This window comes from Stenella coeruleoalba, assembly GCF_951394435.1.
Source record: "Stenella coeruleoalba genome assembly, chromosome: 6".
NCBI lineage: Eukaryota > Metazoa > Chordata > Mammalia > Artiodactyla > Delphinidae > Stenella > Stenella coeruleoalba.
Window position 1 is genome coordinate 54,394,534 of NC_137151.1, and position 70,979 is coordinate 54,465,512.

Below are 70,979 nucleotides of genomic sequence, written 5' to 3' on the forward strand. Positions count from 1 at the left end.
TCCACCTGATATGGCTCTAAAGGCTATGTGGTAAAAAGAAAAAAATGTGAGAATAAAAGCCCTAAGTCATTTTTAAATTAATGAAATAGGATGTTGATTTAATGTTAACAAGTAGAGATATTTCAAGTAATAACTTGGTATTTTGTAAACAGATATTGAGGAGGGCTCCTAGAAAATATTATGGTAATACTCCCAAGTTGGTAGACTATGGCAACTAAAAGGCAAGGACCCAGCCGAAGTGGCTAATCTCACTCATCCGCTGACAGACTGTGAAAAGTGTTGGATTTACGCCAGGGTCAATCACAATTCTAAATGTGAATCTTTCTCTACTTTCTAAAGATAGAGCTTGAATATAGCAAACCTAATGAATGAATGAAAAGACGATCCAAATCCGATAATTTCAAACAAAAATTAAAGGCAATACTTCTGAAGCTGTATTCAGTTCCAAATCTGAAAACAGGAAGATAGAAATCAAAGTGTGTATTGTTTAGGAGAGAGGGGAAGATTTTGAATTTAAACAAGTGATTCAATCCTGTGGTGAAAACTTTCATTATGAACTACGTGATCTCCGATACTTTTAAAATCTACTGTTCCTTTCTAGACACAATTCTGCCAAGTTTAGATCCTCCTCAAATGTCACAATTTTGATTTCTAAAGTGATTTTGTTTTGTTATACCAAGTCACATTTTCTTGTTTTCAAAGTCTTTTAAGTTTATTTAAACTACTAGAAATGACCTTTTGAAAACAATACCTGGAATATCCGACAGAAAAAAATCTCTAATCTTGAAATTCACCTTAGGTTTAACAATTTGGAAAAATTAAGAGGGAATAATATAGATTACATACTTGGATTTTTTGTTTTTGTTTAACTCAGGATTTAACTGAACCCAGCATCTTTCCAAACCCCAAATGTATGGAGTTTCTTGCTCTTCTTCCTGGTAAGAGAAGAGATATTTTTTTAAAGAAATCTTTTATTATAATCATATTCTCATTTTTTTCTCATATTTCTCATATGTATATTAAACCTATAGAGGATTGCTAGGTAATTAAGACATCCTTATATTTTCTGAGTCCTAGAAGTCAGTTTCAAAATATTTCAATGTTACAGGCAAATAATGCCAACCACATTGTAAATGAATATAAAAGGGGAAGCAAATGCTGTGTTAATAGGTCCAGATTTCAGTCGGGCATTTCTTGCCTTTCTGCCCTTTGTGCTAGTTAGTATGTGTGGTAGGTAAGTGTGGCCCAGCGGTAGCAACATAACAGGGCGTGTGTGGACAAACATGAGCTGGGCTCCTATGGTTTCTTTCCACTCCCGAGACAAGGCAGGACACACCAGGCAGGACAGGGCTGGGGGATAGCTTCAACAGTGAACTCTCTCCCGGAATCCCTTGTAACTAAGGAATGATTGCTTTTCTAACATCTTGTCCAAATGACAAAGGCAAAATTCAACAAAATAAAAAGTTTGCATCTGTTAGGTACCACCTACATCTGCCTACATATCTTCATGACGCAGACTGAGAATGTGCGTATGTCACTAGCAGAGGGGGTTGGAGTTCATAGCATGAATCCCATTGGCAAGGATGTATTTTAGTGGGTTGAATTACACCCATCTGAAAAACAACATTTGGGTTCACCACAGGAAGGGCTTGGAAAGAGAGAGGCTGCTCACGAGGAGATGCTGACACTGGGGAAGAAAGCAGGGAGGAAATGCAGCATAACAAAATCCCATTGAACTATTGATGATGGTGACTCTAGCATGAGAGTTTGCTGGTCACTGCTATCTTGGAAGAAGTTACACAGATATTGATATACCCAAATTAAAAAAAGAAAAAAAAGTTTCATTCTTCAAATAATTTCTTTTATATGAAGTTATTTTTCAAATAATTATACCTGTAGGATTTTTCTGGGAAAAAAAAGTCTATAAAACCCAAATATGAGAAAGTTTTAAAGACATTTGGATAAAATCCTCCCACAGATTCAATTGGATTAAAACTAATTCCACTTCTCTTGTAATAACCTATAATGGAAAAGAATCTAAAAACGAACATATATATATATATATATATATATATATACACACACATATATGTATGTACATAATTGAATCACTTTGTTGCGCCCCTGAAACTAACACAACTTTGTAAATCAACTATATTTCAATTAAAAAAAATTCCACTTCTGGGTCTGTCTAAAATTTTGCATTTGGCTAGGAGAGTTAGCAAACATTTTTAAAGTTTATTTTAGCTGCTAAAGTATATACAGTGTGTAGTATATATGAATGCAATCACTATTTTTTCAATTGACCTCTTACACAGCAATCTTGCTAAATTAACTTAGAAATTCTAATAATTTCATTATAGATGCCTCAGAATTTTGTATGTATGAAATCATATGACCTGAAATACAACGAGAATTGTATTTCTTTCTTCCCAGTTCTCATAGCTCCATTTTCTTGACTTACTGCACTGGCAGGACCTTTCAAGAAAACATTGAAAAAAAGCGAATATTCAGCTACATTTTTCCATTCCTCAAATCAAAAGGAAATCATTCAGCATTCCTGGTTAAGGATGACATTTCTGGACTTTTTTCTTCTAGATACCCTTTATAAAATCAATAGTCTCCTTCTATTCATAGTTTGCTAAGATTTTGATCATAAATAAGAATTGAATTCTATCATAAGCTTTATCTCCATCTATTGAGATGGCTACATGATTGTTCTCCTTTGTTAACTTGTGAAATGTACTGATTTTTTTTAATGCAAAGCCAATTTTACATTCCTAGAATAAACATAACTTAATCACGATGTATCCTTTTTGGATATTGCTATATTGGGTTTACTGATACTTTGTTTAGGGTTTTTATATCTATGCTCATGAGTAAGATTGGCCTGTAACTTTTCTTATAATGTCCTTCTGAGGTTTCAGTGTCAAGGTTATACTTGCCACATAAAACAGGTTGAGGAATATTCCTTCTTTATTCTCTGGCAGAATTGATCTAAACTGGTGTATTTCTTTTTAAACTGTTTGATAAAATTCATCAAAAATGACAAGTGGCTTGGGAGTACTTTTTGTGGCATATTGGATTTTGTTTGTTAGTTTGAGTTTGTTTATCTTTTAAATTTAGGATTCAATGTCTTTAATAGTCAAATTATTGCTCTCTTTTTGCATTAATTTTGGTCAGTTTTATATTTATCAAAATTTAAATTTATTACTATATAGTTCATAATATCCTCTTTTAATAGTTTAAATCCTGAAAAATACATTATAATATCATCTTTTCCATTTTTTATATTGATTATCTGTGTCTTTTTACTTTTTTTTTCTTCATCATTCTTACCAAATATTTATCTATCTTGGTCTTTGCAAAAAACTAAATTTTGTCTTTGTTGATCCCTATATTATGATTGGGTTTTATTACACTATTTTATACGTTAATTATTTACTGCCTTCTACTTTCATTGGATTTAACTTTCTCTATTTAACTAAGTTTTTGAGATTAATGTTTGCCTTGTTGATTTTCAGCCATTCTTCTTTTCTGATATATACTTATTTGTATATGTACATATATAAATTGCACAAGTTTTGGGGTGTAGTATTTTTGCAAGCATTTATTTATTCATTTTCTATTTTTCATTTTGATTTTTTCTTTGACCCATAGGCTACTTGGAAGTATGCTCCTTAAATTCCAAATCTGTGAGGATTTTACGGTTATCATTCTGGCTAATTTCCTAATTAAGAATGTTAAGGGAAAAACACATTAAGATGGGTAGGAGGGGCAGAGATGCAGCCTAGTCAGCATTCACACCCCACACAGGAGACCCACAGGTGGAAGGGATATCACAAACTCAGAGCACTTCTTAAGCAGCAAGGGGTTCTAGTCCCATACTGGACACCCCAGCCCTGGGGTCTGGCACCAGGAAGACGAGGCCCCATAACTGGCTTTGAGAACCAACAGAGCTTACAACCCAGAGAGCCAGAGGGTTATAGGAAACCAAAACTCCCAACCTAAAGGGCTCACGCAAAAAATCAGTGATTGAGTAGTGGCACAGAGGTAGCAGAATGAAAAAGCACCTGATGCTCTAGCTGACCTCCCGAGACCACCCCAGCACGACCCCAGCCTTTACCCAGCTCCAGCCTCAGCCCTCCCAGCAAGACTGCAGTCCTCAGAACACCCCCAAAAAAGGTCCCAGCCCATGATGGGCTCAGGCTCTAGCACTCCCACCAAGGCGGTGGCCCCTGGAACACCGCAGGAAAAGCCTTGGTCTGTGCCCACACCAGTTCCAGCCATACCACCAAACCCACCACGCACATACAGGCACATAGAGATGCTCCTGCACAAGGCCATGCCTCCAAGACCGGCAGAGGTAACTCTTTTGCCTTGTTCATAGACACTAACACGGAAAGTCAAGCAAAATGAGATGACAAAGGAATTGATTCCAAATGAAAGAACAAGATAAAACTCCAGAGAAAAACCCTAATGAAGTGAACATAAGGAATTTACCCAGAAAAGAGTTTAAAACAATAGTCATAAGGACGCTCACCAAACTCGGCAGAATACCAGAGAAACACAAGAACTTCAACTATAAAAAAGAATGAATCCGAGCTGAAGAATACAATAACTGAAATGAAAAATACACTAGAGGGAATCAACAGCAAATTAGATGATTCAGAAGAACACATAAGTAACCTGGAAGATAGACTAGTGGATATTACCCCTCTATTAGAGAACTTCTGGATAGCTGGGACAAAAACGTATTCAATTTTGATATCCCAAGCATTTAGTACCATACCAGGCAGATGGACATTGTGGATGAATAAATGGAAAAAGAGGAAAAGGAAGGAAGTTTCTCCAGATACCTGAGTATCATAAAACGTTCTCCTGCTGTAAAATTCTTCTCTTTTTGAATGGTGCAATACACAAGGACTAGAGGCTTAAAACTCTGTGCAGTACAGCATCTGGAATATTCTGATAGTAAATAAAGTAGCTAGTTCTATAGTAAAATGAAATAAGAAGCTCTTTTTAAAAAGAAAAGAGAGGGAAAATGCATATTTCTGCCAGTTATAAACAGATCTCTAAATTAAATTTCCAATAGCAACTAGTTATTATGTCACTGCTTTTTACTTTAAAAAGTTATCATTTTTGAAAGAGGTGGAAGAAGGTAGAGGGAGTTTTTTTGGAAAAAATGAAGTCTGTTATTTAACACAGCTCATTGGATAGCTGGTCACTCATAGTTTCTCACAAGGAGTCTCCAAGACAACACTCTATACTTTTAAACTTTGTGTTCTCAGCCTGAACCATGAAAATGATTTCTGTTAGCCTGACCAAACGTTCCCACTGTAAGCAGTGTAGGCTGAACTCCTCTACAAATACACACATATTCCTGACTATTTGAACAGCATGTCCTCCCTTGAGAAAATAGTCACCTCTATATGGATAAATTGATTAGTCAAGTCCATACTACTCCAACTTTAAAATAGCATGAATATTTTCAACACCCAAAGATAAGGAGTTTTTAATTTAAGTGTTGAGAGGCTCTTCAAAGTGTTGACAACAGCAGAATATGACAAATTATTCTGTATGACCAAGAAGCTCCTCCAGCTAATGATTGACAGGAAATCAAAATGGTGACCCAATATTTCAGGGAACCCAAAGAGGACAAGGAGAGACCAATTTTCTCAGTTTGGAGGGCTTATGGTCTTTGGCGGTTATGCTGATAAACTGTCTGTATAAATGTCTGTGTATAACTTGTCTGACTGCAAGGAGGGTCACTGTCTTCAAAAGACTAAAAGTAATCCAGGTAACTTTTAATCAACATGTAAAATTTACTTTTGCTAAAAGTGAAAGCATGTAATCAGACAAAATTATCAAAGCACAAATAGTCACAGCACTCTCCCCCCCCCCAACTCAACCCCCTGGAACTCAGTGCTGAGACTGGCCTTAAGTCAAGAACAAGAAGATCTCGTTTTATTCTAGTTAATATGGAGAAGGTTATTGTGGTTTGTCAGAGAGAACATTGAGCTGAATAGGGTGTATAAGGAGACAGTGAAAAGCACAGGTTAAGGAAGATAGAGTTAGAGTCAAGCCAAAGGCTTGATAAATATTGTACTTAGACACTGTGCAAAGCTGGAGTATCACACGCCTTCAAGGGCATCATTCTCAAAGAATGAATTAGCGGTGCCTGACAGTATCATGCTATGTGTTACCCCTAACTTTGCCTGGTGAGGATATATGCAATCATGGTCAAGAGAGTAAATGCTACAACCAACAGGAAAAAGAGTTTGAACAGTGACAAAGTCAAGAGTTCAGTAATTATAGTTGCTGCTGTAGACATATTGGAACATTGGCAGACTGCAGTAAGGATTGCTGATTTGTCCAGTGCAATTGTGACTCATAATTCTTTTAAGTAGAGCACTAAAATTTATAGCAAGCTCTGAAACTGAAGAGTCAGACCATTAAATTTTAGTAAGGAAATTCCTTGATGTAGCAAAATCTGTGACCTCCTTGGGCTGAGTGATTTAAGAAGAGGCCAAAGACCTTCTTCTCGAAATGTCACTGAGGTCAGCCTGCTATACGCCATTCCACTCATGGAGGCCTAAGTTAGGTTTTAACATTAAAGGATCCTTTGAAAGTAAAGGTATTGTTTTTTCCCCCATTCTTTATTTATTTCAATGGTCTTGTTTCAAAAAAATAAGCAAAAATTTGAAAATGATTTACATCCACAGGAAAACCTTCACACCGGTGATTAGAGCAGCTGTATTTATAATTGCCAAAACTTGGAAGCGACCAAGATGTACTTCAGTAGGTGAGTAGAAAAATCAACTGTTGTACATTCAGACAATGGAATATTATTCAGCACTAAAAAAAAAAATGAGCTATCAGTCCATGAAAAGAGATGGAAGAACTTTAACTGCTTATTACTAAGTGAAAGAAGCCAATCTGAAAGGCTACGTAGTGTACTATTCCAGTTATATGACAGTCTGGAAAAGGCAAAACTATGGAGACACTAAAAAGATCAGTGGTTGCCAGCGGTTGGATGGGAAAAATGATGAATAATCAGAGCACAGAAGATTTTTAGGGCGTGAATATACCCTATATGATATCACAGTGGTGGATACACATCATTATACATCTGTCCAAACTCATGAGATATACAACACTAACAGTGAACTGTAATGTAAACTATGGGCTTTGAGCGGTTATGATGTGTCAATGTAGGTTCATCATTTGTAGTAAACATACCACTTGGATGGGAGGTGTTGATAATGGGGGAGGTCATGCATGTGTGGGGGAAGAGCCTATATAGGAAATCTTTGTACCTTCCTCTCAATTTTGCTGTGAACCTAAAACTGCTAAAAATAAGTTTTATTAAAAATGATTTACAAATATATGTAAAATATTGCCAAAGTACATAAATTGGATGTAGGGAAGAGAGGTGAGGCAGTGGCAGTATAAAGGTGAAGACATTAAACACGATAACACTCTTCTTGGGGAAGGCCAAACTATTGAGCCACGATAAGCCATTAATTGGTCAGATGATCGAATTAGGCACTAAGGTATACAGGACAATTTTGGTTGGGAGTTGTCAGAGGTTGACAGATGGGAGAAATCCAGCATGTGGGACCCAACCCCTCAAGAACTGTTTTAAATGAGAAATCATAGGGGGAAACTCTTAAGACATAGGAAGACATCATTAAGGGCTCTTAATTCTGAAATGAATGAAGCAGATGGGGAAAGCAAGCTAGCTAGCAAAGCAGGAACACAGTTCAGCAGGTGGGGAGGCACTAGAATGATTTTGCAGAAGAGGCTGTGGTTCTTGTAACAGATTCTTTTTTTTTTTTTTTTTACCACGTTACACGATTTTATTACAATCTCCTCTTTCCTTCTACCAAAAACATCACTTCTAAGAAGTTTGTGCTCCACATGAGGCCCAAAAATGCTCTGTAGCATCAGTGTGACCACCGTGTGCGGGGTTCCCTGGGGAAGCAGAGCCAGGACAGGGAAAAAAGAACCTGCAAAAGAGAACTTGTGATAAAAGCCCAAGTGATGCAGGGCCCTCAAGAGTTCAGCTCACGAAGCTACAGGGGCAACTGAGAAATTTCTCCCTGCTACTGCTGATTGTTCGGTCTTTTCTTACACTTTTTGGTATTCATAAACAATGTCATGATCTGGTCCCTGCTTACCTCTCTAGGCTTATTTCCTGAATTTTTCCTAACCTACTACGTACGCCACATGCTCTCAAGTCTCTGTGCCTTTGTACACACTGTTCCTTCAGACTGGAATTACCTAATCCCCTTGACATTCTTGATAGCTGTTATTCAATCTTTATTACTTATCCTTAAAGTTATTTCTGCTGATATTTCCAAACTAACCAGATTCTTCTGTGGATATCTATTAGCTGCAGCATTTATCATTTACCTGTGTTAAAAATGCTGGGGTTTTGGCCTAAGAAACTTGATTTTAAGGACAGTGTCTTAGAAGTTTCCCAATCCTCACTCCTAGCACATAACACGCTACCTATAACATAACATTTGTAGAATGAATAGTTGATAAATTCATCATGTCCTGTTTTATCATTTATTTTTGTTACAGTTTCATCTGGCTTCTACTGATTATACATTAAGATGCATGTATATATACACATATGCACACACCTAAAGCTCATTGGTTGCCCATATCCAAATTATAGTCTAATATGGATTACCTCTTAGAAACTTTAAAGTACATGCTAATTTCATGCACACTAAGGAGTTTTGGGTACATTTCAGTCACGTGGGATAGTATTCTTGTATCTTGTCCTTAATGTCTGTGGCCAACATTGTCTGGGGACTATAGGCTACTGCCTACTTACTATATAGCAAATTACTGGGCCTACTCTCCAATCATTTTTGTTGCTGTTGTTGTTACTGCTGCAGGCACTACTTTATAGTGTCATGATTGAAAACAAATGACAATACTTTAGCAAGACTAATTTATTAAAAATTTCAACAAAAAACATTAACTGCCATTACTTGCTACCTTAGCATTTAATAAGTAACTACTATGTGCCAGACGCAGAGCTAGGTATTTTTTGCCCTCCTCGTATCCAGTTCTCACAACAGCACTAACAAATGAGCATTAAAACCCACAGCTTGCACATGAGGAAACTGAAGTTCACTGAGGATACTGGGGTGCCTCAGTCACATCACAAGGAATGGTGGAGCTGAGACTCTGTCTGCTCTTTACTATGCCAGCCCATCTCCCTATAAAGAACTTCTTTTTGTACTCATGGTTCTCTATTCAATGATTTTCTTTACTAAAAAATGAATGATGGGTGAGTATGCATATTTTAATGTAATTAAATCTTTGATACACAAAAGCACAAGCAAACAGAACAGTAAAGACAAAAGAAAGTAGTGCAGATGATACCCAGATTATGGCCGTATAAACCAGTGAACCAGAAGCACTTCAGACAAACCAGCAATACCCCGAGTATCCCAGTCATACAGCGTGTTGGCTTTTCTTTCCAGGCTGTGCTTCCTCAGAGGCAGAAAGATACAATTCAGTGAATGAAATTCTTCATAAAATCAAATTCTAGTAACTGCCCCTACCCCCAGTGGAGTTAGGGGTTGAGGTATACACGAGAGAAAAGAAATAATTTAAAATTTTTGTTTTATGGACCCTGAATTACTCAAACATTATTATTATTATTTTAGATCCCAATCTTAATCCCAATAGTATTTCTTAAGCACTTAATAGACTTTACTTTTTTTTTTTTTTTTTTGCGGTACGGTATGCGGGCCTTTCACTGTTGTGGCCTCTCCCGTTGTGGAGCAGAGGCTTCGGACGCGCAGGCTCAGCGGCCATGGCTCACGGGCCCAGCCGCTCCGCGGCACGTGGGATCTTCCCGGACCGGGGCACGAACCCGCGTCCCCTGCATCGGCAGGCGGACTCTCAACCACTGCGCCACCAGGGAAGCCCTAGACTTTACTTTTTAGGGCAGTTTCATTTCTACAAAAAAAAAAGAAAGAAAGAAAAATGAGGGGAAGTACAGAGAGTTCCCATATACTCTCTGCCGCACACGTGCACAGCCTCCTGCACTATCAAGATCTTGCACCAGAGTGGTATGTGGTGTTCTCCTATTTTAATAAACTATATCTCCGTCTCCATGGAATTTATTGAGTATGGATTCATCATGTACTAGTTCCCTAAAAACTGGTTAAATCATACCGAAATTCTCATATACTCAACATCTAAGGTGAATCCAAATAGCTCATTCCCAGCCTTTTCAGAAAAATCGAAATCGTAGCTGACACTAGCTGAAGGTGTTTTATTTGGGCTTTTCTGAGCACTTGACTTGTATGAAGTTATTTAATCCTTCTAACAAATAGTGAAAAATGGGTGAGTATACATGTTTTAGCAAACTATAAAATGTCTTCATCTTCTCCATGGAATTTGTGGCACCCAGCACATGCGGTTTCCATGTGTCAGAGGTTGATCAACAAATGCATCCATGAAAGGCAGGAAAAGGTTGAACACTTCTCAATATATATTCATTGAAAAATACACTAGTCATATCATGGGGGAATCATATTGTTCAGTCATTATACTGTCATACATACTTGTGTTTCCTTGCAAATGAGCCAAAGTGGGAAAGGGATGGGACAAAATCATTGTAAACAGACGGGACAAACTAAATTGAAAATATTGTTCATCGTACCAAAGGACACACTACTATAAAGACTCTGACTCTGTCTTCATAATATAAATTAAAAATGAAAAGTAATCAAATTAACCTCTGGGACTTGTTTCTAAAAACAATTTTTATGGCACTACAATGTTTTAACAGATTCCGCTTAATCAAATGGAACTTCTAAAACTGGCTTTTCACAGAATTATCATTAAAGTCCATGATTATAACCTTGGGATTAGTCAAATCTTGAAACACCTTCTGAGTCAGTCTTTCAAAATATAAAATAACTTTCAGGGGCTTCCCTGGTGGTGCAGTGGTTGAGAGTCCGCCTTCCAATGCAGGGGACACGGGTTCGTGCCCCAGTCCGGGAAGATCCCACATGCCGCGGAGTGTCTGGGCCCGTGAGCCATGGCCGCTGAGCCTGCGTGTCCGGAGCCTGTGCTTCACAACGGGAGAGGCCACGGCCATGAGAGGCCCGTGTACTCCAAAAAAAAAAAATAAACAAATTAAAAAAAAAAAAATAACCTTCAGTATTGGTGCAAGATTAAGAATGGTCTGTTGTATGAATCACAACCTTTTCAAGCATAGGAATTAAAGAAAAAAAATTTCCAAAATTCCATAGTCCCTGCATACTGTAAATGTATTTTTTGTATCCACTTATTGAGCAAATACATAGGGACAAGACCCCTAGAACTTTTCTTTGTGTGTGTTTTCCTTTGCTGTGCAGAAGCTTTTAGGTTTCATTAGGTCCCATTTGTTTATTTTTGTTTTTATTTCCACTTCTCTAGGAGGTGGGTCAAAAAGGATCTGTGATTTATGTCAGAAAGTGTTCTGCCTATGTTTTCCTCTAAGAGCTTTATAGTGTCTAGCCTTACATTTAGGTCTTTAATCCATTTTTAGTTTATTTTTGTATACGGTGTTAGGGATTGTTCTAATTTCATTCTTTTACATGTAGCTGTCCAGTGTTCCCAGCACTACTTATTGAAGAGGCTCTGTTCTCCACTGTATATTCTTGCCTGCTTTATCAAAGATAAGGTGATCATATGTGCGTGGGTTTATCTCTGGGCTTTCTATCCTGTATGATTGATCCATATTTCTATTTTTGTGCCAGTACCATACTGTCTTGATTACTGTAGCTTTGTAGTACAGTCTGAAGTCAGGGAGCCTGATTCCTCCAGCTCCGCTTTTCTTTCTCAAGATTGCTTTGGCTATTCGGAGTCTTTTGTGTTTCCATACAAATTGTGAAATTTTTTGTTCTAGTTCTCTGAAAAATGCCATTGGTAGCTCGATAGGGATTGCACTGAATCTGTAGATTGCTTTGGGTAGTATAGTCATTTTCACAATGCTGATTCTTCCATTCCAAGAACATGGTATATCTCTCCATCTGTTTGTGTCATCTTTAATTTCTTTCATCAGTGTCTTATAGTTTTCTGCATACAGGTCTTTTGTCTCCTTAGGTAGAGGAGACAAAAGACCTAGGTATTTGTTCCTCGGTATTTTATTCTTTTTGTTGCAGTAGTAAATGGGAGTGTTTCCTTAATTTCTCTTTCAGATTTTTCATCATTAGTGTATAGGAATGCAAGAGATTTCTGTACATTAATTTTGTACCCTGCTACTTTACCAAATTCTTTGATTAGCTCTAGTAGTTTTCTGGTAGCATCTTTAAGATTCTCTATGTATAGTATCATGTCATCTGCAAACAGTGACAGTTTTACTTCTTCTTTTCTCATTTGGATTCCTTTTATTTCTTTTTCTTCTCAGATTGCTGTGGCTAAAACTTCCAAAACTATATTGAATAATAGCGGTGAGAGTGGGCAACCTTGTCTTGTTCCTGATCTTAGAGGAAATGGTTTCAGTTTTTCACCATTGCGAATGATGTTGGCTGTGGGTTTGTCATACATGGCCTTTATTATGTTGAAGTAGGTTCCCTCTATGCCTACTTTCTGGAGAGTTTTTATCATAAATGGGTGTTGAATTTTGTCAAAGACTCCTAGAACTTTAAATGAATTTTTATATTTTATTGAATATAATGCTGTGTGTGTGTATTAGGGAAATGGTTGGGGACATATTTGCATATGTGCAAGGTGGAGGAAGAAAAGCAGACTGATGTTATCTTGTCAAGACTCACTTCACATATGTCCATGGTGATGTCACAGCAGCTTCACAACTTCAAAGGGTCCATAGGTCACACTTTTGTAAGTATTGGTTCATTATGTTTTAGTTCCCTAAAGCCTGGTGAAAGCATATAGAAACTCTCATACACTCAACATGTAAGATGAATCCAAATAGCCGATTCCTACCCATTTCAGAAAAATCAAAATCATAGCTGACACTTGTTGAGTGTGTTTTAGCGTCTGTTCTCCTCTAAGCACTTGACTCCTTAATTCTTTTGATTTCACAACAACACTGTGAGGTGGTACTCTTATTACCCTCCATACTGCAGATGAGGAAACAAAAATCCAGAGAGATTAAAGTACCTGTCCAGGATCACAGAGCTGAAGAGGGCAACCTAGATAGTCTGTCTCCAAAGTCTTCACTTCGTATACCTGAGTGGGGCTCTATTGTCATCTGGGATGGCATAATCCTTGATTGGATGGGAGTGTCCCACACAGTGTAGGATATTCTGCATTCTTTCCCTCCTCCTATTCAGTGTCAGTAACAGCCCCCAGGTATTGTGACAATCAAAAGTGGTTCCCAATCCCCAGCTCTCCCAAACATCCACTTGGGAGAGGAATCCTCTATGTTAAAAATACTATAAGCCTTTTCTCCAGGCAATACCACATTTCACTGAAGGTCTACACACACACAGACACACACAGACACTCTAGTATACATACACATATTCACATAATCACACAGCCAGGATTTTCCCTTCAGAGAAAAAAAAAATGTTAACCGAGTTAAACACTTTCTTCTTCATATTACTGTCTCAATGAACATTGCCTTCCCTCCATCTCTTACATCTAGAGGGCGCAGGCAGGATGAAGAAAAGACAAGGAAAAGAGAATAGAAAATGCAAAAATTAAAGGTGAGGAAAAGAAGTAGGGGAAAACAGAAATCAAACAGAAGACAGAAGAAATTGTTATGTCTAGTACTTATTGAGATAGGAGTGAGCTGCTCATAAGTCACTGAATAAAATAAAAGCAGTCAGAAAACCAAAACCGTATATGACTTGACTTCCCTTAAAATGTCTTTATGCATTTTAGAACCACTGAATTTCAGAATGGAGATGGCCCAGCACATAACGATAGTGCAAACCCTCACCATAATGGAAGAATGCCCCCTACAACTTCTGTGACAGATGGCCACGCAGCCTCTGCCACATGTCATTTCCAAGAGTAGGCAGATCATTATCTACTTTTAGAAGGAAGACATGTCTCTTTTGTGTAGTACTAATTGTTAGAAAGTCGTTCTCATTTAAAACAGAAATCTGCTACGCCTCGGCCTCATTTCTACCCTCTGGAACCATATGGAATGGTTAAATCCTTCTTCCACATGACATGTCTCCAAAATTATGAAGCAGTTATTATGTTGTCCTGAGTCTCCTCTAACCCAAAATAAACATATGCAAAACATAGAATATACCCTCCAAATATCAGTACACCTGGTAGGATGACCAATGTCCTCAAAAGCCCTGTTTCATTTTCTTCTCCGTAGTAATCTTTTCCCTGGAGAGCTCAGAATCAGCACATCTGGTGTGTATTTGTTTGGGAGTGCTCTGTGAACTCTGTACATACATATGTGTATAAATATGAATATGTACACACAAGCGTAAACCGCACATGGAGTTTGTGTGTTTGCATATAAATATGTAGACACATATGTGTACACACATGTAAAATATACACATTGCTCATCTTTCCTCTTCTCTCAAGTGTTTCTTTTCGCATGGCTCCCATCCAGTCCAAGTTCATGAGGGGAGTTCATCTTATTTCCCGGCTTATTTCATCCCTCTGGAAATAAGGTGGGGACTTTGGGGTTATATTTACTTTCCTTAGTTCAGTCATGAGTGGATGCCTGCATGCTCCTGTCTCCTACGTGCCCAGGCTTGAATAGTTAGTTAACCCTCAGCTTCTAAGGGTAAGGAAACCACTTAGAATTGTACATCAGAGGAGCTGAGTAGCTCTGAAGATATTTGATCATGTAAACAAAATTCATATCCTGTGATAACTGTAAGCATGACATTAATCTAAACCCATTTGTCTTTTCCTCTCTTAATTTCATTTCCAATTAAGTATTTCTTCCACTGTTTCTGGTTAGTTCATCACTGGTCCATTTTCTACCTTATCTTCAGAAAGCAGGAAAAAAAATCCTTCTTTGATATCCAGGAAAATGTCCAAAGGGCCCTGAGTTCAAATCGTTTTCATATCTCACATTGTGATTTGAGTTTCACGGTTCAGTACTTTAGCAGACCTCAAATGCAAGGGTTGTTTCCAGGTTATGATAACGTAATTGGATCCAAAGTCATTGTCATCCTTTCATCCCACAGAAGGTTATTTTGATCTTGCTCCTGGGGGCAGTAATTGAGTTGGAGGTGGTAGTGGAGGGGGGAGATATGAAGCAGCATTTAGCCCTTCTTCAAGGCTTTCATTTCATCCTACTTCTTCACAGCGCATGAAAATGCCCTCAAGGGCCCTCCATTGTGCCTACCGTCTGCCCCTCCCATGACTCTTCTTTCTCTACCCCTTCTCTCCTCGCCCTTCTCTCCTCTTTGTTAAAATGGAGGTCACAGAGAAAGCAGAATGGTTCCAGGGTGGGACAGATAAGAAGAAGACGAAGAGGCAGGACATGTTCCGAGGGCATCACTGGTGTGGCACCTGGAATGTGGCAGAGGTGGCCTCAGCGGAGTACATAGGGCTCCTGGGGGCTCAGGGCTCAAAGCTCTCTGACAGTCCTTGCTCCTGTTCTGAGTTGGCAGCTCTTCCTTCTCTTCATAGCAACTGATTCCACCCTTTAGCACGTGCCTCGACCGCCTACCCACCCACTCCCAACTCTTCACCGTCTGCCTCGTGCTTATGGAAAATAATCAGAAGCCCTCGAGCACAAACTCCCTGAACTTTCTTTCCTTCCATCTCCACTCATCCTTACCTGCCCTGGAACAGGTACAATTTCAAAATGAAACATGCCCCTAGTTGTTTCTAAAATGAATTAAATAATCCACCTGTGTTCTTAAGCTTATTTCCTGTCTCCTCTGGGACGTCACTTTAATCTGATAAGGCGTTATCCACTCTTTATCTTCAATCTTACCTCCCCTATGCCTGAGTCTTCTAAAGCCTTCAGGTCTAATCCATCTGCAAGTAACAGGCAGTCTCATCAAGCTACCGAATTATCCCTTTTATTTCCCTGTTTGTAAGAAACTTATACAATAAAAGCATTTATTTATAAGAGAGATGTAATTTATTTATAAAAATATTCATTTATTTATAAGAAAATTTTATTACAAAATTATGTTTTTATGAGAGCTATTATAGTGTGGTATATGCATTTTTCTCAATGAAGTGATGTCACCCTCAAGGGGGCAAAAATGGATTCTTAGGGGGCAAAAACATTCTAAAATATTACAATGGTTTTTGGCCCTCCAAAGCTTAACTCTACTTGACAAAGTATTATTTCTCAGTATTTAAATTCTCTCACTTTAGGGAGAGTTTTAATTTAATTTTTCTCTCAGGGAGTAAGATCTGATAATGAGAAAGAGATTGAGAAACACTGATGTATAGGATCCAGCCGGCCTGGGTTTATATCCTGAACCCACCACTGCTTGGCTGGCTGTGTGACCTTTGACAGGCTACTTAACTTCACTGTGCCTCAGTTTTCTTACCTGTAGAATGGAGATCTTAGCACCTAATTCACGAAGTTGATTTTAAGTAAAGATTACTTGAGTTAATATAGGTAATGCTATGAGTGTTAGCCCACTCTTTCAACTAATTGAATCATATATACAATAAATGAGCTACGAAATCTGGAGCCTGCCTACCTCTTCATCTCTTCCCACTCTCCTTCTCACTCATTCTACTCCAGCTACACTCACATTCTTACCCCTCTCCAAAATGCCAGGTTTGTTTCCAATGTCACATCTTGATTTTTCTGTTCTTACCATCTGGAATCTCTTCCCCCAGATTTTCTCATGGCTTACTCCCTTACTCTATTCAAGTTTCTTCTCAGATGTTACCTCTTTAAAGAGGTTTCCCTGATTTATATTCCCACTTTTCTTTCCCTATTTCCTTTCATTCTCTTTCTAGCACACATGACTACCTAAAGTTACACATTTTTGTCTCTTTATTTCGTTATGTATGAACTACAAGACGATGGAACTTCTCTGGTTTAGTCACTGTTGTATTCTTGGTGCCCAGAACATTGGGAAAAGTAGTATTGATTGAGTACTAGGCTCTAAGGATATAGTGGTGAATAAAAGAAACGCAGGGCTTCCCTGGTGGCGCAGTGGTTGAGAGTCCGCCTGCGGATGCAGGGGACATGGGTTCGTGCCCCGGTCCGGGAAGATCCCACATGCCGCGGAGCAGCTGGGCCCGTGAGCCATGGCTGTTGAGCCTGCGCGTCCGGAGCCTGTGCTCCGCAACGGGAGAGGCCACAACCCGCGTACTGCAAAAAAAAAAAAAAAAAAAAAAAAAAAGAAATGCAGTCTTTGCTTTCCTGGAACCTAAAATCTAGTGACAGTCAGACTTTAAACAAGAAAACATGCAATTAATGTATAAGTGGTAATCAAAATTACAAAAGTCTGCTCTCCCAGACAGCCTGAAGCAACACAACACAAATCATAAATTCCACATTGCCCTGCTGAGACCCACTGACAGGACTGCAGGTCCTTCTTAGGACCAGAGAGCCAGGGACCCGATTTCTTAGAAAATTGCAGGCTATACTAATGGCTACTCCCATCCTTCTCCAACCTGGAATGGTAAGAGACTGAAACACTAAACTTGTCTTCTTGTCAGGACTTATTTTTCTTCCTTCTTAGGTTAGTTGCTTGTTTCACTCACTTTTCCCATTTTTATATTAATATTTTGCCTCTGCCACTGAACCAATGAACCTCAAAGTGTGGGTCTTGGTCCACCTATATCAGAATCATCTGATATTCTAGTTAAAAAGCTAGATTCCCAGATCCTGTATCCAACCTCAGAATTACTGAGGGAAGAACATGAGAATCTATATTTTAACAGTCCCTCCCCTTAAGATTTTTGATGCACAAAAAGTTGAAAACAACTACATTAAACTGTGAGCTTCAGCTTCTTTGTTTTCCCAGAGGCTAGTACACGGTTGGTACTCAAATACTTGCTCAATATATACATGTTTATGTATTCCACATATATTTCAAACACAACATGTTTAAATCTGAACTTCTCTTTTCTTCCAAACTGTCATTGTTCTTCCTACCTTTTCTTTCTGAATTAGTAAAGGCTTAATCAGCGTCACCCTGAGCTATTTCACCTTTTTCTCCAAATTTATCATTAACCAATACCAATGGCTCTGTTAATTTAGTATTTGAGTTAAAAGTCTCGGGCTCATTGACAACCTGTCCCTTAACGCATTTTTTTCCTTCTGATAACTAGCTCTGTTCTTTTCCCAAGGTGGATGCTCAGTTAATGTTTTATTTTATTTTTAATTTTTAAATAATTTTAAAATATTTATTTATTTACTTATTTATTTGGCTGTGTCGGTTCTTAGTTGTGGCACGTGGGATCTTCGTTGCAGTGCGTTGGTTTCTCTCTAGTTGCAGTGCGTTGAGTATGAAGGCTCTCTAGTTGTGGTGCATGGGCTCTAGAGTGTGCAGGCTCAGTAGTTGTGGCACACGGGCTTAGTTGCCCTGCGGCATGTGGGATCTTAGTTCCCCAACCAGAGATCGAACCCACATCCCCTACATTGGAAGGCGGATGCTTAACCACTGAACCACCAGGGAAGTCCCTGTTTTATTTTAAATTTATTAAATTTTTCTTAATCAAAATAAAATATTAAAACAATTAAATTGTCCAGGGACCTAAAAAGCACAGATGCTGGCTTGGCTCCACTCTTCACAGAACAGAAATAGAGACACAAATGTAGAGAACAAATGTATGGACACCGAGGGGGGGAGAAGTGGGGGTGGGGTGAAATTGGGAGATTGGGATTCACATATACACACTACTGATATTATGTATGAGATAGATAACTAATGAGAACCTACTGCATAGCTCAGGGAAATCTACTCAGTGCTCTGTGGTGACCTAAATGGGAAGGAAATCCAAAAAAGAGGGGATCTATCTATACATATAGCTGATTCACTTTGCTGCACAGTAGAAATGAAGACAATGTTGTAAAGCAACTATACTCCAGTAAAAATTAATTTTTAAAAAATCAATGAAACCTGAGGTCTAAGCACAGTGTATTATCTTTCAACGGTAGAGGTCTTGCTTTCTTCAAACTCAGGCTTAATGGATTATGACTTACCACCACTAATATGGGAAAAATTTTCAAGGACAAATGTTGGAGGGAAGATCACAGCAGTCCTCATTCTCTGGGCGTTAGTGAGGCTGTTTCTTAACCAGCTTCTAAATCTTATAAAAAAGGATACATACACCAAAGCTTAAATGACTGCCAGAAATTGTATTCATCCATCTTCACTGGAAGAACCAGTTAAACTGGAGTAAAAGTATCATTTCTATATTTATGGTACCTATGGACTTTATAAAAACTCCAGCCTTTAAATTATGATTTTCAACTTTCTCTCTTTTTTGTGAATTGTGTTCACAGGACAGTGTTATCTTCTTGCATACGATTTCTCTTTTTCTCAAAAACAAACAAAAAAAGAATTTTGAAGGAAAAAATGATCATATCAAAATACAAAAGCAAAATGATATTTAATATTTACTTGATTTTCCCATTCAAATTTCCTAAGTGAATAATATCCTCATCCCATATTGTCTTTAATTGGAATCTCCAAATTTAAATCTACATTCAAATTCAGTGATGCATCTGTAGATCCTCATTATTCTCTAAAGAATATATGTTTAAATATATTTTCCTTTTATATCTTTTATAATTAAGGGTAAGCAACTGAGCACATATTATAAAAGAAAATAGGTATTAGTTACTCAGAATATACTTACATAGTCAAAAAAAAAAAAAAAACAGTCAAATATTCTGAGAGAGTTACTTTAGACACAAAGCCAGGGACCTGGAACCAGTACTTCTAATATTCTGCATTCTGGCTGGGGAAATTGGAGAATAGAAATTTTAAGAAATGTTTATTGAACTCCTACCAATTATCAATGAGCATGATTCAGAGATAGTCACCTTGGAAGCAGAACAAAGGAACACAGATTTCACTCTAACTATATACAAAGCTGTCCTGCTAAACAGTTCATGATTTAATCTAGGAGAATCCAGTGTCAGGCACTCAGTAAATTCTCAATAAATGGTAGCTGTTAACATGATAATCCTGACATCAACCATGTAGAGTTTAAGGACAGGTCCTTCTACTAATATACCTCTTTTACAGAAGAAGAAACTAAAAATATATTTTTAATTTTTTACTACACAAGTGTCAAAATGAAGTCAGAATGAATTAGAAAAACCCCTCCAAAAGCTTCCCAAGGACCACTTCATAGCCCTAGTTCTTTAGAATGATACCCACTCCAACTAAGTATGTGCAGATTCTTGAGGAATTTGACCAGCTAAGTCTACCATTTGGGATGACAGCCAGAAGTACCTTAAACAGCCAACCCACCTATATATTTAGTTTTCTGCTAGTAATATGGAAACTAAACCAAAAAGCAGCATCAGGTATCTATACGAAAGGTCATCTGTTGAATAATGTGTGTATTGACTGCTATTAAAGGTAAAATTTCTTAATCTCTTTGTTTTCTATTCTTTTTTATCCATACTTTTTCATTGCTCTGAACATCATGGAAACCCAGCTAAGAGGGAAAAAAAGAGGAGAAATACAGAGCTGGTGGGGACCACCAGTAGAGATCGTTACTGATTTTCTGAAGATCCATAGTATTGAGTCTGTAGAGCTGCTTATAACCAACTTTCGTCATCCTTACAGATTCTCATAGACTAACCAGGAAAAAGATGTGGAAAAGGCTGGGAAGAGGCCTTTGGAGGTGCTTCTTCACCATGCGTTTGTCACCATTGGATTGTTGTCAAGATCGAATGAGATACTCAATGGAAAGAGCTTAGCAAACAGTTTGGGGCATATGGGGTACACACACACACACACACACACACACACACACACACACACACACATGCCTGAGTTTCCAATCATGCTGGTTCTCAGAAATGTGTGCTTCCCATAGTACTATACTCTCTCTTCACTTCTATGTTCTTGCTAATTTATCTGCCTTTCACCATCCAACTAATACTTCCCTTCTCTGACCACAGTATGAGCAGAGATAATTATGCTCTTGTCCATCCCTCAAGTCTAAAGATAGCTTCTCCAAAAATCATTCCCAAAGAATCCAGGATATGGTTCTCTCATATTACTTACTGTGTATTGTATATGTGCCTACCTGTCTGTGTCCACCAATAGACTGTGAGATCTCAAAGACAAGAACTATGTCCTTTTTACTCAATATCTTTCAACACCCAACACAGGGCCTGAGCAATGGGACAGACTCAGCAAATATTGGAAGGATGGACAAATGGAGGGCAGGGGTGCATGGAGGAAACAGCTGAGCCACCAGTGCTGCCGTCCATGTGGATATTCCAAACTGGAGTGAGCAGGCATGGAATAAAAAGGAGAATCAGAGATTTAAGAAACATGTTACTATAGCTGCACTTATCCTGGTTCCCTCCCATGGGGTAAAGTACAAACTTAAAGTTAAAATGTTGTGGAAGGCAATGCATAAGTATAAACTATTCAGAATCTTCCCTTCTTCCCTTCCCAAGTCTTTGGGAGCCTACGTTTATCTCAAAGCGGGGATGCTATACCCTTCCTAACACTGGAGAAATAAGTGGCATCACTGTCTGCAGATCACTCAGAGCTCCTCGGAGAACAGAGCTCCTGGGCTGTGCTTCTCAAACTTTAGGGACGATGTTTATAGCAGGTGAGGTTAAAATGCAGATCCTTGAAAAAGAATGGATACATGTGTGTGTATAACTGAATCACTTTGCTGTAACACCTGAAACTAACACAACATTGTAAATCAACTGTACTCCAATAAAAAATAAGAATTAAATTTATAAAAATGCAGATTCTGATTCAGTTGTTCTGGGAATGTACAGTTTTTATTAGGTTTTACTCTGTCTGGGGGAAAATTTCACAAAAATTGTACGCAGTGGTCCAACACCCAAAAAATAATGGGGAGGCATTTTATTATAGACCGGTGTTTCTCAACTTTGGCTGTACATTAGAAAGACCTGGGAAGCTTCTAAAAACACAATGCAGACCAATGGTCATCTTTGCCCCTTTCCCCCTCCATCAATTAATCAGAATTTGGGAGGATTTCTTCAGTGTGATTCTACCATCACAAAGCTGTCAGAACCAGTGTCCTACCAGTCTACCAGTGCCACTCAGAGTCCGGTCCAAGTTCTGGTTCACCCTGCAAGTTGTTGTTACATCTGGGACAAGTATCCAAACCAAGAGTAAGGGTTTAGAAACTTTTACAGCAATATGACAAATTAAGTTTATGGCCACCGAATCTAATAATAAAAATAGAGGGACTCATTTAAAACAAAAAGTTGACTTACAAACAAAGATTTTGATACCCACCGCCCCCGCCCAAGAAGGCTTCTGAATAATCAAACACCCACCTTTGGTATTGAGGTTATGCTCAGCCCCTTCTATAAGCTATTACCTCTCCAAGTTGGAATATTAAGTTCACTGATGAATTGCTGGGGCACATCACTTGGAGACCTGGGTACAACAGGGTTAATAAGCAGGAATGGGGTAGGTGGGGTTACAAACCAGGAACACATGCCCTCCAAGTTAGACAGTTTTCTTTAATTGCCCTGAAAACACACACACTCTCACATAACACGGAAGGTGAGAGCTGAATGAAGTTTTCTGGGTAATGGCTTGAAATGTTTTCCTTCTGAGAAGTGGTGTTGAGTTACAGCGTGCAGACGGAGAACTGCGAGGAGAGAAGGCGCAGCCCAGACCCCACCTTTTCTTGGGTTTGTAGGAAGGTGGACATGGGCTCATGGAGACGAGGCAAGTGATCTGTTGACCTGTCTGGAGGCTGGAATCGACCGCTCCCAGGGTGACCAAAGGGCAATGTTTAGCAGGGCTTAGCCAGGGGCCGGCCAAGCAGGCACGGATGCTCTGCTGTGAAATGCCACGCAGGCAGAGACTGACAAGCGGTAGGAGCTGAGCTCTCCCTTTGGACTGCTGCTTCCTGCTCTGTTCAGGGGAGGGGGCCGCTTTCTGGCAACTTTGCTGCTGCTGCTGCTGCTGCTGCTGCTACTACGTCAGCTCCCTCTCCCCTCAAGGTAAGCAGGCTCAGAGGGAGGGCAGGCTGCGAGGGAAGCCTTTGTACCATGAACAAGATCCGAAAGTTTTTCCGAGGAAGTGGGCGAGTCCTGGCATTTATATTTGTAGCTTCTGTCATCTGGCTGCTCTTTGACATGGCAGCTCTCCGCCTCTCATTCAGTGAGATCAACACTCGAGTCCTGAAGGAAGACATCATCCGGAGGGAGAGGATAGGGTTCAGAGTTCAGCCATACCTGGGGAAGAGCCTTGACAGCAGCGTGAAAGAGATGAAGCTCCTCTCGAAGGGACACGGGAAGGGCGTATGGGGCAAAGAGAACTTTAGAAAGACGGAAAAGAGTAAGCTCAAGGTTGAGGATGATTTGGACCAAGCCCAGAAGGAAAGAAAAGTGCAGAATGCCCCCGGAAGGGGCAAGGTTGCACCTTTGTGGCGTCCTGCATATCTGCTGATCCCCCCAGTGACTTTTACCAAGCGGAAGACAGAGGGGCGAGACGTCAGACCTGAAGTTTCCTCGCACGTGACGCCAAAGCAAAAGACAGCCCAGGGGGCTGAGAAAACGCCGTTCACAGCAGCAAGGGGAACTCCACGGGACAAAATATCTGTACACACAGGACCTGTTGGTATAAACCAGGAGGGCCTGAAGAGTCTTAGTCTCAGCAGTGAAACATCAAAACAAGCAGCTGAGAGGAACCCAAATGTGACCATCCATCTTAATATTGACAGATCAAAGCAGCAATTCCAGGCAGTAGCAAATGAAAGGACCTACCCTGCCAGCCCACCAGTGCCAAAACCCAGGGAAGCCATAGCCTTAAATAAAACTGAGACTCAGAGCAAAGAACTAAATGCAAATAAACACAAAGCCAATAAGAACCTTCCCTTTTCCAGGTTCATTGCCAATTCAAGTCGCTTAAAGAAGCAATCTATTAATGAGACACAGTTGGGAGGCTTGCCAAAGGTTGATGGAGCCAAAGTGGCTGATGGGAAGAAACTCAATTTGTCTGAAAGCCATGTTGTGATTATAACCAAGGAGGAGGGGCTAAAGACAGACACCAAAGAGGTCCTCAATTCCAAAACCAAAACTATATTTCCTACGGTACTGCGCAAACGCCAAGAGGAACACGTTCCCAGGAAGAGCAGGGAGGCATCTTTCTCTTCTCTTGCTCTCCAGGGAGCAGCAGTGTCTCAAACCAATCAAGCCTTAGCTGGTGGGCTGGGGCCAGCAAGAATCAACTTAACTGCCAAAACCCAGCCTGAACAACTCAACCAAAGTCACAGAAAAGCTCGTTCGCCTGAAGATGGTGGAATGCACCGTGTGTTAAGAATTGATGTGACACTTTCTCCAAGGGACCCCAAAGCTCCCGGTCAGTTTGGACGTCCGGTAGTTGTTCCCCATGGAAAGGAGAAGGAGGTAGAAAGAAGATGGAAGGAAGGAAATTTCAATGTCTACCTCAGTGATTTGATCCCAGTGGACAGAGCCATTGAAGACACAAGACCTTCTGGGTAAGATCCATTTTTCTTCTCTTTCCTCAGCCCCAAGTATTTTGGGTCTTACATAGAGAAGACTTATTTCTAGATAATTCTTTGTGATTTTTGGTCACCTAGAGAATTAGAGCAACAATAATCATTAGGCACAGTTCAAATAGTCTACCATCCACACAGAGAAAAAGTCCGATATCAGCATACCCATTGCACTCTCTTTATACATTTATTTCTCTGGGACTTTGGCCCTCATCCCTATTAGCTCATGTTCTGTTCCCTTTTCTGTACTGAAAACCTATCAAAATGATTAGGGGAGCTCAGTTCCTAATAAGGTGTATATGAATGGTAGAGCTTAAAATGTAATTCCGTTAAAACAGTGACAATGAAGTGAATTCTCAATTTCAGAATTTTTTATTATTAGCAAGTTTGTCAGGAGTATATTTGGGAAAGGAGCACAGAGAAGGAGCCTTCTCGGCCTCTCTGGAATCATGTCTTAGCCAGCAGAATTCTGCCTAATCATGAGTCATGATCACCATAAGTGAAGAAGTGACTTACTCCTTAGAATTTAATATCCTTTACAGATGAGAATGGTAGATAGTTCAGGAGTTCAGTGATACAGGAATAATAATTTTGGAAAAAGTCAATCAGCCAATAAGTAGCAAACACCCACAGGACATACAAGAATATAATATTTTATATTTCTAGAGTTTCACCGTTTATGAAGCAACTGCACACAAATCACATGAATTTCACAAGAGCTCTGCAAAGGAGGCAGCAGACATTATGCGTTCAAATCAACAAGTAAGGGCACTCAGGAATTACTTCAGTCTTCCAAGACAGCACAGCTCTGAATGTGCCCAGTGAGCCTTCATAAACCAGTTTTTAAAAAATTATATTCCTTTAACTAGAAAGTAGATCACAAATATTTAATCTGATTCAAATATATTCGGTTTCTGGCTCTTTTTGGCCCACTCATAAGTGAGGGTACCTCATAGCCATATGTTCACTACCCATTCATTGATAATGCAACTCCATGTGTGCCTTGATATGCAATTCCTGAGCCAAACAATGTTTGCCGAGAAGGTGGAATTAGGGAATATCAAGATTCAGATTTAGCACATGTGGTCTGTAAAGAATGCCCTCGTTTGGCTTCTGTAAAAAAAAAATGGGAAACAACCCTTCTCTGTGATCTAGGTATTCAGTGTTACTAAGAGGAAGGAAGATATAGATGTGCCTGTATTCATATTGGTGAGAGGGGCCTCTTCATTGGGATGTTAGCCATTTTCAGCTCTTAGCCATTGGCAGATGGCTATTGGCCATGCGCTAATCACCTGCTTAGGCCAAGCACTCTGCCATTCATGTTCCTCACCCTGGTGAAACTCACAACCTTGAGGAGAACACAAATATACCCAAAGTAAAGATGAAGAAACTGAGGCCCTGGGAAGTTATATTGTCTGCGGTCATAGAGCTAGCAATTATAGAGAAATTATTAAAATCCATGCTCAAAATTATGTTGTGCTGTTGATCGCCCATATCTTACTAATTACTACCAAAATGATCCCCAAAATTATGCTGCACCAGCTCTGATCTGAAATCCTGTATATCATATATCACATACATTTATGATATATCACTATATTACTACACATATGCACTATGTATGGTACATCCAAATATGCCAGTATAGGGCATATACTATATATGCCATACTATGTACAGCATATTACTATACATATCCTATATAGTATATACTATATGGCCATATACTATACATGCCAACTTTGAACACAAAGCACCAGAGAATGAAGTAGGAGAGTAGCTTTATTTTAACATCCCTTCTGTGGCCTGGCAGACTGCTACAGAGCTTGGAGAAAAATCAGACACTGCACAGAAGCCCAGGCTGCACTTCCAAACCAGAGAAAGGACAATTGTGTGAGGGCCAAAAGCAAGTAATAATGATGTTAGCGTCCATGTGATTTATTGAAGGCTCAGTAGCTCCCAGTGCTTGTTCGTTTCTGAAATTTGGTCTGTGGAAATTAAGTGTTGCTGCCCAGGGAAGTCATGGTCAGGCTTTGTCTTCTGAAGGAGGCTGTCCCAACAGTAGGAGAAACTGAGTGACACGTGTGCTTGAGAGGATGAGTCAGACAGCATGTGGCCAGGCCCCTCCCTCTTATCACACAACCCACCTTGGCTAAATATAGGTGCTCTTGGCAAGGTGCCTACCTGATGCTCTACTCTTCCGACAGGATGGAGGTGACAGTCTTAAGCCAGCAGGGATCCTGTGTACAGAACCCTTTTTGGGCCATTCTTACAGGAAAGAGAATAAATTATTTTTCTTTTCTTTTACCCAAACACTCTAAGTATGTGCAAATTTTGTATTCATATGGATAAAGTTTGGAAGAAAATACAAATGAAAAATATTTGATTCATCAGGTTGGCATGATTTAAAGTTCTCTTACTTTGATTTTATTTTTTTCAGCTTTACTCAAAAGGTATATGAGATGCTTGTAAGAAAACACACAATAAGATTTTTTGAGATAATAAATTTTAAAAGTCAGCATGGGGGAAATTGTTATAGAATATAATAAGAATGTGTGTGTTTGTGTGTGTGTGTGTGTGTGCAAGCGCATGTGAAAGAGAGGCAAAAAGAAAAAGAAAGAGAAAGAAAGAGAAAGAAAGAAAGAAAAAAGAAAGAAAGAAAGAAAAAGAAAGAAAGGAAGGAAGGAAGGAAGGAAGGAAGGAAGAAAGAAAGAAAGAAAGAAGGAAAGAAAGAAAGAAAGAAAGAAAGAAAGAAAGAAAGAAAGAAAGAAAGAAAGAAAGAAAGAAAAGGGAGAGAGAAAGAATCTATTAGAATGCCGAAGGACTGGCCTTAAAATTAGCTATGGTAGCAACCCACTGGAACCTTTAAATTTTAAGAGTTCTGGGAAATATCTCCCTTACTGCTTCTTTCATTCCCCCCAAATCCATGTTATGAATTGATTAACACAGTATAACTGACGTATCATAACTGGCTATTGAATATACATTGAACCAAAACAAGGATAAAAACCATAGATTTGCTAGTATGTTTGTTTAAATTTAGGTCCCCTCAGTAAAGATAATAAGTAGTTAATAGTTCTTAAGGATGATGATTTAACCGATATGCTAGGATGAGGTTGACATTGAGAAGGAGAAGAGAGAAGCAGCATTCCCAGGACAACTTCACTTGCTCTTGTTCTAAAATCAGACTCTCTTTTCCAAAACTGCTCTTCTCTCCTTTTCTCCTGAGTCCCAAAGAACCATTTCTGAGATGTTGAGATATGGTCCTGGCCTTTTCCAAAAGCACAAAAACTCCTTTCTGTCATTAGCATTATTCTCACTGTCCTTTTCAGTGCCACCCTGATTTCTGACCCTTGCTGTGTGGCTATCGCTTGCTGCATGTGACATGCTCTCTAATGTGGGCCTTCAGCATAAGGATAGTCTTATTATCTTTCTCTACTCATCACGTTTGTTACCATCCACTGATATTTTTCTTAACTGGTCCCTTCCCACGGCTTCCCCCCATCCTCACCTTTCACAGTCGTCACCATTTCTCCTAGAACATCTTAACCTGACATTGCTCAAAATCTAATTGTATCTTACCTCCATCTAGACCATGATTTGGCTGTGACCTCTAAATTCCAATGACCATTAATGCACTCTCCTGGTTACTGAAACACTCCTTGCTGTGTGCCCTTCACTAACCGTGGCCTTGAGAATCTGTTTCAACTTCTCAGTGAAATTCTAAGCTTAGGAAGGAAACTCTGTCTTTTACTTTATTTTGTATCCATTTAGCACTGAGCACAGTGCTGTGGACTCAAAAGATACAAGTTTACACAATATGGTTTTAAAGATAAGATTCTCTGAAATGATTTTTGAATACTGATACTATTTTTAAAAAAATAAATGATAGATAACTATTCAAATTAGGCTTGCAAGAAGTCATTTTACAAATTAATAATGACTTCCTAATTTTTCATTTTGAATATATGGAATATGTTGGTGTCTCGTTTAAGGTAAATACATCCTATTCTAACACTATTGTCTATTCATTAATTCATGTTCATTCATTAATTCGTATTTTTGTTGTTGTTTGGTTTGTCATTTTAATGTTTCGACTTTCAATGGTTGAAAATCTCCTTATCTTATTTATGAGAATGTTTTATGCCAGTAAATAAAATACGATTTCATTTTGCTTAGAATTTTTGCCTATAAAATATGCTTCAGATAAAATCCTGTTTTGACGGTTATTTCAAGTTTCCATATTTAACCCTTTCTTTATAAAAAGCTAATCCTTGCAGTGCTTACTATTAATTATTGAAGTTTGTTTTAGCCGGCAATAATCAATACGTACACACAGGCTTTGGTAAAACATTTCCTATCTACTGGAAATGCAGAGCAATTCTACTTAGAGAAGTCTGTCCTGTGGCCTGCAGCTAGAGTGAAGATGTAACTCCAAAAATGAACTTATTTTAAGAGTGCACTTCCTGAATCTGTATTTAGAGAAAAATGACTCAAAGACATGTTTGCTGCCAATATTTAGTTTTTTAGAGGACAGTAAGAATTACAGCATGCTCTTCTAGCACTGCTGTGTCATCACGATGTTAGCCAATTGTTTATTTTAATGCTTTGCTTTTCCTACAGTACTCTGGCAAACCCCTCAATAAAGCAACTAGAATGGGCCTGTTCTCTTAGCCCAGAGCTGGGACTGTCAACCAATGATTTGATTCCTTCCTACGCAGCTGAAGAGAGTTTCTTTTGGCACATATGAAAAGCAAAAGATAGCACCGTGCATTTGCCACAAACCAGTCCAATTTACTGAGGGGAAAGAAAAACGTTTATAGAACCTACATTTCCACCTCTCCCCTACTCTCCCAATCCTAGTGAGGTCAAAAACCACAACTAATGAATTACTGAAAGTAAACTGACCACACAGCCTTCCAAACTTCTTGCTTCTAGATGTGTGTATCAGGCTGAGAGAAAAGAGAAACTTTACTGTTATATGAAGTTCAATGTCCTTAGTTTTACATAAGATTAGTATTTTAATTGGTGAAATGAGATAGCTTTTGTGACTAATAGTGATAGAAAAACATTATCTAAAATTGACTGGAAAAGCTCTGAGACCTCCCTGAGAAACCGAACAAGGGCAGGGGAAAAAATAAATCTCACAAGATGGATTTAAAAGGGTTATTTCCTGCCTTCTCTTCCATGAGTGTACACAAAGCAATGTTGCTTTTGAATTGGGTGTGTGTATGTGTATATGCACATTAGTGTGTGCGTGTGTGTTAGAGCACAGTGTGCTGTTTCACTAAAAAGTTGTATCAGGAAGCTGGAAATATAAAGCAAACTTTGTTTAAAGGGTGCAGGCTAGACCATAACAAGACAAAGGTTAAATGTGGCCAAAAGATAACTATAGAGCTTTTGACATTTTTACTTATCACACTCTCCCCACAACTAGGGGAATGATAAGGAGAGAGACGACCAGAGGATATAAAACACACTTCTGCTACTGATTCGAAGAGAAGAAAACAGTTCCTAATTAATGTAAAACTGAGAAATGTTACAGCAAATCTGTGACTTTGTCATCTAAATACCGCCAGAGACCTAGAAGTATTTATGCGAGAGAGGAATTAGTGAATGTAGAAATTCGAACCTGTGTACACTTCTTTTTTACACACCTCATCCAGGGCCCAGTTTAACCATCGTAAAATTATTTATCAAATGCTTATGGTGATACAGCCCCGAGTACTCTTGTCCCAGAAAATAACTCCCTGTTGGGCTGTCCTGGGTGACCCATTCAGAGAAGAGCCTCTCAAGAAGGGAACATTTTTTTGCTCAAGGTTCAGAAAATGGGGGAAAAAGAGCAATGTTTGTTTAGAAGCTCTGTTTTGTTGTTTGCTTTCAGAATAAAGGGAGCTTTTTAGAGTCTCCTCTATGTTTAAAACAAATCTATATTATTCGAAACTAAAACATCTTCTAAACTGGCCCCACTTCTAAAACGTTGGTGTACGGGTATGTGTGAGAAGGGTCAGTGCAGAGAAACTTGAGTACGATATTTTAAAAGGCCTTTATGACCTGCCTTCTCATTTGTTCCTTAAAATTATTCTTCAAGGCAGGTACTGTCGCTGTCCCAGCTTCACCTGTAGAGAAGCTGAGACTTAGAGAGGAAGTTGAGGTTTCAGATTGCGGCAGGCAATGCAGTTGGTGGCCGTTCATTTCATTCCACGCCTGTTTGCTCACTGCCTGTCACGAGCCTGGCAGCTGGGACCTTCCATTCTCCATGTACGTCATCGTGTTTGATCCTCACAACAGCCATGCCAGATTGATAAAGTGCTACAGATGAGGAAAAAAGCACAGGGAAAGGTAACTTGCCCAGGGACTCACAGCTCATGAATGGTAGGGTTGGGATCCAACCCTCAGTCTTCTGATTTTTCTTCACTCGGCAATGATTCAACCACACCAGGTTGGCTCTCTCCCCACCCCACCTGCTCTGCCCTTATAGTGACCATCCACACCTCTACCTCTCCTGGGTTTGCCAAGCCTCTCTGAATAAAGGGGATCTGCCCCTTGCTGAGCCTCACCAAAAAGGTTCTTATTTATGTTGCAGGCAGTGATTGTGTGTGTGTGTGTAGATTTTATCTGTGTGTGGAGGTTTTTTATTCTAAACAATCCTCACAACAATACTATGAAAGACATACTACCTCTCATATGATTTACAGATGAGAAAAGTGAGGTTCTAAAAGATTAACTGATAGGTCTGCTGTCCCAGCAAGAAAATTTTCTGACTTCTAATTCTAGTGCTCTTTCCATAGGATACAGCTCCTCTTTCTTTTGTTTCCTTATAATCATATGACTTTAGCAGAAAGTAAAACATCTCTCTTCCTTATACTTGGGGTGGGTAGCTGCAGGGAGGGGGATAGGGTCAGAGGTATACGAGGGGAATTAGTTGTGCACGTCAGGTACCTTGTCAGGGAGAAAATTTACAGGAAATCATTTTCTATACAGCACTAAGCAAAGGTGACTCTATAAAACTGCCCAACAACCACAGCTCAGCAGTGGACAAATATCTCTGAGTGCCTGCCTACTCTGCAATCTAACATCTGAGCGTGGGTCTTGCCTTCAAGGCAAACACATGAAAACGTTCTTCGGAAGCAGAGTAAACTACTGGGACAAGGAAGAGAAAGGCTGAGCCTGGCCTGAGAGAGGGCAGAAGTGTTTCATCTGAAACCTGAAGGGGGAGGGAGTTAGAGACGCGGGAATGGGGGTAAAAAGAATAATCCATTGAGAAACTGAGGGAAATCTGACATAGGGTTGGGGAGAGCAGGGAGGGTAGAAATGAGACCATAGAAGTAAGCAGAGTCCAGATCACGCAGGACCTTGTTAAGGTGCTTCTAAGGACCAGAGAGAAAATGTTCAAAGATTTAAAGCCCAAAACAACACTTTAATTTACCTTTGCTCTGGCTCTCATGACCCAGAGGGAAGCACTTATGAGGCTAAAATTACATAGAGCCTCACCGAAAGTTCATACTAGATGAAGCTTCAGGAGAACTCTAATCCTGTCCCCTGCGTCACAGAGAAGTCTGAGGAAGGAAGTGACTTGTCCAAGGTCACAGACCCCAGGAGAGACAGAACTACCTGAAAGGTGCCCTAACCTCCACCCAGAACTATCTCTGCCACATCACACCACCTCCTGCTCTTTTTCTTTTTTTTAATTTCATTTATTATTTTTATTTGTTTATTTTTGGCTGCGTTGGGTCTTCATTGCTGCTCGTGGGCTTTCTCTAGTTGCGGTGAGTGGGGGCTGCTCTTCATTGTGGTGCACGGGCTTATTGCCGTGGCTTCTCTAGTTGCGGAGCACGGGCTCTAGGCACGTGGGCTCAGTAGTTGTGGCACACTGGCTTCGTTGCTCCACGGCATGTGGGGTTTTCCCGGACCAGGGCTCGAACCCGTGTCCCCTGCATTGGCAGGCGCATTCTTAACCACTGCGCCACCAGGGAAGCCCCCACCTCCTGCTCTTCTCCCTCCCATCCCTACCTCACTCTGACAGCTGCCTGCTCAAAATAGACTATTGTTGAACTGGTGAATATTGATGCTGGTGGCTTATATTTCTAAGCCCGAGTCCAGTAGCTTTGATGGGTAGGCAGTTACCTCAGGAAACACAGCTTCAGCCTTTGGAGTACGGGTGCTGAGTGTGACTGAAAACTTCTAACTTAGTAGTCAGGCAATTCTGACTAAATGTCAGGGCTAGTCTACCCTAGAAAGAACAAAACATAAAAGTAAAAATTTTATATCACTATACCCTCTTATCAGTGAGAGGAAAAGAAGCTTCAGTAATTCTAAGGTCTTGCAGAAAAGAATATAATTCTGGACAGAGCTCCTCATCTAGATGCTCTATTCTCTTTCTGATCCTCCCAAAGATACCAGAGCTTGGAGACGAAAGGCCCCTGAAGGCTCACACTGAGGCAGTAGTTGAATTGCAAATAGAAGCTGAGAAAATATTCTCCTCGACCTTCTGTTCAAACCTGTGAACACTGAGACTTGACCCACATAGTCCATTTTGACTGTTTTGGAATAAAAATGAAAAATTCATAGACATGAGGGAATATTATCATTTCCTCAGTCGTCTGATTTAAAACCTTCTTTATTCGATAGGCTACATACAAATCAGGTTAGTGGCTGAGCCTTCAGCACGTACAAGCCAAGAAGGCAAAACGCATCACTTCCTGAGTCTCTTGGTAAATGATGAGCCCTTGATAGATTTGGATTAAAGGACAGCCTGGGAAAAGGGCAGTGCGTGCAGTCAAGATGGGTGCATGTGCTTTTGCATAATCATAGGACCTTGCACGGGTTTTTTTACCATGGAACTTACAGAAATATTTTTATCTCCATCATCTCATCAAATCTTTACAGACATTCGGTGATGAAGGCGTTGTAATCTTCATCCTAACAGCGAGGAAACTGAGGTTCTGAAAAGTTACGTGACTTGCCCATAGGCATGCAGCCAATAAGTATCAGAAAGGTCTCAGTATTTAGTCATCTTCCTCAAGTCCAGAGTGTTTCTCTCCCACACAGTAGTGGACCCACTTTGTGCAGGATAGTGGAGCCCCACGTTAGAATCCCCCTTTATTTTTAGTACCTGGACAGACTACAGTAATCTCAGTCTAGACTTCCCCCAAACATACAGGTTACAGGTTGGGTTAATTTTAAAGTATAGCATAAGGCCTGTAGACTCTAAGTACGTCACTTGTGTGATGACTGGGCATATACAATACAAATATGAATTCTTAACCTCAAAAAAGATTGCACACTCAGAAATATCTTGCATTTAACTTAGACTTGACTTGAGCTGCAACTCCTCCCTCCAATATGGCAGAAAGGTTTCCAATAGGCAAACTGGAGGAAAGGAAATTTGCTTTAGTTGGGTCAATGTAGGATAACTTGAAACAGTTTCACCACCTATGGGAAGTAGATGACAGTCCGTGTGTAAGAATGATGCAAGAGTTAATAAGGCTGAAAGTCTTTCCTCTCTGACCCACTGTGCCTTTGAACAAAACAAGCATGCTGGGTTTTCTATACACCTGGAAACATGTTTAACCTGTTTAGTAATGCAGGAAACCAGGTACCTATAAATGATAGAGTAGCCTGGCATCTCAGCCACCCAAACCAAGACACACTACGAAACTTTGTATTTGAAACCTCTCACATATCCTTCTGTGCCCCTCTTCCCCATCTTTTAATGCCACCCCCTTTTCCAGGCACCAGTATGATCTGTATAGCATAATCTTCCACAGGGTCATCTTCAATGTGATTCCTCAAATGCATCTAAAATATATATTTGTCCATAACTGGCAGAGGTACTGTTTCCTGGGATAGAAATCCACATTGGATCTAGTGGAATCCTTCCTGATCTACCTATATAGACTCCTGATGGGGAAATTAAGACATCACAACAGGTAATGGAGAGGAAAGGAGGAAAGAAGGAGCAGGTATTTGGTGAAGGGAGGTGCCTTCCCCAAACCTCTCAAATCCCTGAGCATTCTTTCAACCTCCAATTTCAGACTGGCTCACATTACCACTTAGAACTTTCTTCTAAAAGAGGCCAAAAAAATCGACTGTTTTATAAGATGAGAAGATTCATCTTCCTTGTTATATAACATGAGTTAGCCTGCTTAGTTCACTCTCCCCAATGTATTTTCATTTGTAACTAGATGTTTCTAAAGTCGACCTAATTTTAATAATAAAGGAGCTCTAGGACTTCACAGCTAAGGCCTGCTGATTCAGATGGCTCAGGCAGAATTTGTGCAGCTGACCCTTCCTTTTTATTTTATTTTTTTAACATTTTTATTGGAGTATAATTGCTTTACAATGGTGCGTTAGTTTCTGCTTTATAACAAAGTGAATCAGCTATACATATATATATATCCCCATAGCCCCTCCCTCTTGCGTCTCCCTCCCACCCTCCCTATCCCACCCCTCTAGGTGGTCACAAAGCACCGAGCTGATCTCCGTGTGCTATGCGGCTGCTTCCCACTAGCTAGCTATTTTACATTTAGTAGAGAGAGTGGCATGGACTTATATATACTTCCTTTTTAGAATTGATTTATTTTTTTCAGGACCAAATGTTGTAAAGAATATTTATGTGTGAAATGTGCATTTCCCATTCATTTACACTATAAAATTAGAGATGAGAGAGTCACAGGAGGTCACTGATGTTTTCTGTACTCTTCCTTTCACTCAGGCCAATAAACTCCTCTTAGCTTTACTTCCTCTTTCCCAACTTAGAGCCCAAGATGGAATATTTAACCCTACTTCCCCAGTACCTTCAAAATCCTCTACCACTTTCCTTTTTACCTCATTTTCTCTGATGACCTAGATCTGGATTAAACTATTTGTTCACATTCTCATATACATTCTTTCCAGTGAAGGATGTTACATTTGGTAGTTCATTTGACTTCTTAAGCTTCAGTCTGCTCTATTTGAAGAAGAGTATAATAGTATATATTTCAAGTGGTTGTTATAAAGATTGAAGTTAACTATGTACATAATAGTATTTTACCAACTGCAAAGTGCCATTCTAATGTGTTTTTTTCTATGGCTTTTACTCTCATCTATTTCTTATTTTCAGACTAAGCACAGTGTAGTTATGTTGTCTGGCAGAAGTACCTGCTCCCACAAAATGCCACATCTACAGCCAGCCGCTTTTATTCTTGTGGACCTAATATTTCCTGAATAGTTATTTCTGGAGCCAAACTGGACCAGAGCTGGAGTCCCAACTCTGCCATTTACTAACAGTATAATCATGGACTAGACTCCCCATGATTTCAATTATTCTTCTATAAAAAGGGGAAGAGATGCTGTTAGTCTGAGGTTTAAAATGAAATAATACAGAAGGCTGATAATATTTATTTATGATCATTGTAATTTAATGATCACATTACTAAGAGTAGCTGCGTTAGAAATATGGCAAACACTCTTTGTGAGGTTCCCCTGGGTTCCATCCTGTGAAGAGTTACTCAGGTGGGAGATGGGAGAATGTCAGCAGTGAGGCACGATGCACTTCAGGGCATGGAGAAGTCCCAAGACCAATTACAACCCACCTGAATACCAACTCCCACTGTAGCCATTGTCTCACTTCCATGCCAGCAAAATTATTTCAACTGTGGCTACCCTGTAGCAGAGAGGGTCTCAGCAAAGACCCCTTAAATAGATAGAGAAGCTAGCTATTTAAGAGTTTAATTAGTATAGAACACGTATCATCTATATCCATAAATACATTCACATGCAGTGGGAAAGAATATTTTCTTTGGCATTTGGCTGAAGGCCAACTGGGAAGGCAATCATAAGCTACTTGGTAGCATTAGCTGAATTAACGTTAATTAAGTAACATTAAATAAGAGAATAGGCATGTTCTCTTGTGGTATATAACCTAATTAGGATAGCAATAGCTACCATTTGGTGAATTCCTGTGCCCAGAAACTGTGCTAGTGTGCATTCTCACTAAACTGTAAACCTCTCTTCAGTAAGAACCATTACCTCACTTTACAGATGAGGAAAACTGAGGCACAGAGAGATTAAGTAAAGTATCAATAGACAAATATCTGAGAAATATTGGCTGTGGGCTTCAAAATAGTGTCTTAACTACCTGCAAAGCCTATATCCTTTCCACTGCAGGGTAATGCCTCCACAGGCCATTCTCATGTCTGGCATGTCTAGGCCTCTTATAGCAACAATTGTCATTTGGTATCCTTCCTCTGCTCTATTATTTTGTTTATAACTCTCCCCAACAAAAGCACATGAGAAAATCATCTTATGGATATAGATAGATATAAAGATAAAGATATAAATAGATGATGGAAGGATGGATGGATGGATAGATAGATAGATAGATGGATAGATGGTGTGAGTGTGTGTGTATTTACACGCAATTGCACTCTGTGACTTTTAAAACCACCTTGTGGATCTTGTTGGCACATCTTTTGTGCTCTGCTTGTGTTATGGCCCAGGTGTGCAGAGCAACTTGTACACAATAACCTCCCAACCACCAGTGTCATCATGTGCTTTGTGGATGAGGTGTGGTCCACTCTCCTGAGGTCTGTTCATAGTGTCCTCAACCGCTCTCCTCCGCACCTCATCAAGGAGATTCTACTGGTGGATGACTTCAGCACCAAAGGTAAGAAAACTACCCCCTGGAAAATCAAACTTTGATATGAGGCAATAGCAGTTTGGATGGAAAGTACAAAAATTACAGGATAATTTGATAAAGCATAAACATTTTACAAATGCCAAATCATTTTCTCATGTTGTGCCTTAGAGGCCTAAGTCCAAACGTCTATGGGTAACAGAAATTCAGCTCAACTATCCAGGGCCTTGTTCAACTAGCCACTGCAGGCTTCCCTTTAGCTATGACTTCTCTGCCATGTAGACGTGATTTTCTAACTACAGCTCCTTGAAGTTCCAGAGACCATAAGATGTTCTCTACAATTGCATAAATAACTTTTTATGGAATCTAACAAGCAAAAACTCCATAATTAACGGGATGCCTTTCCTACTGATAATAGCTAGAGTTATAGTAAACAATGAAATGGAAGGCCTATGTTCTCTTCTTCAAGAGCCAAGCCTATTATATGTTCAGCTAAGTGTTGAGAAGACAAATTGCCAAAGGGGCAAGAAAAATGAGGTTCCAACAGAGTTCAAAGGCAGAATCCACCACTCTCTTTACTTTTGTGTTTATTACAGTGAAGAATCTCTCCCTTTGGACTGTGAAAACAATTGTCTATGTAAATGGTCCCATGACTGCCAGAGGTCCTAGACCACATTACAAATTCCCAAAATGCAGCCCACTTCAGAAAATTTTAGAAAGCAGCAAAGAGACAACAATCTTAATAGAGCAGCTTAGCCCTGGTCATGACCCCAAGGACAGGAGCCATTTCCCTCAGCCTCAGAGTACCTACTAGGGTCACACTGAACTCCAGGAGCAGGGAGATACCTAAGGAAAACTGGTTGAAAATTTTAAGAAGTGGCCTCGATAGCATAAACAGAAATAGCATCTAGTTACCAAGCAGAGAATAGTCCCTTTAGGAATGGCCTATTCGGATTTCGTGGGACCCAAAGCTTCTATGGGGTCCTCTTTAAGAAAAAGAATTCACAATTAGTAGAAAAGTGACCAGCAGAAGTATTCCTAGAAGCCATTCCTACCTGGGATATGTCAATAACTTAATTACACATAGAAGTAACTGCAAGCTACATAAATATACCCCACAAAACCCCCCAAAAGAGCAAGAGAGCAGAGGTGTGATAGAGAGGGTGTCATAGTAGGAAGTGACAGTGGTCTTAGCCAATTGCAGTTACAATATATTTCTTTTGCAAGATTTCCAGTTTGCATACAATGCTTAGACTCTCCCCTAGGTCTTAGAAGGGGCCTTAGCAAGGGGAAAAGGTTGTGCAGAAACCTGAGCTTTATTTATTTCAAGGTAAATTTGTACCTGTCCTGACAAGTCCTCAGAAAAGGCGAGCCCTCCTCTCGGTAACTTGGCTACACTGAAAAGATGGATTCGGGTTTTGGGAAAACGGAGAGCTTAGAGTATTGAACCCAGAGAAAAATCCATCCAAGAAAATGACAGCATGGTTCAAAGAATAAAGTTTAGTGACTATAGTAAATGTCATAGTTTTGGGAATTTGATATTGAAGAGGCACCTCTAGTATTGTCCAGATCTCATTAATTAAAGTGTTTCCTTGTCTATCCTTTCCCTGATATAGACTACCTGAAAGATAACTTGGATAAATACATGTCTCAGTTTCCAAAAGTTCGGATTCTTCACCTCAAAGAGAGACATGGCTTAATAAGAGCCAGGCTGGCAGGGGCACAGAACGCAACAGGTAAGAAGCTGCTAATTTTTTGTTTTGGTTACATTTTTATTTTAGTTTTTTTCCCAAATATACAGAAAATTTGAAATAATAATACAGTGAACACTCATATATCCATCATTTCATGCCACAAAGTTTTACGTGCTTCATCACACACAGACACAAACATACATACATACACTCTTTTTCTGAACTTTGACATCATGACACCATATCTCTAAGTACCTCAGTAGACATCTCTGAAGAATAGAGACATTCTCTTACATTAGCACGACTTTCATCATCTAAATATCACCTAATAAATGATCTTTTCAATTTCCTCATTGCTCCCCCATTTTTAATAACTGTTTCTCACTTTTGAAATTAGAAATCGAATTCAGTGTCATGCACTGCATTTGGTTGCTTGGTCTTCCTAGTCTCTCAGTCTAAAATAGACAAGTCCACATACATTGCTTACTTACCCTTGAGTTGTTTTTTTTTGAAGAGTACAGGCCATTTACTTCGTGCAATTGACCGTGTTCGGAAATGTTCTCACTGTTATCTCACAGGATGTTTTTCATGAATACCATATAGAATTCTATTACATAGGTGATGGGAATTGTGAACATCTTATCGCTTCAAATCAAGAGACACGATGCCAGGTCGTCCCAGTGTTGGTGGTAATAATTTTAAGCACTTGGCTAAGATGTTGACAGCTAGAGTTTTCCTCAGAGTAGGAAGTAATTTGTGGGTGATACTTTGATCCACGTGAGTATTCTGTTTCCTCACAACATTTTTTTTTCACTGCTAGCATTCTTTCTTATATTTTAAAATTTCTTATGGAAAGGCGTTTTATTTTAAGTTTAACAATGTGTACATGTCAATTCCAAACTCCCAGTCTATCCCTCCCCACCACCCTTCCCCCTCTGGTGACTATAAGTTCATTCTCTAAGTCTGCCCTCACAACATTTTATCCAATAATCTAGCAGCCATTGACGATCATTGCTTGAATCAATTATTACACTGAGGACTGCAAAACTGTTTTTCTAAATCTCTCATTCCTTCTTCTTTTAGAGCTGGCATTCAACTTGTAAAGAAGACGTCTCTCTTTTTCTTTTTCTCTTTGCCTCTCTCTCCCCTCTCTCCCTCTTTCTCTTCCACCTTTCTAACTCCCTGTTATGCCCACTTCACTATGGATTTATGCCTTGAAAAAGTCAATGTGTATATTATCAGCATTAGTATTAGTATTCATATTTGTGTGTGTGTGCTCAAATCATCCCAAATTTGACCACTAGGCACCCCTTTAAGCCTGTGACTTTTTGACCTGACCCCATCGGTTTTCAGAACTTCAGAATTAATTATCTCTCTCCTGACTTTTGTCTGCTCCTCCAATTGCCCTCTCTTCTCAAAGAGTAACATGCCTTCTTTTCCTCACCTCTTTTTAGTGTGTGGGTATTAGTGGGTGAATGGGGGAGAAGGTATATCTTTTCTCTCCATAAGTATTCTAAAAATAGCATCAAACATTTTGGTTCATTTTCACATCCTCTCTGGATGCACTTGTACCCCATAATAATAGTTGACCTTATGTACTAGGTACCATTCTACACACTTTCTATATTAATTGATTTAATCCTTACAATAACTCTATGAAGTAGATACAATCATTTCCCTCATTTTATAGATGAGAATAAGGAGGCACACTGAAGTTATGACAAGTTCTCCCAGCTAGTAAGTGGTAGAGCCAGGATTTGAACCCAGAAACCTTGGCTTTAGAACCTACACTTGTTTCTACTACATTTTGTTGCTTCTAGACATTTAGCCACCACTCTGCTCCTATAAGCCATAGCATTGCAGACCTCCACCAGCTTGGATTCAAGCATTGTCTGAAGCCGAATTATCTGCTCACCAGAGTTTCACTGTCTTGCAACTAGACCCCAGATTTGGAACTTTTCTTATCCCATTGGTTTGCTAACAAATTTCTTCTCTCTGTAATGGAAGTTTTAAATTGACAACAAGCACATCACACCAAAACGGGCATTGTGGTGACAGCTAAGATTCTTAATTATGGACTGCATTTGGAAAAATTTAATGAAATTCTCCATTTGATTTCCTTTGGAAAGTCATTATCCACAAATGATACAAAAATAAAATAGTCAAGAAATAGTCCAAGTGGATAACTTTTGAGCTGAGATCTGTGTGATGAACATTCCCAGGCAAAAGGAACAAGAAATGCAAATGTCTCAATGCAGAAACAAGCTCTGCATATTCAAATTAAAGAAAGAAGTTTATTATGGCCGACAGGTGCTGACCATGGAGGGAGTGGTAAGAGATGCATTGGGGGAGAAAGGCAAAGGCTGTCTTCTGTAAAGTTTTCTGAGTCACTCAAGAAATGCAGGCGATATTCTTGGTATAATGTGAAGTCAATGAAGGACATTAAAAAGGAGAATAAAATTGTCTGACTTACATTTTAAAAGCTCATTCTGGCCATTTTGTAGAGAATAGACATTAGGGAAGTCAGAGAGGACGTAGGGAGACCAGTTAGGAGGCTACTGTAGTTGTCCAGGTACCAGAAATGTACCAGGGCAGATAGAGGAAGTGGTCAGATTTAGAATTACTGTGGACACAGAGCCTGCAGGACTTGCCATCAGGTAAGATGTGAAGAGAGTGTTAATATGAGGAGTCAAAAAAACCCCTAGGATTGGAATCTGAACAAGTTGGTGGATGGTGGGGCTATGACCAGAGGCACAGGTTTGAGATTGCAACTGAGCTCTGATTCTGTCCATCTCAGTTTGAGATGAAAATTACACATCCATATAGAGAAAGCTGATGAATACAGGACCAAAACTGTGCTGCTTATAAAAACTGTCTCACTGCCTGCCTGGAGCACAAGGCCTGCTGGTAATGATCTCCAGAACAGCCCAAATTGTTAGACAGTATGAGAGGCCACCTTCAGAAGGGGTGCAATGAACTTGATCAAAGTTATTGCCATTGGCCTTCTCAATAACTTATAGTTACACCATAACATGATTTCTTTGAATTTAGTAAATCCAAATGTAAAATTGTAAATTTGTTTCTCAGTCATTCATTAACACCCTTGAACACATTAGCTCAGCCTTAGTTTAGTAACTTTCAAACTCTTTTGACCGTGACCCATGTTAAGAAATGCATGACGATTCTAATATCTGCTTTTCTGTTTTATTTATTTTTTTTAGATTCTGGCCAATCTCAATAAATTGTTTTAATGACTCACTAAGGGGGCACAACTCTGAAAAACTTCAGCGAGGTGCATCTTAACTGCTTGCCACTGTGCGGCAGAGACTGACTTCCCAAACTATCACAGAAGGACTTCTCTTCATTTCCATTTTTTGTGGACACCTTTATAAATGATAATAAAAATGAATTACCTAAAAAAGAAATGGGGAAAAAATAGCTATATACACAATTATATATACATACACACATATAGATATATACATAATTATATATATGTGTGTGTGTGTATATAACACACAGGTATATGAAATAGACAATAAATTAACCAATTACTCTGGCAAACTGCTATAAAGTTTCAAAACATTTGTTCTCAATTTCTGTCCCTATCTCCCTATAGATGGCAGTGTCTATGGCCCATACTTTGAGCAGCATTAGTGGAGGGCTGATGTCTGAGTTTGGAAAGAAGCAGAAATGTCTGTTTGATGGGGTTAATAACAGCCTCATCTAAAGATAAATCCAACTGCCCTGAAATGCACCTGAACCCTGTGGAGAGTTTAAGGGAACTCAGGAGGTCCTGTACCAGATTTAGTCAAGGATGTAATTCAGGGACCATTCAAGGATGGCACTGAGCAGGGCTGGCCAGCCTAGTGAGTCCTCCCAAACTCTCCCAGGCATTCCCCTGACCTCACAAGTACAGCATAGGCAGCAGCCTGCGGTGGATTTGAAGAGTCTCTATAATCAGAGATCAGCAAAGATACCAGTGTAAAAATCTTCTCTAGAATGCCTGACCAAACAAAGAGATCAAAGGTAAGCCTCTGAATCCAGAATCTGACAGGCCTTGACAGCTACTGCTTCCTAAAGACTTACCCCTTAGGATTCAGAGAGGAGGGAAGAGAAGCCACAGGCAAGGTTGAGATCAGATACCCAAGGACATGCAGAAACAGAAGTCGAGTTAGCCACATTTGGTCTCAGAGTAATGTCAGGCTCTCTGAGAGTCTGAAAGAGTCTTCTACAAAATAATAAGGTAAACGTGTAACTCTCTGGCTAACTTTTAGTGTGTGGAGAACAAGTGACATCTAACTTCTGGCCAACTCTCAGGTCTCCTGAAGAGCAACAATCTTTCTGTAAATTTCTACAACTTGTTCCTGCTGCAGGGAAGACACGTGATTTCCTCACCATCACTTATAAATCATTCTGTAAAATTAAATGGGCAGCAGGTCCACATTCATCAAGGAACTCTAAGCACAATCTCCATCACTAAGTGGTGCTAGCAGCAGTATCCTAAGTTGGTCACCTAAGTATAAGTGGGGGTCTGTGCTCAACAAGGACAGACAATTTTTCAAATGTACAGTTCACTGTGAAGTACATTCACACCGTTGGGCACCCAATCTCCAGCACTCTTTTCATCTCATGAAACTAAAACTCTATACCCATTAAACAACTCCCCATTCCCCCCTCCGTAAGCCTTTTAAAACTACCTCCTAGTCTTACTAGTTCCCCCACTTTAAATCCTTTTCAGTCCTATAATGTGGAGCGATTTGTCCTCTTCATCATTCCGAAGGCCAAACTTGGAATCTCAAACTCTTCCTTGTCTTCTGCAAAACAAAGTCCCAGTCCTCTACCCCAGAGTTAATGGGACCCACCCTCCTTAGAAGGGACAAAAGCAACTAACTTTAATACTAAATATTCCCTTCAGAGCCTTGGCTCCGCATTCTAAGTGGCTGATCAATTTTTTCCAAACATAAATAATGCTTGCTCCAAGGGACTGCTAGAAACAAAATTTCTTTTATGTCATTATGGAATGAAATTAGAGAGACAAGGAAGAAATTCAGTGAGAAGAAAAGACTACTGCCTTTACAACCACATTTCTGGATCAGTCCCCAGGACCCTTGAACGTGACGTACACACATTCAGTGTATTGCATTTTCAAATAATTGTTCTTTTTCTGGCTCTGTAGGTGACGTGTTGACATTCTTAGATTCTCATGTGGAATGTAACGTTGGTTGGTTGGAACCTCTTCTGGAAAGAGTTTATTTAAGTAGAAAGAAAGTAGCCTGTCCAGTAATTGAAGTCATCAATGATAAGGATATGAGGTAATATTGTCATATTCCACAAGATACTTAAGTGAGTTTTAACCAGCAGCAGAAAGTACTGGTCATACTCCTAATATGTACATTTTTGCAAATCTACATAATACACAATTTATCTGTTTAAATAAATGGAAATACATGATAGATATCTTGAGATGAAAGCTGATCAATCCAATTATTTGATCATCACAAATTCTTAACCCTTAATGCTAATAAATACTAATACTCATCGTCCAGGTCTTTCCTCTTTCTATTCAGCTGAACCCCCAAATATTTATTTTCCTTAAGATTAGTTTTTCTTTTTGTGGTATCTGTATGTATACATATATATATGTACACATACACATATATATTCTTAAGTGGGTTTTTTTTCCTCAAAAATGGCCAGAACATTATTAAAAGAGAAGTGTAAGTTAAAAGTGAGCAATCCAGCCAGTTAGTCACTGATGCAAATTATACTCATACATTGTATTGAAACGTTGTTAAAAAGTTTGTGATGATCTAAAATCATCTGCGTAGGCACTTGTTTCATTCACTTGTGCAAGACATGATGTCGGGTTGGTTAAGTGTATGTGTATGATCTCAGGTAGCACTTTGGTTTTTTTTCCTGGACTAGTTACATGACAGTGGACAACTTTCAAAGAGGCATCTTTGTGTGGCCAATGAACTTTGGTTGGAGAACAATTCCTCCAGACGTTGTTGCAAAACACAAAATTAAAGAAACTGATATAATAAGGTAAGTGTGTGAAACTTAAGATTAGGAAGGAGTCATATATCTTTTTTATAAAGGCATAGGAAGCAATTCCACAAAACAAGTATATGCTGTCAGTCTATAGAACACCAAGAATTACAGTTCTAGCCAATAAATGACCAAAAGCAAACAATGTTTTCCTGAGAAGTTCGTTTCCCACAACAAAAACTCACCTTTTCAGTGGGCTATTGCACCCTATCCAGCCCTGAACCAGGGAAATTCACAAACACTACTCCTGTTCTCTGGGATTTGCAAACTAAGAAATATAAGCCACTTAAATGTGCTGCATAAATGCTATATAAACACACATAATATTAAAGTCAACATGAGTAAAAATTAAGAGTAAATAATAGTAATAGAGAGATCATTCTAATTCTTTTTGAGTCTAATCCTGTACTTTCTATGGGAAGGGTGCAAAATTCTGTGAATTAATTGAGAAATAGACACAGAAGCTGGATGTGAATTATAATTGGGGCTTTATTGCTGGAGAAACTGGATTGAAGAACACAGCTTAGACCTGAAGCCAAAGTGGCGGGAGCTTCCTAACACTTCCCCCAAAGTCTAGACCTGCAGGATGAGCACTCAGCCAGCCTCAGGCAGAGCAGGGGGAGCCCTTGGTGACCACCATGGGAAGTGATGACTGCCTTGTCTAACTGCTGACTCAAATGTAGTTTCTGTTCCCCATGACCAATAACAGCAGTGAAGGCTCTGGAGTCAGACCCTTTGGGTTTAAATCTGAACTCTACTAGGTACTAGTGGTGACTTTTAAAAAGTTTCTTAACCTCTTTGAGTCTCTGTTTCCTCATTTTTACTTTAAGACTAACAGAAGTATCTACCTCGGATTGTTTTGAGAATTAAATCAGATAATACTATACAAAAAGTGCTTTAAAAAGTGTTTGCCACATAACAAGCTGTCAGTAAAGTTTGTGTACAGTTGAGGCAGTATAGTGGCGGAGAAATCATAGAGTCAAGCCAGACCACCCAAATTTGAACCCCAGATGTACAGCCTACCAGTCTGTGACCTTAGGAAACTTTGTTACCTTTCCTGGATTGTAGTTTCTTAGTGTTACATACAGGATTTTTGTGAGGCCTGAGTTAATACAAATATAACACTTACAGCAGTGCCTGCCGGGTCTTCCTTAAACAGCACTAAATAACTTATTAAAAATAACATCTCTGGAGAATTTGTGTCAGGGCATAAATGACAAGTAAGAATCCTAGTTCCAGGCCCCATCTTTGCTGACCCTAATCAAGTTTTGTCACATAAACCAGGGAATTTGTCACTTAGATGCTATGTGTGACTTCTTTCAAGACCTCCCCATACTTGGTAAATATTCTAAAATGCCTCCTAGTAGGGAACCCACTCTAAAAGTTGAGCTCCCATGACATGCGAGATTAAAAAGCCAACTTTTCTTTTTGTAGATGCCCCGTCATGGCAGGTGGATTATTTTCTATTGATAAAAATTACTTTTTTGAACTGGGAACATACGATCCTGGGCTCGACGTTTGGGGTGGAGAAAATATGGAGCTCTCTTTCAAGGTATCACCAAGTGTTTCTCAAATTCTCTTTACAATTAAGAGTTTATCATTTTTAAACAGTTTCATTTTACTAATACAATCAGTTATGTTACTATCTCTGGGAGGAAATTTCATAGAAATATTAAGGTCTCTGGATTAATGTCTTCATATTCCAGACTGAATTTGGAAGAATCAATAACTCTCATGAAATTTATTGGAGTTCCCTCATATTTCACAACATGGTTTCTGCATCTGAATGTGGGGGAAATAACTGTCTGCCATTCAATGTAAATGCTGTGGGATGCATACTCGACACAAAATTACTCTCATGTGTTTTTCTAATATATTAGAAATAATGGAATTATTTAGTAACGGGCCATCTTGGAGAGCACAAGTGACAGAAGGATAAAAAGAGCCACTAGGGAAGGCCACCAACAGGCGATAGTACAGCATCTTAGGACGTCTCAGATAACTCTGGATATTTATATAGCCATTGATTCATATCTGAGAAAGCGGTGGCAGCAGCCATAGTGGAGAACATCCAAAGCGCCTGCTTTCCTATGGAGAGGGGTGTATATAGTGACAGGGGTATTACTTTGAGCTCTTGATCAGGAAGAATTGTCTTCAGTTGTGGCCACAAGTCATACAGATCATTCCAAGATGTGAGAAGGGGACAGTGAAAAAAAAAGGAAATATATATTCCTTTCCTTGATCTGACTAAAGCAGGAACTCATGGTACATATTTCATACATTGGGATTCTGTTAGGATTTTTTTAGGAAAAAAACAAGATTTATACAGGATAGGAAAAGAGAAAATATATATTTTAATAACCCTAAAATGGTCCACAGCAATATACAAAATTAAATAAACCTGTTGAGTTTAATTTTCTGTTGAAAAGGGTTTCAGAAGTGAAGAGTAGTACTTCAACAGGGGGAAAAAGTTGCCGGGTGGCTTCTTGTCATTAATTGCCCATGATTTGTGGGCAATCACTGGATAATTGGTGTGTGTCATCAAATTGTTCCAGGTGTGGATGTGTGGTGGCGAAATTGAGATCATTCCCTGTTCCCGAGTGGGCCACATATTCCGAAATGACAATCCGTATTCCTTCCCCAAAGACCGGATGAAGACAGTGGAGCGGAACTTGGTGAGGGTGGCTGAGGTCTGGCTTGATGAGTACAAGGAGCTCTTCTACGGCCATGGGGATCACCTCACAGACCAAGGGTTAGATGTCGGAAACCTCACCCAGCAACGGGAACTTCGAAAGAAACTAAAATGCAAAAGCTTCAAGTGGTACTTGGAGAATGTTTTTCCAGACTTGAAGGCTCCCATAGTGAGGGCAAGTGGTGTGGTAAGTTCAAGCAGCAATTTAAAAACTGACTTCGTCAAAAGACGATGCAAAAACCCTTTTGAAACTGCATGGGGAAGAATGAATTATTACATTATAAGTAAACAGCAAATATGAGTGCAGAGGAGACCAAGCATGGTTGAGGACTACATACATTGGGTAAACTTGAGGAAGGCTTCCAGGCGGCCATGCTCATTGATTAATTCAGCGAACATGTACCAAGTGTCAAGAAACCAGGCAGTATTTCAGAACTGGATTGTAGGGTGATGAATGAAGTAGACTTGATTCCTTCTCTGTGGAGCTTGAAGTTGGGTAGGATAGAAAGATAATAAACAAATAAGCAAGTAAACTGTAAATAAAAAATATAATAGCTTTTATTTAGGGAACTGGCCACAAGTCAGGAATTATTCTTAGAGTAGTCAACTCTGTGGAGACACTGAAGGCCAGGCCTGAAAGACCAAGCACTGGCCAAGCTGTAAAGAAGAGAGCCGTGGGCAGAGGATGCCCTTTGTGCAAAAACTCTAAGACGGGTGAAAGTTTGAGGATTTCAAGAACTGGAAAGAAGATGGATGTTGTTATCAGGGTGTGAAGGCAGGAAGGATGGCACTAGATGAAGGTGAAGAGAGAGGAAGGAGATGCATACACAGGTCCTTGCGGGCAGAGTAAGGATTCTCTCTCTCTCTCTCTCTTTCTTCAGAATGTAATTGGAAGTTGCTGAGTAGGGTTAAACAATAGCATGATGTGATTTAATTAGAATTTTAGAGATTTCAAAGAGGGATTGAAAATAACAGAAATTGTCAGACAATAGCAGGGAAAATTCCAGGGCACAAGGTAACATACCAAAAGGAAAGAAGCCAAACTTGATAGGTTGGATAGAGTACAAAGCTAAGAAAAGTCAAGGAAGGAGAGAAACTCTAAAAAAAATAAGAGAGAAAACAAACAAACAAAAAGCCATTTCAGAGCTTCCCTGGTGGCGCAGTGGTTGAGAGTCCGCCTGCCGATGCAGGGGACACGGGTTCGTGCCCCAGTCCGGGAAGATCCCACGTGCCGCGGAGCGGCTGGGCCCGTGAGCCATGGCCGCTGAGCCCGCGCGTCCGGAGCCTGTGTTCCACAACGGGAGAGGCCACAACAGTGAGAGGCCCGTGTAATGCAAAAAAAAAAAAAAAAAAAAAAAGCCATTTCAAAACCATTCTAGGAGCGAGGCTTAATTTGAAGACGATGACAAGATATGAGAACACTTACCATAGACTGGGTTTAGAGATGGTTAGTCAAGCCTTGACCTAGAGGTCTTCTCCTGTAATGCAAATTTTTAATCTTTTTTTAGGTCATATTTTTTCAGTTCTCCCTAGAAAGTGGATTGTACAAACCCAGTTTTTCTCTGCCTAGGAAATCTCCTGATGACAAGGACACTTAGTAAAGCCATTCCCCTTGATGATATAAAGGAGATCCCAGAAAAGTGAGAAAGAGAGGAAACCAGTCTGAGAATTTGTTCTGCTTTTATAAAATTCAACTGACAAATAAGTATATGTAATCTGTTTGTGTATGACATAATTGCCACCTTTGTAGGTCAAAATGCGATAGTCGCTACTTCAGATGGTTCAACCTGATATTTTATCTTAGATAACTCATTAGCAAGAATAACCTGGGTTAATACACTGTTCAAATAATATGCTTGTAAAATAAATTTACATTTTTAAGACTCTATTTCCTGAGCAGGATAAAATAAAAAGAAATTATCACCGTAGTAATTTTTTCCTGTCCTAACAACACAGAATCTCAGCAAGAGCATTACTGAATTTTAACCACCAGAGGGAACTAAAAAACTATCTTTTGCTCCTCTTTGAGGCTAGCTTGTATAATAGTTCCCGTGAAATTTTTGAAGAGCTCTCCTAATGAAACAGCCTTCTGCTGATGCCTGAGTTTTAATACAACAAAATGTGGAAAATATTTTTTAAATGGTTTTAACAAATTCTTTCTATTTTCCTCCCTATTTGCTGCCTTCCTTAGACAAATTTTAATAAAATGACATTTGCTCCCTTCTGAAGCAACCAGTAGGGAGTATTATTACTATTAAAACAAACAAACAAACAAACAAAAAACCTTTCTCCAGGCAATTCAGAGTAAGATTAACTAGACCATTAATTTGGATAGATAATCGTGTAAAGTTCCAAGAAAATAAAATCCACAGCTTTTTTTTACTTGCTCCATATTTTTCCCTTCTTTAAACCTACACACTGAGGAAAGTTTGACTTTTTAAAAATAAGAACAAATCTTTTCTCACTGAACCAAAAATATTTGAAAATAATAAAGTAAAAGAACCTCACCAATAATTCGTATTTATATTGGATAAAACTCCGCAAACAGCTTCTAGCCTAGTGTTTAACAACTCTGAGATAAACCATAGGGAACTCCCACCTCCTAAATTGGAAATGAAATAATTCAAAATGGATAATTTAAAATTTGTGTACTTCCTAATTTTAAAAAAAAGATTGACATGGTTTACAATAAAAGCATGGATATAATTTTTAAAAAATCAGAAGTTAAAAAACAGTTTTCAAAACTATTCATAATGAGATAAAGAATAACAATTCCTTAGCACTTCATAGACCATTCCTATATGAAGGAAAGCAGTTTCTCCAGTAATTTCCAAAAGAAGGGAAGGGAAACAGATCTTCATATGAAGTGGGAGAGGGGAGGCAAGGGATAGAAAAGTTTTCTCTCTTTCTAAGCCTTTCAGTGCTTGGAAGAAGGGATTGTGAGAAATAAATACAAAGAAATCAATTAAACCAGGCGATCCCAAACACTGTTCTGAGCAAAGTTATTAGTTGTGCAGTCAGAAATAGGATTCCGTGGTCAAATGTATTTGGCAAACTCTCGTACCACATTGCCTTTCAGAGCCGTGAGCTAAACATTAACCTGCACTCAGTACCGAAGGTTCTGAGAAGTTCTGGAGTAAGGCAACCTGTTCAACTGTACTGAAGCCAGAGTTTTCCAAATTCATTTGAAGATAAGATATTTTCTGCATAATCTACAAGTACAGGAGTTTATATTTATTTCTGTTAAGATCCAGAGAGCAATTGGGACAGCATTTCCTTTCTTTCAACTCCAGGAGTATTCTACCTCTGTGCACTTCTATTTATTAACCCTTTCTCTGAAGTTCATGGTGGTGGATTCCTTCTGTAGGTTCTGACTGCTCCCACTTACTAATGATGGGTTGTCTCCTCCCAAACTTGTCATTGTCTAGTCACAATTTAAATTGTGAATAGAGCTTCCTTTGAGGATTTCTGATGGAGATTCTGTTCTTCTAGAAATGTTTTGCTTGCCAGTCATCCCAGAGGTAACAAAACTGGTAGATTTTTATGTTTATTTTTGTGCTTTGAGGGTTCTATCAGTGTTCCTAGCCAATGCTAGTGGTGTAAGTGGGCATCTCAAACCAAAATGAAGGTTGATGTAAGGTTTCAGATTCCCATGGGAGAACCTAGCTTCCCATTTGTCCCCCTGTGCTAATGGGTAAATTGTTTTTTCCTAGTACACCATTCCACTGAGGGTCTAACTTTTTAGCTTCCCATCATGTGCGGACGACCTCAATTCCAGCTCTGGCTTATCCATGCTCACTATTGGTCCCCTGCTTGCCAGCATTTGCAATTTTCCCTCTTGTTTTTACATTTTATTCTGCACTTTCTGGACCCTAAAGATGCCCCTTAACTTTCTCACAAGAAAAGTTATGCATGTAAAAGTGAGAACCAACCCACTGAGCACTGCGTTATGAAGTCTGTCAACTCTGTGAGCTACATAGCCTGCGTCCTACAGCGCTCCAGGGTTAGAGCCCTTTGTTAGGCGCCCTGGAACAAAAAGGACACAAATAGAGTCCCTGGCAACAAAGACTTCCCCACTTCCCAGCACAGGGGGCTTCCCTGTGTAGACACTTAGCTCTCCACAGCTCTTCTAGATATCTAAGTCCAAATTGTGCTTTTTTTCTTTCTTTCTTTCTTTTTTTTTTTTTTTTTTGCGGTATGCGGGCCTCTCACTGTTGTGGCTTCTCCCGTTGCGGAGCACAGGCTCCGGACGCGCAGGCTCGGCGGCCATGGCTCACGGGCCCAGCCGCTCCACGGCATGTGGGATCTTCCCGGACCGGGGCACGAACCCGTGTCCCCTGCATCGGCAGGCGTACTCCCAACCACTACGCCACCAGGGAAGCCCCCAAATTGTGCTATTAACCCACCATCTCGTTAGACCTGCCCAGAATGTCAGAGGGAGCGAGGGAATCAATATTTTTCCACATTAAATGGTGACTTATAGAAAGCTGCCTCCATACTGGACCTTAGAAATCCATTAAAAACCTGGGGGCCTGCCAGAAAACGCCTTTAAGCTTTGCTGTGTATTAACTTGCGTGACTTTCCTGTAATGAATTGTAGCTTGCCTGAGTCATTAGGAAGATTCCGACCAGGAGTCAGCTGGAATCTGCTGTTTTTGAAGGACTCAATTTATCTATGATTCAGTGCCTAAGCAGTCGAATAGCTTGGAGGGGTCAGCCAGGGAACAGAGCCCATAACCGCTGGTTTGATTAAATTGCAAGTATGTGCACTGACTTTTAATATATGCATCAGACAAACTTGAGACAAGAAAATAACTACTTTTCATGCCACCTTTTTCTCCTTTCCTATTCAGCATTCCAGGCAAGGGTTAATTAAGAGCCTCTGTTGGCTCTGTGGCTGAATCACAGGCCTAAATTGACAGATTGAAGCTGTACTTTAGCAAGATTACATTATGTCTCTGTTAGAGACAGCAACCAATAAAATTGTATAGTGCTAAGTAATGCTATTAACTTAACTATCTTTTAACCCTATTATAGTTTTATGTTCTGTGTTTTCTGAATGTCTTGTTGTACTTTAAAATACCTTTTCTTAACGCATGTTTTATATTTTGCTTCCTAGCTTATTAGTGAGGCCTTGGGTAAATGCATTTCCATCAAAAACACCACAGCCATTCTGGAAGACTGTGATGGGAGCAGCAAGGTATGCTGAGCTGGGTTTTTTCTCTCATGGTAGGTACAGTTGATAGTAGGTGCAGGTGTAGTTGATAGGTGCAGGGTATGACATTCATCATTCACTTGGGAAATTCATTTTCGCCTACAGAAACAGTAATTAGTTTCTAGATTTCTGTGTAATGATAGGGTTGGTGACAACAGGGTCCACTTCTAAATGTAGAAGACAGTGACTGAGGGAATAAAGGTCAACTGTAGTTGATACTGTAGTCAACCCACCGGGGACCCAGTTCTGGTTCCATCACTTGTAAAAAACGTGTCAACTGCAAATTTCTTAACCCTTAGGTAAATGACAGTGATAATAGTGCCTATTCCAGAGCTGGTGTGAGGATAGAATTAGATAACACATGTGAAGCCTGTAAAAGAATATCTAACATTTGCTGCTCCACAAATTTTCACTGCTATAGTAATAAAGACAAAAATGAGAAAAGTAACTCATTACGTATAAAGACAAAATGATAAAGAAAATAAAGATGGTACATATTTTTAAATAATTAATCTACGGGAGCAATTTTACTCTCTGATTCCACCCCACACACACACACACACACATTATCCTACATCTTAAGGGAGTAATACAAATTGCGCAATTCGTGATCCATGGTGGAAAACTCTAAGCAAAATTTCAACAAACTCAGAGCACAATATTTAGGGGAGGGAGTAGGGCCAGGGAGAACAGAGCAAGGACTCTGCAGGGCTGGAGGTGAGCTCTGAGTGATGGCACCTCCCTCTCCAACATATGTTTCCTAACAACTCATTCTGTGGGGACAGTTATCAGTTTGGGTACCAAATAGGACTCACAGGAACATACATTCCGGAGTTGAACTCACCCCCTAAAATTACAGGTAAATTCTTGGACAGAGAAATTTTTTGTGATGAGAATCTAGGCTTGCCAAGACTTACTCCTTTGCTTTGACTTAGAGGTATTGCTTGTATTTTCAAGCACATCCCATCTCTACCTCTTAATTCAAAGCTGCTGTAATTCAGCTATGGATTGTAAACTTGAAGCTAATGGAATTCGTTCTTAATTAGGAAAGAGGAGACAGAGGAAAGAGAAAAGTGTCAAAAATCAATTGAAAGAAGTAATTTTCACGTATTAACAATTCAAAGAGGAAATAAAGTAGTAAATTGTAAAACAAAACCATAAGCAGTCCAAATTATATGAAAGTAAAATATTAACTAATGCAATCCTTCAAGACTCATCATTATAGTGACTTTCTGTGTCTGATTAACCAGTATTTTATCTGAAAACCCAAGTTCTCAATAACCACTAAGTCTCTCGAAGGGATGCTAGGAGACAAAAAGTATGAATCATGGAGCCCCTGCTTTTCACAAACGCCCATCTTCCCTTTTGTCTTGTTACTCATTTTTAGCTTCTGCTTCTTTTGGTTGGTTTGAGTAATAAAAAGTAAAGGAACATGGAGTAAGTTAACTTATTTTTAGCAGAATTAATGAGGCTTAGTATTAAGCCAGTGACTGTAGCATTCATCCAAAAAAGCTCAAAAGGAATAAAACCCTAGGATTGAACCACCAAGCCCTATCCGTCACCTTACTTAAAATGTCTCCTTAGTTACTAACTTTTCTACCAGTTGAAATATCCCTTTTCAAGGTAAGAGCTAGCTTCTCCTAGTAGCCACATAAATCCTTGTATTATGACATGTTTGTGCTTCTCAGATTTAATGTGCACTCAGATCACCTGGGGAGTTTGTTACAATGCAGATTCTGATTTAATAAGTCCATAGTGGGGAGTGAGATTCGGCGTTTCTAAGTAGCTCCCAGGAGATGCTAATTTTGGTCCAGGTACTACCCTTTGAATGGAGAGTTCTAATACAATAACATACTTGATAATCTAAGTTAAATCTCAATTATATTACAAATGGTTCACTAGATAAAAGTATTTAGATAGATTTTACCAGCAGTCTATTTTCTTAAAATATGTTTACATTGGTGCAAAGCGACAAATTTCCCACACACCTAGACATTTAGAGTATATTGACCAGGTAGACAGTACTAGGTTGTAAGAAAACTGGAGAGAAATATTTATAAAAATTAAAAACATCCTTCCATTACCTAAAACAGTATTTATTTTAGACATACAGTTGGCGGCTCCCCAAAACTGGACATCTCCAAGAGCCATTCCTGTGAACTGGGGGATGCTGACGCAGTAGCAAACTGGTGATTCCTTATGCTACCAGCAAAGAAAGATTTTTAACCTTTCCTATAATAGAACAAAGCCTCTAGGAGTCCAAATGTCTAGTCTTAAAAAAAAGAAACATAATAATTCCCATCAAAGTAATTTAGGACTGTGACTTGGATCTCCCTGTAGCCCCAATGGCCAGGGGCCTAAATTATGTGGTGGTTTGAATGTTCCAATACTTCAAGCACCAAGGTAGTCTGGCATTCAGAACACCTAAAATGACATCCATTCTCAGATACATACTAATTGTACTAAATACTTTTTATTATTGCAACTAACACTTATTGAGGCCTTACTGTGTGCTCAACACTTGAGAGTCATTACCCCAAGGTTTTGAGATAGACACTATAGCTATCCAACTTAAAAATGATAAAAATGAGATTAGACAGGGTAAATAATATGCCCACATGGTCAGAATTGAAAATGACAACACCAGGATTTGAACACAGAACATCTGACTAGAGTGCCTATATTCTTAAGCATTGCTAACAAAAACGTTTGACAAAGCTGCTACTTGTGTGTGCCATTGGAAGTCACCTTCTTATTCATTTCACCTACAGCTTCAACAATTTAATTACACCTGGTTAAGACTTATTAAACAAGGAGAATGGTGCTTAGCTCCCTTCCCTGATAACAGAGCCCTGAGGCTGCACCCTTGTGATAACAGAAACAAAGGGCTAAAATGGCTGCATAAATCAACATCCGTCTTTCATCCAGAACTGGTAAGAGAATATTTGCACCTGTTGCTTACCACAAATCCAGCTTTCAATTAAATGGGACATAAAACCCTCATTGTCAGCTTTCTCAATCAGAAGCCTTAAATGTGTTTGGGACAATAGAGACAGTGTGAAAGTTCATACAGAGAGATAAACAGATATTTTCTATAAATTGTCGAGTCTTTTTTTATTCTTTTCACAAAATTTATTTCAAATCTGTTATTTTAAATAGAACAGTCACCAGGTTCTTTTGGTTAAATTGCTATTGTCATCTTTGTTTCTAAAAGTCATTTGCTTCAGTCAACTAATAATGCAAGAAGAAAGGTGTATAGACTAGAATTGGTTCTCACTGGTTACCAGGAAAGTTTACAGGGACAGTATATGGGAAAAGTGAGAAGCAGTGTGCTTCCCACAAGCCCTGCACTTAGTGTGAACCTGGTTCCGCATCTTGCCTCCTTTCCGTGTAGAGAGACTTTCTCATGCCCTCTGGTTCCCAGGGGCCTAGGCTCTGAGCGGGTGCTGGAGCCAACTCCAACCAGCCTGGGGGAGCTGGCTGTGCACAGCTCTTGCCAACTTCACATTCAGCAATGTCACATGGGTAACTTGAAACCAGCCGTGATGCAAGTATTTATACCCATGCTACTGCTGACAAAAAATTAACCAGTCGATCTAAGAAAGAATTGGAAAATTTTATTTGAGCCAAATTTGAGGATTATAACCCGGAAAGAGCATCTCAGAAAGCTCTGAGAACTGTTCTGCCTGTTAGAAGTCAAGACACAGTTTATATAAATTTTTTGAGACACAGGGCTGCACATTAAATAACGAATTATTGACAATTTACACAATCCAGATTTAAGTGCCGTCGTGGTGGGTCATGTGACCCTTCACAAGATCAGGAAGGACTGTTCTCTTTTAAGGAGTTGCTGATGCTAGAAGAATGTTGTTGTTTATGGTTGAGCAGGTATTCCTGCTGATGGAGGAGGTTCGGTCAATGCATAATGCGGAGACACAATGCATAGATGGGGGAGAGGGGAGGCCAAAGGGCAGAGAAGAATTCTTATGTTTAAATTTTTCTTGTTTTGCCATAAATGTGAATTTTATTTCACACTACAAATCGGGGATGTTTTACCAGAGGTCCAGTTGTGAATATTTACCAGAACATCTGTGCTCTATCCTATTCACTCTCAAAGTCTTCTGTTTTCCCCAATTATATTTTAATAGGACACAAAGTCATAAGCTTTGGTGTAGGATCTTGGAGTGGCAGGAATAATTTCAAGCCTGCCTTCTCAAATTTTCTGCTATCTCACTAGCAGGTAGCCACCAAATCCACTGAATGCATTGAGTATGCGAGACCATCATTTTGCTCAGGGATGAACCCCAAAGTAAGCACACTTTTTTCTTTGGAGCGCCTCCATTCTTTTTGATGTCACAGCCAGTGACTGTTCTCTTCATGACATTTTTCTTCCTGCTCAGGATCAAAATTAGGACCTAAGCAACACCTCCTCCAATCTTTCTTTCTATAGATCATCCCTGTTATATTTCAGTTCCTTCTGGACAATATTTTTTTCTTTTTAGTGATGATGGTTATTATCGAGTTATTCAGAAAAATTAGGAATTACCAGTGTGTGAGCTGCTAATTTCACGTTGCATAGTGTTAAGAAAATCTGTAAACACATATTGAATAAATTACATCTTACCTTCTGCTTTCTTAACCCTGTGGCAAAGAGGAGCGATAGAGAGAGAGAGGGAGAGAGAGAGAGATAGGTAGATGGATAGATAGATTAGATAGATAGATAGATAAGGAGGGAGGGAGGGAGGGAGGGAGGGAGAGAGGGAGAGAGAGAGGGGGAAAGATTGAGATTGCGAATGAGAAAAAGAATACATTTCTCATCTTCAGAAGTGAATCTGTTATCAGAAAAGATATTAGGCTGGTGAGAAAATATTTAGGAGCTGACAGTCCTTAAATTACATAGGGCTTACTTATAAACTGGATTGGGCCCACTGAGAACTTAGGCCTTTATTCGCTGATTTTTATATAGGCCCAACACTGGTCTCCTTAATGGTAAGCCAATTTGTAAATAAGGTAATTAAATTAAGCTAGCAAAAATTAGAAAGCTGTTCCCCTACCTTGTTTGTGCCTATGACTTTGTAACGTGTTACATAGCTGCCTTCTGCCTTGGGTTCCCCTTTTCACGACGCTAGATGTCATGGAGGTGAGTATCTTGACAATTATCTTTCTTCTTTTTTCAGTATTTTGGTAGTTTTCATACTAAACCTCCTAGGTCCCCCAAGATGTATAAGTCTTAAAAAACAAAAGAAATGGAGAATAAGACTATGAATAACAGGAACATGTCTCTTCTTTTAGAAAGCATTAGGCATTGAGAGCTTCATGGAAGGCGGAAGGGTGACAGTGAGTTTGACCCCGGATACCAGTGAGCTATTAAAATTATACATTTCTGAATCTGCATTTAAAAGGTGTCCTCTAGGTCAGCCCTCCTCAAATGCTGTGAACTGTGGCCACCTAAAAGGAAATGTCTCACAGGTGGCGTCTAGGATTTGGATATAGAATGCCCCTCCAATACCGGTTTCCACATTGTGTTTTTTGTTGGGGACAAGTTATTTAGTTACCTCTTTACAACCCACGAGCAGAACATTGTAGAAAATCCAGAATGATCTTCTCAATGTTATCTCTTTTACAAAACCTTGAGCGTACTCAAGCATCATATTCCCCAAATCCTACAAGGATGACATTGTTTTTGTAAGAGCATCTCTAAAATAAATTATTATGAAGTCACCCCTGTTTGATAAATTTTTAAAGCATTTCAAAACAACATATATATATATATATATTATATAAATAATTAAATATATATATAATTAGAATGATCTTTGTCACAGTCATGGGTAATTGAGAGGATTGGTAAGTGAAAAAATCATAAACCCATGAGCAAGTTCTAAGTAGGTTATCGACCATTTCTAGGACATTCAATAAATATTAAGCAATAGTAGGACCTCTGAAATACCTATGACTTTCTCTAATCACGTCTGGACTTTCTGGACATCAGACATTATGTACTCTCAGAGATCATGATAGGAAACTCTTAAATAAAATACATCATTTCTAGCATTTTTTATTCCAAATTTGCATTCTAAGTCACAGACTTAAGAAATTAACTAACACACTTTTATAATGGTGTGTATTTTTTCTTACTACCAGCAGTGAGGCAGCCAGCGATCAAATATAGTAAATGCCATCTGGAATTATTTCCTTAAATAATATAGTTATCAGCCATATTATCAGAAAATTCATCTTTTGTCTCATGAAGAATTAAAAGTCTTGTAGCTAGGAGAATGTGAGAACTTAGTTTGAGATAAAGACAAACTTAATACTGCCTAAAACCTGTGTTTATGTTATTAATTTTGTTCAGGAGAATTCCTGAAAAATCAAAAATGTAATTACCTAATTTTTTATTGGTTTTCATTTTCTTACATCACGATTGTCAAATTCAGTCTGTGGCTCATTCTCAGATCATGTTTCTCTCCAGGTGAATCACATTGTTTTTGGAAACTATCACCAGTTGTTATGCTTAGAAGGAAATTTCTCTCAGAAGACCCTGAAAGTTGCTGCTTGTGACCCAGTGAAGCCATATCAAAAGTGGAAATTTGAAAAATATTATGAAGACTGAGGAGGAACTGATGTCTTTATCTAGTAAATCTATTAGACACTGTGACTATGACAATGAACTTGGTGACTATTTCTCCATGCTAGTTCAAAATTTTCAAAATTAAGAACATTTGAATGGAAGATTTTTTAAAAATCACAATATTTGAGATACCAAAAGTTAACTCAGGGAAACAGTCCAACATTAGATTGGAGTCCTTCTTCAGCACTAGATGGGCTTTTGAATTGCCTGCTTTCCACCCTGTGCTGGAACAAAGCCTTCAAGTTTCCACATGCCATGTAACAGGTAACTGGAAAAGAAGACGGAAGTACTTGGAGAAGCACAATGATACTCATGAAGGCTGAGTTTGATCATAACCAGCTCTTTTGGTCCACAAGTAGGTACAATCAGTGAGAAGCTGATCCTTTATTTGCTATTTTTTCATCAAAAAAAAAAAAAGAAAGAAAGAAAGAAAATTACTTGAGTTCCTAGGCTAAAAGACCTCAGAAACACACAGCTTTCACCTTGGTGAAATCCCTCCCCACTACCTGCATGTTTACCTAACAGTTTGAAATAGTATTGATACAATACTCCTTGATGGCAGGGTTTTGATCTAGATGATTGTATAATGTTTTTCCCAATCTGAGTCAGTGGAAAAACTTTAAGTGAGGAAGTCACATGCTTATTAGATTCTAGACATGGATGTTGTTTCCATTCACTCTGTGCTTTTAAATTGCACTTTAAAAAATGGCCATACTAGTAACTTCTAGACTCATGTGGATATTAAAAAAGAAAGAAAAAAATGCAGAGAAATAGAGGCTGGGTCACGGCACACCGCAGTAACCAAAAATACATTTAATCATTGAACCTACTCTAATGTGGGACCAAATAAGAGGAGTTGAAATGAGTAAAGCAGAAATAGAGCACGGAAAAATATTAAAGTTCTTTTATGTGAAAATACTACTATTCAGCAGCATTCACGGGGATGAAGAATGCTAAAAATGGGCTCTAAAAGATTTCAAGGTAGAAATAAAGTGAGGGAAACATAAAGAAAGGGGAAGAGAATGAGTTTAAAACAGTTAGGAAGAGAGTTAAGAAAAAATTGTCCGAGACTTGTCTAAAAACGGGAGGGGATCCGGCACCTCTATGGGGCGGGGGGTGGGGGGAGAAAAGAATAAAGTCCTAGATGTGGACCTCAAGATAACACTGGTAAATTTGGGGAAAATTCCAATATTTCTTTGATCCAAATTGAGCACATAATCTTAGGTAGGACAATACTTAGGCACACCGGAAGATATCTTAGAAATCCTAATATCCTTTGCATTCATTTTGGTAAGGAAGATGGCCTGTCCAGAAATCCCAGGCCAGTTAGTGAGAGAATCAGGATTAGAATTTGGATCTCCAGAGGCGGGGCCACTAGCCTAACCAAATCTCCTCCACAACATTCTTAAGAAAGATATACATAAATTTTTTTGTTAGGGTTGGGTCTCTGGAGGTCAATCATGCTATATTCCTGTTAATATTAAAATAAACAAACAAACAAACAAACCTGTGCTGTTGAGCTGATGGTAAAACTGGGCATCTTTAGTTCTGATTTCCTGTTTAAATTTTAACTCCCAATTAATTACACAAAAGCAAAACAATAACTAAGAGTTGGAAGGGGAAATAGTTTTACATATTTGCAACATATTTAAGATGTTTTATGTAAATAATTGACATTGCAGATGAGATAAGAAAATGAGTAGAAAATGAGATAATTATTTTCAAAACAGAGCCATGTGAGGGATAAAACACAAGTCAGTTGCCAAAGGACTAATTGAGTTGCTGACCAAACTAAATATGCTAGATGCCTCATGCAATGCTTTGTGTAAATGAAAAATGTTGAAAGGTTTTCTGCCAGTCTAAAGAATCTCTTTTTATTCAAAAAGAGTTTCCACCAAAAATGTCAACTCTGTTCACAAACAGATGAATTATGTTTTCGATACACTTACCTTTGGGTATACCAGCTGAAGAAATTTGAATGTTTTTGATCAAAAGAACCTTCTGTGGTCTGTTCAGTGTATGCTCTTCCTGGCTTTACCTTGACATACTTAATATGTGAAGCTATATTTGGATCCATATTGTCAATATAACAAAGAACTGTTTTCATACATCACATATTTGTTTGTGGGTAGAATTTTTTTTTTTTTTTTTTTTGCGGTACGCAGGCCTCTCACTGCTGTGGCCTCTCCCGTTGTGGAGCACAGGGTCCGGACACGCAGGCCCAGCGGCCATGGCTCACGGGCCCAGCCGCTCCGCGGCACGTGGGATCTTCCCGGACCAGGGCATGAACCCGCATCCCCTGCATCGGCAGGCGGACTCTCAACCACTGCGCCACCAGGGAAGCCCTGGGTAGAATTTTTAAAACAGCTTTTACCATGTTTTTGCTCAATTACTCTTAGAAGCAAGGAACTAAGCAGTAGTTAGGAATCTTATGGACGTAACTGTAAGAGTATTGACTAGTTGTGAAATCTACTACCAACATTCTTTTAAACATTGCCCTCTAATTTTTGTTTTCAGAAGACCTTCATAAAAGTATAAATGCCTCTAGGTTTTCTGGTACTTCTAAAGATAAACCCTTGGCTGGGACACTTTAGGGTCTTAATTAGCCCAAGTTCCTCAATAGGGGGCTCTGTTCTTGGGGACTTCAGAGTTTTCCCTGGATTAGCTTAAGTTATTGCCTTTTCTTTAAAAAATGTCTCTGTATCTTGTTACCTTGAACACAAACATAGTTGATAATATTTTACAGGACTTATTTGATCAAAAACTAATTTACCAAACCGTCTGAGTTCTTCTGAGCCTTCCAGCTTGCACAGTTCTTTTCTTGTTTTCAACAGTTACCTAGAGATTCTACCCTACTCGCTTGAAGGATTACACAGCTGTTGTTGATACAACTGTTTTTTATCACCAGCCTCAAATTTGCTCAATTCTTCTTGCCAACATTTAATCAACTGTCATTCACAAGGGCAAAAACCACCATGTGCTCTGATCACAATGTATCATTAGCTTTGAACTCTAATTTGGAAATACTTTCTTATATATTAACACCTTGCCTCTAGAATTGCCTTAGGAACTGTAGAGGAGCAAAGATACTAGTTACGGTATATAGGAATTCAATTTTTCCAGTCAACCTTCATTTCATGAATGGCTTAGAATGATTTTCAAGCATCTCTCATGCAAGAGAATGGAGTTGAGGTGCACCAGATAGTACCATCTTGATTTGTTGTAACATCTTTAACTTTCACATTCAAACGCAGAAAAGAAATTCTGTCTCAAGAGAAAGGCCCAAAAACTTGGATAAAAACAAGAAAATTACAAGGAGTAAAGAGAAAAGAAGTGGGACTAAGTACCTTTGAGTACCTGCTATGTGCTAGGCACTGTTTTTGCCCCATCTCACTATTGTGCGCAACTCAGTGAGGTGAGTTTCATTCTCCTCATTATGCAGATGAAGATAGCTGAGAGGGATTGTCTAACGTCGTCCCACTAGTAAGAGTTAAAACCCAGATTCCATTTTATTGGGCTCAAAAAAAAAAAAAAAAAGGTGAGCCTCTTTCAGTAAACCATGCTGTTGTGATTCTCTGATTCTTCTCCTCTTCCTTCTCTTCTTCTTCTCCTCCCCCTCCTTCTTCTCCTCTTTCTATTTCTTCTGTAAGTAGGACAGACAACTCAGGTGGGCTCAGTTAAAATCCCTTGGTATAGAGTCACACCTCTTTGGTCTCTCTCTTGCATGTTGTACAGACAGGAAATAGAGGCTGCGCCCCTCTCTGTTAAACAACTGAAGTGTAGGCTTAAGGATAGTTATCCTCATACACTTCGCAGTGGTCTATCTCCTTGACTTCATGCAGGACATATTCCTTTCCATTTCCTAGAACAAGTATGAGAGGGAGAAGTGGACATAGAGAGATTGCTTCTCTGTGAATGATATTACCAACTCTTTGTTCCCCCAACCATTAATCAAAGCTGAAAAATTGCTCAATTTGAACAGAGGTGGAAAGTGAAAAACTGGAGTCCTTTAATTTAAAACAAAAACCAAGTTGTGTAGCTTTCATTCCAATGTGTAGATTGTCACCATAATGCTTTTACGACAACCTTTGCATAAGTTTACTCAACAATTGCTACGAGCCAAGATGCCTTGAAATGAGAAAAGGAACACTAACCACAGTTAATGTACAAAAATATTCATTTTTGGCAAATAGCCATTCCATGGTCAGGTTTGAATAAGCCATGTAAAGTATTATCTACTCCTGATGAGGTTTAATGGGTGGAATTTCAGGTGTTGGTGGTGTCCGTGCCTAAAAGAAAGGAAAAAAATACCATCACACTAAGATTTAATGCCTCTGTTTTCAACCTAATGGGTCAACTAATAGTTATCACTACAGTTAGGGTCTCTTTTCAAGTTTATGTGAATCTTTGCTTTGCAAAAACACAAAAATCTCATTTTCCAGCAAATAGAGCAACTTCTAATATGCTGAGTTTCTAATGACAACAGTAGCCATCAAATAAGTAACAAGTAATTTCTTTGAAAACTGAGATTTTCTATTTTGTTATTGACTGATAGGTTTTCCCAGTTCAAGGATATTGGTTATAAATATCTATACAAAGTCTTTATATTAGCTGTTGAAACTAAAACATATATATATGGCTATGGGCATGTTTCTATATTTTATGCTTTGAATTGAGAGAAAGTAAAACCAAGAGTTTTAACTAACAAAGAAAAATTAAGAACTGTTTGGGGATTTTTTTAAAGTCTCTCTTAAGTGCATAGCTTCATCTGCATCTGGCCTTCTGGACAAAAGTATCTCACACAGACTTTCACTCTGGGTATTTTTTTTTCCAGACCTGAAAGGAGTCACCAAACTCTAAATTATCAGGATGCTTGTTATTCAGTTTAGGTTTATGCACGTGCGTTAATTCTTCTCCTTCAAACAACTGCCCAAATGTTGCTAGTTTTATACGTATTAGCTATAAGAGCTGGGCCTAAAAACAAGGGAAGGCAAAGGTTAAATTTGTGAACTTGTTATTGATTACCTAAAAATATTTGTTAGTGGAAAAACTAGATTGAAACTATGGAGTAGAAAGGAATTTGGAATAAATTTGAACATTTTTAGGTACCCAGTTTTTCTGCCTCTGACCAACCAAGTTTACTATAAAGAATAAATCAAATATGTAATTTTAAGTTTCTAAGTAAAAATTCAATTACCTTCCAAATTCATAACCAAAACTCATCCAAGCTGGTGGTTAATTACAAAACGCTGTGATTTTGTAGTTTGCCACGTATCCGGGTGATTTCCACTGCTCATTACTACCCGTGTCATTGTGTTTATGTCAATTGTATGTTCTACTTACCTTGTGTTCTTCATGAGCTGTGTACACGTTTTGGTATTCATATTTATTATGTTACTGTCTGATATTTTAATATGGACAAATGTTTGCTGTAACTTTTGACATTACTTTTTATAGCCCTCTTGCTTTTATAGAGAAATGAAAGTTTAGGCTTTAAAAGAAACAATGCCTTTCTCATATGGCCAGACATATTTCTTCATGATATGCTGGTGTTTCATCTTTTTCCATAATTCTCTATTATTACTTATTTTAAATGTTTTTCCTATCATTTTGAAAAACTCAAATGTCTGTTCTCCATTTGAAAGTGTGCCAAAAGTACTCCACCATGTAAATATGTAGAAACAATTACTATAAAAGTGTCAGCATAGTTCACAGCAATGTATTACCTTAATGACTACAAAGATATATATATTTTTCAAGTTGTTGGAATTAAGATGTATCTAAAACAATAGTTCAGTTCCTGTAAAAATAATAGAAATGTCTCATGAACATTACATATCTATCCATCAGAAATTCTTTTTACAATTTCATATACAAGCATTTTAAGACCTTTTTGAAATAAATAATGCAAATGAATTAAAATGAGGTGTTCTCTTGATTTCTGAAATGGTATTTATTGATGGTCTCAATAGCTGCTAATATGCAAGGGTTCTTTTAAATTGTAAAAGGCAGATTAAAAAAAATAAAATCTAGGCACCAAAAACAAGGACACAAACTTTTATTGAGAGCAAGTCAAACACAGTTCTTTATTTAAACTGTTAATAGGTAGATAGATAGAGTCTGATATATTCTGTCTTCAAAGGTAGCATTATATGAAGGTTAAGTTTTATATTGACAGAGAAATAGAGCTGTTATTACTTCCTGTTCACCCAGCATGTAAGGAAAATAAAAAGTCATGTAAGAAATACCAGCATTCTCACAATAAGTCAATTCTCCCTCCTACCAGGTACCAGAGTCCTTCTTCCATTCCTGAACCTTGAAGCACAAAAGCAGTAAACCTTCATGTGTGGCTACCAATCTGTGTTCTTAATGTGTCCCATATGCTTTTCAAATATGTTAAGTATCCCCCCCCATGAGATTTGAACCAGACCCTTGTCTTTCTTAGGCTACAAGAATCAAACAGCCACCCATCACCATTGTGTACTTACAGTCACTAAGCTCTGTGGCCTTAGTGTAAGATGGCGGAATAGGGCAATGGGCACGAATGCCAAATAATAGTTTCAGTGCTCTTCTGCAACTACATTGCCTCATTCATGAGCATTAAGCATTTACTCATTGAACATACCCTGAAATAGTCTTGTTGATAAAATCTTTCATAGTTGGTTAATCATCTGGTAAGAGCACAAAACTAAAAGGACCAGGGTTACTATATTTTGGAGTCCAATTAGAGCTAGTTGCTTGGCCACATCAAATGACCACAGACCTCCCACCTCACTCAAGTTCCACAGGAATTGGCTGCCTCTGCCGGAATAATTCAAAATACAGGCTCTGTTGATGGTAGGTTAAGAATATGGTCCTGTTCCATGATGGATAACACAATACTGTGCTTTGAAATTAAGTAGAAAATAGTAGGGTTCACCAGTAATCCAAAAACAAAATAGCTTGTCCAAGTGAAAAGATTTAGAGGCTCTAAGTAAACAGGTAATTGTCCTAGTGCATCAATCTTCTACTGAAATTTGTCAATAAAAAACTGATTTCCCTGTCTTTATTCTGAAAACTTGCATTGTCGAGAGTGAAATGTATAGATTCTATAGATTAAGCGTGACAGACTTTTATATGGTCAGGTTGTGAAGTATCTGTTTGAAAGAATAAAAGGAAAAAATTCAAAATTGAGTCTCATAAACACTAATAGTATATGATACCATGGAAACAATGATAATAAAGAATTAAAGAAAGTGCCTTTAGAATGTGTGGGATTTGTTACACAGAAATAAGCAAAAATCTGAGAAGGGCTAACCCAGGGTTTTTCACAAAATGAAAAATAAATAAACAAAGGATTGAATAGTACAATGAAGACTGTATTACATTCAGACAATAAGGAATTGTCTTTTTATTTCTAGGGCCAAAAGAAGTGTCTTTATCTGTGGTGACAGAAAGCTCAGGATAATATATATAGAAGCATGAAATGAAAAATTATGGAACTATCTAAGAATATAAATATAGACTCTCCCTTTTCATAAATATTCAATACATTATTTGACACATTGGTTTGAGTGAAGCTTCACAAGCACAATTTTAAGCATCCTGATTTGGGCTGAGGTCCAGTAAATTATATATTCCCAACAACCATCAGAGCTTTCTCACTAAAAATACATGCTCACACTCTACTTTGAAAATATTCTAAGATAATTATTTCCATTTTCATAGTAACTAGTACAGTTATGACTAGAGTTGTCTCAGGTTTCTAAGGAAAGAAAATTATTCTGAGATACTCTTAATAGGAGAAAGTGTAGTAATAGAGAGGGGTATTTTCTTAAAATTGTGCTAAAGCTGTCATTTTCATGTTTAATGACATTAACTGTGCTAGACGAGATTTTATTTTCAGTCTCAGAAATAATCTATCTGATATAACTCTAGTCAATTGCCCACCAATCTTCCAGCCCCTCCCTGTGGCAATCTCACAATGGCTTTAATTCATCTTGAGAACATAAAGCCAACATTTAGTAAACAGAATTTTCCTGACTGACAATTGCTCAGCCCCTCTAGTGAGAAAATTCAGTGAATGGTAACACCTAGGAAGGCAGCCTATACAGAATTTCACTCCGTAAATGCCAAGAAAAACAACTTAAAATCTGAAGATAATAGGAAAGGCAAAGTATTTTGGAAAGTTTATTGCCAGAGTCTATAAAACCACGTTTTAAAGAAAGAGAGATTTGATACCAGACTTTCTATCACCCTCAGGAAGAAAGACACCAAAAGAAATACATTTCATTTCAAATAGTCCTCTTTCATTTGATGACTACATTTCCCAGCATTGCTACTTTTAAAGTCAAACTGTTTAGTGCTTAGCACACAGGCTATATTAGTGAGGATTTAAAAAGCAAATATCCAAGAATGAATCTAAAGCTTTTTGATTTGAGGTTACCAGACTGAGTTTTGCCTAGGGTTATTTCCACATTATTCTGCAGTGAAACAGAGATTAAGCTTCCACTTCTTTATAGGGGATGACTCAAGGCATACAAAGATGCATCTCAGGAGAAGAGAATTAGCTTTTGCTTTAGTGGGCATGAGAACTTCTCAGTTCCAGTTAGTTTATAAATGCATCATAGACTCGAATTCATCAATTCTTTGCTTGGTGTTCCCCTTTCTGATTTTCCGATAGGATATCGTATTGTATCTTGAATAAGCATTTCTGGAAATATCACCCTTCTTTCCGAAGGCTGGCTGCTCATCAGGTGTGACAGGTTGGGAACTGGGGCTGCTCAGTGGGGAGTCCTCACTTGCATCGCCTTCCTCTTTTAACTGAGAACCTTCTTCATTTTTTTTCTTAAGTTCTATCACTCGAACTTCATCTTCATCATCTTTGCAATCATCATCATCATCATTATTAATTTCTTCATCCCAAACCTCTTGCTCCTCATCATGCTTAGAATGTAACACATCAGCTTGGCTTGGTTTCCGAAATCCTAGCCATTCAATTTCCATTGCCTGATGTTGAGTTTTGTTCTTCAGATCCTCATCTTCTCTCTCTCCTAAAGGTTGTTCAGCAATCCTTTCCTTTCGTCTACTTGGTTCTTGGTAACTGCTGCTCAAAGGAATCTTCTCCCACTGACGTCCTGTAGCAAAATCAATTGGCAATTGATATGTGTAGAGATTTCAAAATACCACAGATTCTCCAGATTATATTTCTGGACAATCGTTTTCCACCAAACATTTTATGGGATATTGTTTTATGGGTTATTAATATGTTTTATACAATAAAACAGGCTACACCATCAAATTAGCTTGGAAGACACTGCATTAAGCACAATGAAGTAAGCCTCTTCAGAATTTATCCAAGCCTTTAAAATACTAATGGATATTAGCATCCAGCAACCCAACCTCATTTGACTATGGAACATTTTTGGTGTGGACTACTGTATCTAGTGATACTGGTATTCCCTGAGACACACTTTTAAAAATCCTGTCTAGCCTATCACGAGTGGATATGTGAATATATTAAAAAATATTTGGACCTAGCTCCTACACACACACACACACACACACACACACACACACACACACACTCCTCAAGGAAAGTTAGAAAAAAGGCTTTCTTCCAACAGTAAAAATAATGAAATAATGACTGCCAGTGACTGGTCACACTCAGAGTAGCAAATTCAGTGTTTACCACCATGCTTCTCAGAGTTCTCAAGTCCTAAAGTTCCAGCTATGGAGGAGGAGTACAGATGGCCAAGAGTCATGTGCTGGGCTAATGGACGCATCAAGTCCACGAAAGGACACACGCTAGAGCCTAAGATCTGCTACTGATTTCTAGTGAGTCAAGATTTAAAAATCATGTTGAGGTCGTATCTACAGAGTGTTAGGTTAGCCTATTATTTTCGACATGTCCTTAACCGACAACTAATTAACTTAAGTTGTTTGGTACCATGCAGTGACTTTTAAGAGGCTCATTTAATTCATTGCAAATTTCACTTTTCAAACACATCCTATCAGCATATCCTCAATAATATTTATTGAGCATGAAAAAAATGAATTAATAATAGGAGAGTAGAGGTTGTTCTCAGAGCTTTCAGCCCTGAAGGACTTCTGTGGGAAGCTTCAACCTGCAGTGCACATGACTCAGGGTTGCGTTCACTATTCCCTTTCAACACCATAACAGTCTTTATATAAAGCGAGAGGCACTGTTCCTCTTTGCCCTTCTCCTCCACAATTTCCTATTTTCACTGAAAGATGTTGACAAGTCCATTTCCATCAGAGATTTTTCATTCTCTTTTCGTTTTGTTTTCCCAACTATAGGAATCAGATTGTAAACTTACACAAAGAGATAGAAGTGGAGGTGGTTCATCTCTCCTCATTAGCTGTGCACAACTCCTATCAGGCCACTGGCATCCAGTCAGTGTTTTTTACATCATAAATAAATATGTATTCGAATGTTTGCTATAATTTTAAGCTTTGTTTTGTTTTCTTCTTTTCCATAAGAACCAAAGAAACTGATCTTTTTACTCATATTCGTGACTTGGGCATGGAGTTGTCATGCATGAAATTACTTCTTGACTTTAAATTATAATTCTAAGTATTTTTAACATCTTCCTATTTCTCAACTCAGGAGTATTCTCTTTGGGGACTTTATAGCTGTTTGCCATTGTGAAAATAAAAAACACCATAATGTGTCCTTCTAACCCTACAGGAGGAACATGTTCCACCAAACACAAAAGGATTCATGCAGGGAAAAACTCACCCTGAGATCATCCACTTTAAAAATCCAGACTGCTTTTATTCTTTATTTGAAGGAAATGAAAGATCATAGAAAACTATTGTCTCCAGTGACTTTCTGATCACAAATTTGAAAGGGGCTCTAGTTGAAAGGTTGAGATCCCTGCCTCTCAGAATTCGCTTGCTCATTGGCAGTAGAAGGGTTAGGGTGAGAGGTTATTTAGTCCATTTCATGCGGTTTAGGTCTTATAAATTATCTGTGATAATGTAAGAGCTTGACAGTGACTGTTGCTTACTACATTCTTCTTTGAGTGACTACACAGTGGACCACCGTATGTAGTCAGCAGACAGTCTGAGAGGTGTCCAGGCAAAGGGGACAAACCCAGGAAACTGCCAACAACCTTATCCTCCTAGGCATCTACTATTTTGTGTGATGTTCTAATATTTCAACCAATAATCTCTTCAATGTTTTACTTGTTAAGGTCCTAACTAAGCTAAATCACTTAGGTCTACCAAGCTGACTTCAATTTTGAGATAAGATGTGTATGGCTGCAAGAGAGGATATGAATGATTAACTGGTAGATTTTTATCTTCCACTTTATTTTGAAATTGTTTGAATGTAGGTGTCTCCTTAGAAGTCTAAAAGATTTTGTGTCTCTTAGACTCTTGAGTTTATTTGAAAAATAATACAGTCATTTAAAAATCAATGTTCTTTTTCTTCTCCCATTTTTCTGAAAGAACACAAGTAAA

At 38.8% G+C, this 70,979-nt stretch overlaps 2 protein-coding genes across 3 annotated transcripts in view; one reads left to right on the top strand and one right to left on the bottom strand.

Annotated features, from left to right (window-relative positions):
* Window positions 1-23,143: 23,143 nt before the first annotated feature.
* On the top strand, window positions 23,144-60,470 carry GALNT5 (polypeptide N-acetylgalactosaminyltransferase 5; the record flags this gene model as incomplete). Its single annotated transcript, XM_079924925.1, has 10 exons — window positions 23,144-24,594; window positions 37,095-37,261; window positions 38,848-38,967; window positions 44,105-44,240; window positions 44,854-44,973; window positions 46,411-46,528; window positions 47,532-47,855; window positions 52,787-52,867; window positions 55,654-55,815; window positions 59,355-60,470. 10 exons carry the CDS (start codon window positions 23,144-23,146, stop codon window positions 59,493-59,495), a joined length of 2,820 nt encoding a protein of 939 aa, XP_079781051.1. The 3' UTR covers window positions 59,496-60,470.
* A 7,635-nt stretch (window positions 60,471-68,105) lies between these two features.
* ERMN (ermin) overlaps window positions 68,106-70,979 on the bottom strand; it is a gene marked incomplete at both ends in the record, with an annotated part of 4,392 nt that continues 1,518 nt past the window's right edge. For both annotated transcript variants that reach the window (XM_079924395.1, XM_079924394.1), the window contains one exon: window positions 68,106-68,629. In XM_079924395.1, the coding sequence (XP_079780521.1) occupies window positions 68,106-68,629 (524 nt within the window). The remainder of the gene's footprint in view (window positions 68,630-70,979) is intronic.